The sequence below is a fragment of the Diorhabda carinulata genome, chromosome 9, assembly GCF_026250575.1.
Source record: "Diorhabda carinulata isolate Delta chromosome 9, icDioCari1.1, whole genome shotgun sequence".
In the NCBI taxonomy this organism is placed as follows: Eukaryota; Metazoa; Arthropoda; class Insecta; order Coleoptera; family Chrysomelidae; genus Diorhabda; species Diorhabda carinulata.
In genome coordinates, this window is record NC_079468.1 from 10965959 (window position 1) to 11026906 (window position 60948).

The following is a 60948-nucleotide window of genomic DNA, read 5'->3' on the forward strand; positions in this document are numbered from 1 at the left end:
TAATGTGTGTCCTTGGTATAAGTAACAGTTCCTGAAAAATATTTAGTTGCACTTATTTTGAAAATAAGATAGTGGGTATTGGTACTACTCAGAGAATATTGTCAAATATTCTAAATCAAGTTCATTTTTCCATCGTAGGATACCCAATATTTTTTGTTTTCAATCAACTGACAAAACATGTAAAATTTTTCTCGAAATTAATATATACGTACATATGACGAATCTCAATTTTAAATGTTGCATGTTTTTGTCAAACTTGAAACTATGTACATATTCATCAAATTCTCAGATCGTTATTTTAAAAATATTATCTAATACTATAATTATATTTATCACAGCTGTAGCCATGAATCACTACAAAGGATATCATGCACAAAACTTTCTGATAAACATAATTTTCTAAAGAATAATTGGGACTGAATCGAAAATAACCCTTAACATTTCTAGGGAGGCTGGAGTTTAAATTCGAAAATACGTGTATGAATCTAATCTGTAGCACAATAGGTGGTAAAATTATATAGAATATTTGAGTTAAATATAGCAAACACTATGGTTTAGATGAACAATAATAACTTCCAGCTTGAACGGACAAGCAATTTGCTTATATCATATTTTGTTATGTACTGACTAAAATCGTGAAAAGCAGCAATAGTATGCATGTAACCAAATTATTTTGGAAATATATCCATAACTCTTACACTATTGTTAATGCACTTTCTTCCACAATTGCGAGCAACTGGATAGGTGATTCGCAAAATATCCATAACCGGAAACCTGTTCTTTAAATTCTGACTTCAAATTCACTATGTTTATTACCATATCTCATTTTAAAAATTATAAAACACGAATTATCTCTTTGAGACTATTAGAAAATATAAGAAAATCAAAAACCCCTGCTCCTACCAACATTACAGTGGTATCTGTTGTTCGTTTAATAGTTCTACTAAAACCTGATTATTTTAACTAAAAACTGTTAAAGTTGTTTGTTAGTGATTTTAGCTGAAGTGACAACTTAACGCTAACGCTAAGACTTAATGCTTTAATATAAAACTTTTTTATTCCCACTGCTCATTATTTCACTAATTATTTTCACACACATACATATATAAATTTTCTCTAATAATATTGTGGAAAAAAGTAAAATTAAGTTTTTCTGTCCATAAATTTATATAAGTTTGTTCCGCTGTAACGTTTCCAACTCTAGTGTAGTGTTTGAGCTAGCTTCAGCCTTCTGGTCAGTTTTTTTTGGTATACCAACTATAGTTTCTAGTATAGAGTTTCTTCGTGAATCCTTCATAGATAATTGAAACTAGCGTAATATACGGGTTATATTTATACTAATTATACTTGTGTACAGAACAAATCTAGTCTAAACAATAGATGTAATGATCTGATTATTTGACAAATATTGTAAAAAGATGGACAAACAGAATTTCTTGAAAGAATAAAAATGTATAATCGTGAATGTATTTATACAAGGTAAACATGGGTGTGAATGCAATTAGAATGTTTGTTTTTAGTCTAAATGTATTTATTTCTTTAGAACAATTATATTATTTATTATTAAGAATAACATACCCACATTGTTTCATTCCAAAACCCACATCTTCTCTAACTAATTATGTACTATAACTGATTACGTAAGTTTACAAATGAGATGAGAAAGTTATTGAAATAAAACGTACTTATTTAATAAGAATATTGTAAGTACATTTTCATTAAAAAACTGTATAAATAACAGGACGTGACGTTGTAGAAGAGGCAAAAGGTCAAAAACAATAGCCTTTACCTAATCAATCAATTAATTAAGATTTGTGATTATCTTTTGCTTTGGTAAACATAAATTTATATTTCTACCACTTACATCTATGAAACTTTGTGGTATCGATTAAGAACCACATATGAAGATTATTAATTTATTTATTTATTATTAAGCCGTGGGATTATTGGAAGACATTATGAATAGTAGATTAAATGTATTTTTTCCTCAAAATGAAATACTCAAGTTCTTTCCATTATATAATTTAATAGGTAAAAGATTCGCTCGAATATTTTGTGATATATGTATTACAAAGTATTCAAGGGAATTACACTAGTAGAAAACAGCCCCTTAAATTTGAAAAGTTGGACCAGGGTAAAACGACATACTCTTCTTCCTTAATAACATGACACAGCTACTAACAAATCTCTTGGTGATCTCCTGTCCTCTAAAATTTTCCACCTCTTTACTCAATTTTATGATTTGATTACATGTTCATAATTCAGATCTTACGTTTACCGATATCAACTAAATAGGGTTAAATACGCAATAGTGTAGTCTTAGAAAGGTGTAACCTCGTTCTTCGCACAGTTCGTCTGTATATTTAATATTTTTTGGTATCTGGAATTGTTTCTGCTTCCCTACTGCTACTATTTGATATATTACGAAAGTCCCGGTATCAAAATGAATCGTTGTCTGAAAAGATTACTTAATGACTATTTCCAAATAGATGTCTTCTCGTCATGATAGAATTAGGTATAAAAACAATTTTGATTCTAGCACTCTTACTGGGCCAATAACAGAATAAATATGGTATTAAAATGTATACATTGTTTCTCGAAATGATTTCCGCTATACTCAATACCCTTATTCAGACATATTTCTTTTAATGGAACCACATAATGTGTCCTATGCTACGATTAACTCCTTCTGAGCAAATTACGTCATTTCGAATGTGATTCTATATTTTTGAAATCTTTTGTGTTAATTGAGCAGGATGGAGAGTTGTTATATGGAGATACCACGACAGCATAGAAAGTCTTGATTTCAGATTTTCAACACTAGATAACTGCGAAAAACAAACTTCAATAGGTATACCAGCAAGTGTAACTGTTTTTGTTTATCAACACACAATTTTTATGTCCTCTACATTGTTTAGCAGATGGTTCGCGTAGAAAATAATTTGTCAGATGAATAATAATAATAAAGTGAACAAAGCAAATTCCTTGAATTTTAATTCTCATTTAGAATTTCATTCTTTTTATAATTTCCCCTCTTTCAAAATCCCACTGTCATTGTTATTTGGATATTCATAGGTGTATTTAATTTTAAGAATTTGTATATGTACACTTTCTTCACTTTTAACCCTGCTAGTAACTTATCAGAGATTCTGTTCCTGTATTATTGTTCTCATAGTCTTCATCAATGAATTGTTATATTAGACTCTATATTGATGCTTAAACATCTGTAAATATTTATTAAATAAAACTGACAAGTCAACGTCAAGTAAATTTTAATCACACTCATGTGCGGAACATACTATACAGAAAATTTAACAGAAATAATAAACAAGAAACATTCACTTATTAGCGAAAAAAAAAATAAAGGACAAGTCATTCTTAACTGAATACTCTCGCTTTTTAAACGAGGAAAGAAAGTTTGTTATGTTTGAGTCTGACTTTCATAGTAGATGTTTTTTAAGTCCAGAAGTATTTCTCTGTATTACTTGTTTTTACACAAGTCGAATAACATAGACAGTGCTTCTCAAACGTCCCCTCCCCCCTTTTTTCTTTTAAACGGTGATATTTAGTCTGATGACATTTGGCGCGTGAAAATGTACTATTAGTAGTATTAGTTTCTCTACTAGTAGTAACAGGTGACGTAATAGGCATTGGTGACGTCGTCAGGTAACTGAAACCAATAAAATTAGATGGGACCTTATGGCAAGTGACACCTCATTTGAAAGGTATTAGAATACCTACACAATTTCATTTGTTTGGGCTGAAGAACATAAATAAACACAACAATTTGAGTTTCGTTTCTAGTTAATAAATATTTAAGAAAAAGTTTTTATAATAATTGTTCAAAATATTCTCCATTTACTTCCTGGCAGTAAAACATGCCTTGTCAGATTCGATGAAATGTGTCAGCGAGAATTGCCCTACTATCTTCAACAATTCGTTGTATCCCAACAAAAAAAATTTAAAGGTGTTAGGTCCGGAGACCGAACTGGTCATTCTATTGGACTATGTCGTCCAATCCATCTGCAAAGATATTTCCCATCTAGATAACGTCTTACTGCAAAGTAATACTGTACAGGAGCATCATCTTGTCAGAACGTTATTTCCAAGTTATGAAATCTATCTGGATTATCTTCCAGAAACCTTCACAGATTCAAAAAAGAGGACCGACTAGGGATTTCTCCAAATACCTACCCAAATATTTATTTTAATGGGAACTATGTATGTTTATAATGTCACTTCACTAACTCATATTTTGGGTAAACTTCAAACAATAACTTAACTTGAAAATTTCAAGATAAATTCAAAAACTTCACCTTATTTGTCAATTGACTGTAGACGGATTTTTAAATCTAATCTAATTTGTATCTAATTAAAAGCCAAACTCAAATTTTAGTGTTTATTTATGTTAATCATCAAAAACATCGCAAATCCAAAAAAAAAGTATTATTGAATAGATATTCTAAATAACTTTCAAACGAGGTGTCACCAGTGTCAAGGTCAGTTATTGCTTACCCGAACCTTTCACTCTCCTTACCGGCGTTCCACAAGGCTTCATTCTAGCCCCCTTCTATACATAATCGAAATGTATGATTCCCCAGTCCCTCAGACCGTACGGTAAAGGCGGACGACACCGCACTAATTGCTTCCGCTTAAAACATGCTCTCTCAACTTTAAACCCCAAAATCTTCTGAAAACTACCTTAAATTCTCCAATAGCCATTAAATGAAACCCTCCTCTCACAGCTCTACAATCGCCGGTATTGCATGTTGTCTGCGGTTCTACTGTAACCTGGTGGACTGGTTCTCCAGCCAAATGGTCGACAGTAGGGAATAATGCAGCCGCAGCCGCCCAAACCCCAATTATCCTTTCCTATTAAATAATAAAAGTCGTTCGTTTTTGTCTTTTTCAGCTTAGAGCAGTGCAATCACAAACCAATCACCACAACCCCAGTTCTGCAGAGGAGAAACTCCTATATAAGAGCCAGTTCCAAAATATATCTAACGAATCTCTCTTCACGTTTCAAGTTCATTTTCACGCTCCAAATTTCATCAATCTAAGTATCACCCTTAAAAAAAAGATGGAGTAGGTGACTTTTGAGAAACATTTTATACAGTTCCTTTACTTGAAATTATATTAAAAATCACCAAATTTGCTCTTAAACTTGCGCATAGACGGTGGCGCTACACTTTCATCACTTGCCAAATTACTTATAGTTGGTAAATATTACATCACTCAGTATGTCGTGAGACTGGCACACACATTGTGCTGCCATTGACAAATCATTTATGAAGTACCAACTTTCAAAAGGCTATGTGTAAAATTTCATGACATTTCGATTAGAAAAAAGTGACAGCAATTTAAGTGAAGCTATTTTTGTTATTTCCAAAACAAAAGTGTTATTCGAACTCTGCTCCATCAAAAAGACCCATTTGTTATTGGTTTGCTGAATTTAAACATGGTCGTACAGACACCGATGGTGGTGAACTTTCTAGTCGTCCAAGGTGGTTACCAGAAAACAAAAAAATCCACAAATTGGATATATCTAATATGGTAAATTAGCGCCGCACGAGCCCCTCGGGCGCGTATAAGGCGCTAGCCGCTAATACCATGTGTTGTTTTGGCGTGAGTCTTACATATTTTAATAAAAAGAAAAATTAATGTTGCAAAATTTTTTTCTTATGGTTTAGAATGTACCATTTTCTGACCTTTGACCCCTCATATCTCGAGAATCCCTGAAGATATCAAAAAAAAAATTGTTTCTGGCCACCCCTGAGACCTTTCCAACGACACCCCACTTTCTAACGTCAATAGTCTAGGAGGAGTTAGCGGGGACAAAAAAACTTTAATGTGTTAAATATAAAGATTGAAATTGCGTGAGATAGCTGAGGCTGTGAAGATTTTAGAAGGCAGTGTGTTTTTTACCATCTGTTTTTATTGATTAGTCACTCGACTTATTAAGTGATGTGATAACTACCACTGTCACTAAAAAGGACTAGGGTTCCATGTCATGTCATGAACGTGGTTATCTTATTTTTTAGTGTACCGATGTTATTTACTCTAACAAATAGCTTCAGCTTTCTTTTATATGTACGCACTATTATTATCTGCAGATTCTCAAAAAATAAAAAGGCCAATTTTATTATTACCTAAAATCGAAGGTGGGTTAAGAGTTATTTGCAGTCATGTTCGTCAAATAAACTGTTTACCGGTATATCATTACACGGTATGTAATTCAATAGAAGGATAATTATCGTTTTGTATAAAAAATGAACACTATAAAAAACAAAATGCAGAAGGATTTCAATAAATGCATTTATGTAGAAATTGAATTACTACTAAAAATTTCTTATTTGATATGGCTACTTCTGAGGATACCACTGTTTGAGAGAGTTGACAATCAAATGAATTCAAGTGACAAGAAAGTGAATTGAACATGTAAACTAAATGTCCTACAAGTTGAGACAATTGTGCAAACTTTTTATAATCAAATGAAATAAACTTACAGTGTTTAAAGAATACTAGAAGTAATGAATATAAAAATGGAGATGCTGGGGCAAGAGCTCTGAGAAAATTAATAGGCGACATGCTGGAACTACGAATATAGATGACTAATAAAAAAGATGAAATTGTTGACTTTGGTAACGGTATTTGAAACTGTTCAATGAATGCTAGAGATCATAAGGTTATTTTTCTACTTTTGCACGAGGTTAAAGAGCCTCACGCATCCAAATATCTTATTTGCAGATATCAAATTTAACTTCTTATAGTAAATTGTTCATTCATATGAATTTTTGGAATCACTTTCGTTTTTTCCACAACTTTTCTTTAGCTAGAACTGAACTAACTGCATATTTTATTTAATTTATTCATTATTCGATAGTTTATTCTTAGTGGAAAACTTATTTTAATAATATTGTCTTTCACAAAATTTGGAAACGATTTTTTATTTTTTTTTTCTATCAAAGTTTTATCAGTTTTTCAATCTATACGTGGAAAACATGCAGATACATTACTGTTGCCAGTCCTAAAATCACAAAAGTAAGAAAGGCTTTTCAGTCTATAAAAAATTATTTGAGTCAGTGTTTTTAATCCTCTCACTTATTAATACATACGCATTTATGCTTTAACTATTGTTCATGAAAAAAAATTTCCAGCGCAAATTCTTAAATAATCAATTTCCTGTACATACAATGTATTGATACGATTTATGTTCTGAATGACTGATATCACCGATAATAATCTTCAAAAAAGTCCATTTGCGTTCCCCTTGTAATTTTTCATTTATCGGTAAATGACATACTTATCATTTCTAGAAATGTGATAAGAATTCTACCTGGAATTGATAAATGTATCATCATCAGTCAAGTAATTGCGATAGTCGTATAATTGGCTACTAATAGTAGGTACAGATATATATGAGTTTTCGTTTGAATTAGTATGACATGCTATTCTTAGATTTGAAAATTTAACTTTTATGTTCAAGGTTTGGAGGAAAAAGGAATTCGTAATTAAATCTCCCATAAATAAAAAAAATGGTCTCATCACATTACGCACAACGCAAATTTCTAATGGATTCATATAAACTTGTATTGAATGTTCTTCACATTAGACATAAAAAATAACCATAAAACTTCCCAGTGGCATCTACGAATGACAATTTATATCCACAATTTCTTAACGTCATAAGCAAAAAACTTTCTCCACATGGTTTTTCAGATTCCATCTATTGCAAACCAGATTTTAGTCAACCATCAGAAATAAAATTTTTGAATCAAAACGGTCACAACAAAAACTCAGAAACATTCAGAAATGTGCAACTCTACCACCAATAAACAACTCTATTGATTTAAATAATTAATAAAAAATATCCCTGCCTCATATTTAATATGTGAATTTTGCAAATTTGTAAGCTTCTCAATATTTATACAATCTTCAAACTCCAACAGAAACTCTTCCGCCTCAAATCTGACAAGGATTATATTTCCAACGAACAGAATGAAGTATCTAAAATTCCTTCCTTGGATTGCTTTCCTTCGAAACCAATCAACTTATCTCCGTCAAGCGAAGGAACACTTGGTGTCTGTTAAAAATTCCAGTATTTTCTTCACCGTAATTTGGCAAAAAAACTTCCTACAACAGTAACGCACCTACTATATATAAAAGGTGACACCTATCTCCTTGATTACCTCAAAGCCAGTAGTATCTTTTTTTTGTTTTTCGGCAAAATTACAAGGAGCAGACAGGTTCTTGCTTTGGAAACAACAGGAGGGGGTGTTTTGTTGCGTATAGTAAGCAAATTGAGACTACAAAATAGGCTCACTTTCTAAATTAATGAACAAGTAATCGCTCTACTCCACCTTTTGTTGGTAATGATAACAATTTCGAGAGAATTGTCCAACAATCATTTGAGAAAACAAAAGTACTACTTCTTCGCTACATCATCATCGTGATATAGCCAAGGGCATATGTCCGTGTTTCATCAGCTGCGGCAAAAAACGTTGAAAAATATTGTCCTCCTCGAAGTGCATGACGCTGGTCGACCATTTTGTCGATATCTAATCTTCGATGGCTCACAATTGTAAGAAGAAAAGAATAAACAATCCTGTTTAATCTCATCAGAACAATGTGATAATCTTTCGTTCAGATTCTCTAATCCAAATTGAAAACAACATCAAGCAGCCTTGCATTTTATTTTATGTAAATATATTCACGCCAGCATACTCCTAACACGCCACCAAGAGGTGAAAAAATTGTTCGATTATCTAATCTTACCTTCCCGAATAATACGTTTGGTGTTTTTTAAATTCTTTCTAGTTCTAGTTTCGTTAACTAATGGAGTTACTACCAAGTCAGTTATATTATTTAAGATTCCCACTATATTCACCTTTTGTATAAGACTACAACTAACTTATGGTGTATTCCACTTAACGGTCGCAGCGTCTGAAATACTCTTTCGGGCGTTCCACATGACGACTACGATCGTTGTAGTCGCGGCGAGTACGTTACTAATGAAGTAGAGATTAACGCTCACGACGACCCATTTCAAGAAGAGGGTCGAAGTCTCGAAGTGAGCTTTAAGAAGAATTTTCAAAAATCAAAGCAACAAAGATTGCAGCCCTGAGAATATCATTATTTAATGCGATAAGGGATATTATAAGTCCTTTTGAACATTCTTGTGACGCATAACCAAATATCTTTATGGTGTAACAAACATAGATTGCAGAAATGGTCAAGGATAATACTTTTAGAATAGAATGAAATCATGTGTGTTTTTAATTTTTTGTGAGTAAATTAGGTGTTAAGTTATTTCCAATATATCAAACCGTTTTCAGATGTTTTTATTTCAAAAATGTGGCAGATATACCAATAATAAAGATCAGTGGTTCACTGCAGGACAGTTTACCCTATTTAGAACTAGAGCGTAGGTAATAATGATTCTTAAAAAAGTGAACTATCACATTTCACATTAACAGGCCTACTGATTTATACATTATCACAAGATTAAGTTTATCATTTATTGATTAGCAAATATATAACTGATTAGACTCATTGATATTTCTTAGAACAGCTATGTAATATGTTTTAATAAGACTTGGAAAAATAATAATCTTCAAAAATAGTCGTTATTCTCAGTATTGCATAGATATAGTAGTTGACTTTTAGTGATTCAATGATAAATTGATAGACTTCTTCGAAAGCATATATAATAAAACAGTTTTTTTAACAAACGCTGTTTGTTACGCTACGTATATTTAAAAAATGATCCACATTATCTGCTATAACCTTCAAACAAATGCCACGTAAATTCCAATATTTTTAGAATATGGTGAATGTTCAACAAATGTATCTGTTCTTATTAATATTTATATATATATATATATATATATATATATATATATATATATATATATATATATATATATATATATATATCAGTGCACTTTTGACAAAATCTTCAAACATTTGAGAACCAAGTTGGTTTTTTGGTCAATCTCATTTTGAATTTAAACTCCAATTTATGTGAATTTTCAGTTTATATCACCGACGACTACAGATAGCTTTTACCGACTGACGATGACGCTTCGCTGTTGGAAATGAAGATTGCGCTAGATAACGTCTACTGGGGAATGTTTAACTACACGAACCAATTTGCAGCGCTGACCAGTGTTGTCTTGGTTGATATGGACAAGAAGATCCACGAACATCACGTTCTAATATCACATTTATTGAAATAATTTTATGGCTGTTGAAAAAGTTCTCATACATAGGTTAAGGATATAGATATATATATATATATATATATATATATATATATATATATATATATATATATTTCTACCACACGCCATTTTAAATTTTGAATCCCACCGCACATTTCAATTAATTATTTCCCATACGATGATTACATAAGTATTCGAAAGCTCAGAAAATTAAAGTTAGTCTACTTTGGTGTTTATTGGCACGTTCCCAATAAGAAAACGCTCATACTCCGTTACAATTTCTTTAATATCTTATTTTTTAGACCTTTTGATATGTTTATTTTCTAATTGTTCTTGATTTTAGGTCTCTTCTGTTTTAAAATTAGTGTTTTTTAATAATTTTTTAAAGAAAGATAAAATTGATGTTTCGAATTTTCTTCGAGTCTTTATCAAAATATGATATTGGCACTGACACGTATTTATTTTAATCAATCATGATCTATTAATCAATAGATCACCTACATCATGATGCAAATTGTCAGTGTCAATATCAAATTTTAATAAAGACGAAGAACGAGAAAAGTTTTAAAAATTATTAACAAAACTAATTTTGAAACAGAAGGAACCTAAAATCAACAATATTTAGAAGCATAAACATATCTAAGAAATAAGAAATTTATATATATATATATATATATATATATATATATATATATATATATATATATATATATATATATATATATATATATATATATATCGACGTTTCGGCTCCCACTTTGGAGCCATTATCAAGAGAAGGGTGAGGATAGGGTTGTTATTCGTTCATTGATAAGAAGTGATTCCCATTCCGTGGTAAAGATTCACCCCTTTTTTGGTTGATGCCCAGGCCTCAATCTTCCTATTCCTTAAAATTTTACCGAGAAAATGAAAAGATGAAACAAAAAAATATAAAATGATCGAAATAGGAAATAAAAATAATATGCTTACCATCAAGAATATTGTTGATACTAACACAAATTATTTTTATTTTCTATTTCAATCATTTTATATTTTTCTGTTTCAGCTTTTCATTTGCTTTTTTTAGATAAGAATTGAATATTTTCCATTCATTTTTTGGTATAGCACTAAAAAATGTAATCTACTTAGCGCAAAATCAAATGAAGGGAAAACTTTCCACGAACTAGTAACGTCACAAAGTCGTAAATATTGGGGCATTCGCATTATTTGCTTGGCTTTAGCTTGGTTAGTAATTTTTAAATATTCATGAGTTTTTTAAATGTAGTTCATTTTATATTTCACAATCCTTCTACGTTGGTACTTAAAGTCCAAACAAAGTTGTTTTTGAATATATGAAAATCATATTATGCTCAATAAAGATTACTGTATTGAAGCGGCGAAAATCTTGCTTGACTTACGTCAGAACAAATGACTACAATCAAGCAGTGATTAGCTGTTTCTCTAAGACAATGTGGCAGTGCATTTATCGAAACTTGCGCAAGAATATTTAACAAAGAAGCAAGTCGTAGAGTATCGCCAACCTCTATACAGTGACGACGTAGCTACCTGCAGCTTTTGGCTCTTTCCAAAATTGAAATGATAGGTAAGTTGGTAGTAATGCTATAATATAAATGCATGAAAGGCAATTAGGACTGCTTTAGGAAGCAAAAATTCCAATGGGGGCGTGCAATTCAATCAAATGGGGATTATTATGAATGTTAATGAAGGCTCATATTTCTTAAACCAAGTATGCAACATCACTTATAATTCTTTTTTTTTAACGTATAAAAATATAAAATAACAATACATATCACAAACATACTATACCAAAGAATTCAAATGCTTTATTTAGGAGCCTGTGACATCGCCGTTAAACTATTTCAAAGGCGTTAGTGAAAGTTCAACGTGTTTGTACTTAATTTGAACTTTCGAAATAAAAGTACTGTTACGAACAAGTTCACGAAATAGGTCCTTACACTGGAGCTGTCCGGCTATTATGAAATTCTAAAATTCTGCGAAGGCGGCAACCTTTGATGAACGATGAAATACCAGGAATTCTAAAATTCGGCCTTTGATATTTGCTTTTTATATAAACTTTAATTATAGCAGACGGTTTATTTACATTGTTTTTTTAGAATAATTTCTAGGAAGTTGTATTCATGTATTTTCTAAAAGTTTTTAGAATTCTTTTATGATATATATAAGGGGTTTCTGTAGCGCAGTTGAGTTCATTGTATAATAAATAGTTGTAGTGAATAGACCGAAATAGAAAGTAATCGAAGAATTTAAAAAAATTATTTAAGCTAGTTAAGTTAAGTTGGTTTAGTATAGTGTATAGTATTTAAATAAATTAAGAACGTGAGAGACAGTGTCTATTAATTCATTCAACGAATAGAAATCGTATAAATAAATAAGAAAAACATTATAGTACAGATATCTATGTTGAAAACTCCATTATACCAATTATAAATAATTTATAGAAAACGCTTAAATCAATAGTACACTATTATACACCAACTAATCGTCAATTTACTACTATTTCTACATCAGATACAATATCAGAAGTAGTAAGAGACTAGCTTCATTATCCACTCGAAAATTGAATCAATGTATAGGGTGAAGCATAAATCTTTTATTTTCATTTACAGTTTATTATTGACATTTCATAAATCTATTATAATAGTGATCATGTTAAAATTAGGAAACATTTAAACGTTGTTCTTTGGCCCATCTTCTTATGACGCTAGCAATTTGATCAGCTTGACTTGATGTCGAGCTTCGAAGAAGTTGCAAAATGTCCCCCAACATATCTACTGGAAATTTCTGTACTATAACGCCCTATTAATAATAAAACAAATAATTTAGAGCATGATTTTCAAACTAATTAATATACGATAATTAGCTATTTATGAAATTATGATTTCATCCTTTGCTTCTAATTCGACCATATTTTCAATGACACTCTATGAACCTCATTATAAGCTTGTGATATATCATTTGAAACGTCTCTATTTCCTCTACAATATGTTAGTTTATTACATTATTGTATAAAATTTTAACTTATCTTGTGTTTCGACGTAAAAATAATAACAGCGTTTAGGTGAGGTAATAAAGCAAAGAACCTCCGAAATTTTAGCAGCAAGTCGGATTGAGATGGTTTTTTTTCAATGACTTTTAAAAAATAATTGAAATAAATATATCAACAGTCCCTGGCCAAATATTAGACGCAATGTATTTTTTAATAAATTTTATTTTAATAGGTTGCCCGGTAATGAGGGTTGCTTACAAAAATTTTTATTGTTGCAAAGTATAGCTTGGAAAATTACGGATAGAGCCAAAGAAATAAACTCAATTTATGGATATATATTGGTTAGGCTAGACAAATATTTAATAATTTATAATATCACTTGTGATTACATTGACATTCATAATAATGATGATCCCACAATTTAAAATAAAAAACAAGTCTTCCAACAACAAGCGTTGACTACATGGATCCCTCAGGCTGCACAATTAGAGTTATGCGACCCCCTTCCCTAGCTACTGTTATGCAGTAAATTCAGAAGAAATTAACATTTATTATTTACGAAATGTGGAAATTCTCAACAAAAAATATTTAATAAAAAACCCCAATTCAATGGCAAACTTTTGAGCGCAATCCATTTTCTCAAGGTCCAATCAATATAAATCATTATTCCCTCATAATTTTTCACAAACCAACAAGTTTTTTGTAAACCTCATAGATCACATAACGTCTACACACTCCAATCTAGACAATTGCAAGCGAATAGAAACTCAAATTTTTCTAAGCCAACCCTTTGTGTAAATCAAATACATTTCTATTTAACCGTCAAATTTCCACAAATAATTGTAATAACCAAAATCCTTGAAAAAACTGGTCATCGAAAGAACTTTTTATATGTGAACAAAAATCAAATATTATATATTGAAGAAAAAAAATTATTGAAATAATATATCATTGTAATTTATGTTTATCTTGAACAATTTATCCATCACCACCTTTATTGAATTCCTAGAAAGAACTCAAGCACAATATACCCTATTCACCCTATCTGACAATCGGAACACAACTTTTCCTGTATACTAATACAGCATGCAGTATGTTAGACGCCATTTATTTGTGTCAAGAAGCCGACCTCCAGTTCCATAGCAACTCTTCAGACAATTCAGAATAACAACTTCTACAACCTTTAAGTTATGAAGAAATTACTTCTCATACTACGCACTTTTGGACAACCCCTATATACATTTTAATTACATTAGGCATCATGGCAAATTATCAATACGTATAAGTATTGTAGGAAGTCGAAGTAGAAATCAAAGTAAAGTTAAAGTCTTTAAAAGTGAATTTGATATAGAACTCTCAGTTTGGAATTTTTCAAGTTATGTTTTTAAAAATAAACTTTTAAATGCCAAAAACGTAATTTACCACAAAGGTGGGAAAATCACAAATCCAGACTGCTAGAGTAAATGCTTCTGAGCGCACTATTCGAAGAAAATTGAATAACTTGCTTGTCGCCTTGTCAGAAAGCTACAATAAAAGCAAAGCGCCTGAAAGAGGCCAAACAATGGGTAGAAAAACATGTTGACCTCTGGAGGTCGGTAAGAAGTATTACAAAATCGGTTGATTCCGCAGCTCAGAGAATGATTTCCAAATGGGGAACCATTCACTTTCATGTGAGATCGAGCTCCCTGCCACACAGTCTGCTAAAGATTTTTTAACAGAAAAAACCAACAAAAGGCAGTTCCTAGAAAAAATTATTCATGTGTGGAATCACCATTCTTAAATGAGGGGGACAATACAATGTTGCATTGAGTGCATGCCAGACAGAATTAAAGCTTTAATAGTGGCTATAGGTGGCTAAACTAAATATTAAGTTTTACTTACATTATTTTCACTTTTATTTAAAAGTTAATAAATATATAATTTATAATAATAATAAGAATAATAATAAGAATAATAATATAATAATAATAAGAAACAAATCAATTTAAAACGGTACAATATCACTTGGTAATTAATATTTTACATGATATTTTACTGTTTGAATTGCTTCAAAACCGAATTCAAAGATTTCCTTACATACATACCAAGCTAATCAGTTCCGATAAAGTGTACGAAATTTCAAATAAATTCGATGTTTTAAAGTGCTGAAAAATCGACTTCAAAGATTCTGTTACTAGTCGTAGTATAAGCTTGTATAAAATCATAACTTGGTTAGTAAGCGTACAAGAGACTCAAATCAAGTTGTTTGGGGTTTTTAAGAAAACAGATGGAGAATATGACCCCTAAATTTGTCCATCGCCTATCTTCAGTTTAGTATTTTTAGTTTTTAAACCTTTATTACATAGTTATTTCCATCTTTCATCAATATCCAGAAGTGTCTTGACGCCATATGTTCAATTTTTTGGATATGAAGACAAGGGTTGGTGAAATGTCCATCAAGATCACTTGTTCTCAGTTATCTTTTTTGTCAAGACCCGAAGATGATTGTGTACAAAGCTCAATTTATATGATTTAAAAGTATATATATATATATATATATATATATATATATATATATATATATATATATATATATATATATATATATATATATAATAGATTATCATAGGTCCATAATTCTCAGTTTTAAAATAGAGGGTGTTCTAAATTGCTATGTTTTTATTGAAAACTAGAGAAAGTAGGAAAAACGTAGTTAAGATGTTCGACTTTTTTCTGTCCTTTCTCTTGAGTTATCGTTCCGTTAATGAGTAACCACGTGTTTTGTGGCGTGTTTGGTTAGGTACCTAGTTGTTTTTATTCTTTTGATTGTGTCCAATACATAGGGTATCAGATCAGTATGGAGTGGATGAAAAAAATAGTAACCGACGAGATTGAACTGTATAGAGAGAGGCCTTCTTTATGAGAAATAAGGGATGAAACGTACTTAAACAAGCGTACAATGACATTTTAAGCTATTTGAGAAGTAAATCTTTCCAAAGTGTTTTTTCACCCATTTTGTTCTATGTTTCTCTTTATTCATTTCAAGTATTTCTACCATGCAAAAACCCAGTAGTTCTACTCTTTTTTTCTTCCCCATTTTCAAGATTTTCACACGACTGTCATTACGATCTGTCCTTCCGCCCACCAGGATTTTAAACTAGGTATAAAATATCTGATCGGCCGTCCAGACCTCTCGAAATCCGACAGATTATTCCATTAACTAACGTATTGCTCGTCCTGCACATTAGATCTGGCAGTCCGAAGTACGATTAGATGTTTATGTTAGTGGGTAATGACGGTTTTGATCAGTGACAGATCATATCTGTAAGATGGTATGACAACTTTGAAATAACTTTTGATGTATGGAATGGCAAATTTCAGAGCTCACTAAAGACGTGTATCGCAAATATTTTTTATTCATTTTTTTGCTTTTCTCAATTCTCATTTGCCATCAACAACGTATTATATATCTATTCCTATTCGTTGGAGCTACGATACGATTGAATCGCACGTCCAGCTAAATAGACATATCAAGTCTTTCATAAATACAAAAAATAGCGATCCGTTATGATACTCATGTTTTATATTCGCACCAATGTCTAATATAACCTTGATCTCGAACAATTTAGTATTACACTGTTCCAATAGAGAGAGTACTTGCATGGTTTGGGAAAAAAAATAGTTGTAGATAGTTTATATAGAGCATATTTTTTAATTTTTTGATCAATATTTATAGAAAAAAAAATTATTAAAAATTCAAAAATTTTGTAGGTAGTTCAAATATTTTAGTAAGGCCGCCATATTGCGTCACGTCCTAAGTATAAAATAAACTCTGAATGTATGATACAAAGTAAATACGACAGTTATTCCTCGGTTATTCTAAAATAAGCTTAAAATATACCAATAATTTGATTGAAACATTATGTGTGGAACTGACTATCCGTCATTGAGTGATAATTTACATAATAACAATAATTTTTCTTACTTGAAAGACTCCAACAATAGCACCCCGTTTTCCTTCCCAAAATTCCGGATTGGGTTCAATTTTGTCGAGCATATCAAACGCTTTGGCCGCATACCAAAATTCTCCCATTCTATAACAATCGTTCGCTATAACTAGCAGCAGATTGAAACTTTCCGCACCGTTCACCATATTACTATATAGTTCCCAAGCTTGTTGAGGTTTATGGTTCATAATGTAACATCGGGTCAAATTGGAAATGTAAACATAATCACTTTTTATTCGAACATCATTAATTAATAGAAATATCTCTTCGGCTTCTTTGAATTGGTTACATGCCACTTTTGCTTGACCAAAGTTAAAATTAAAAGTATCATCTGAAAGAAATATTAGTAGTTGTTGATCGTTCTCTCTGGAATAACGTTTTCAATTGTGGTTTGTGATGTTTATTCCAAGTAAGTATCAACTTGGAATAAAATACTCAATTTTTGATATATATATATATATATATATATATATATATATATATATATATATATATATATATATTAATTTTTTTAATTCGGCATACTCCAATTCATCAAAAATTGCTGCATTTATTCCATACCCTTTGTCTACACCAACGCCATTCTGGAAGATTTGAACTGTTATTTATCGTATACAACGATACACTTCCATTTTTTCTCCCATATAAAATACTCCTTACCTATACCCTCAATAACTTGATTCAAAATATCTTAATCTACTTCTGGGGGTAACAGTTAAATTATCAAAATTATTTAAATTTGTTATTTGAAATTTCATATTTTTTTCACATCTCAACGGAAAGAATGGAATAGTCATTTTCCTAACAAGTGCGGAAATTGATACTTTCCGCACCCGACTACAGTTGTCGCGAACGACGCGGAGCGGAGTTCGGGCAAGCGGTCAAGTGCGGGAAAGACACTTTACGCATGAGTTAAGAACATTATTTTTTCTACGACCGTATATACAAAAAAATATACCAACCCATTTTTCTAAAATTATTCTATTCCAACAAACATAATAATATACAAAACTTTAACTAAAAACTACCAATTATTATAAATATTAATATTGAAAACACAATTTGTTGTATTCTGTAGACTAGTAAGAATTGCTGGTCCAGTGGAGTTATTTGGTTTCAACTGGAAGGTAGATGACGTCGATAAGGATGGCATCGGTTGCAGTTCGCATAAAGATGATGGTGAAGGCAACGGTTTTAAGTCATTTGGCAGGTAACAGCTCGGAATTAGTTTCATTTTCAGCCTTCAAAATGGCTTCGGGAAGTTCTTCGTCGGATGAATCCATTAATATTATTGTATCGGATTCGGTTTAATGTGGTTTAATTTAGAAGACGATTGCACTTATTCGGTCACTTCCATGACGTTTTGGACAACTTTGACGTTTTAGTAACAATTACATGGTTATATAAAAAAATAAAAAATGCTACAAAAAGCTAATTTAATTTTTATTTGATGGACTATTTCGTAAATATTTATTTACCTGTAGTAACAATAGTTATAATCTCAGAAGCAAAAAACTATCTAATAAGGTAAAAATTTGCATAATTTTACTTTCCCGCACTAGTGCGGGAAAGTGACACTTTCAAAACTAAAATGCGTGCGGGAAAGTGGGTTAAAACGCACGGTCGTAGAAAAAAGTTTTTTTTTCAATAAAAACCTATACATTTGGTTTAGAAAAGTGTTTGAATTATTTTACACTCTCGTCAGTTACACTACATCACTTTTAGTCTGAAGTTTGTATAATTCAATAGCTGACATATTGTTTTTGGGAAGTTGAGTCATAATAAAAACGATTAATGTACGTTTTCATTAAATGTAAACATGGGGTCTGCTAAAAGTAACAATATATCAAATAATTCCAAAAATGTCTCTAAACCAAACGATATCGGAATAATAACGTTAAAAAATCAGTTACTTCCCGAGGAAAAACTTTCACCAATTCCATCTCAATTGAATGTGCTTGGTATAGATACAGAAACAGATTTACGTATTTATGGGTGTGAATTAATACAAACAGCGGATATTTTGCTTAAATTGCCACAAGTAAGTTTGAGTTTAAAATTAAAAAAAGTGTTCATTGAATCGATTTTCTATAGGATATTAAATATAATGCTGTATGTAAGTGATATTGTCTCAAATTATTTTGTAAATTAAAATAAAGATCAATCTGATAGAAATATTCATTGTTTGTTTTATTCTTTACTTATAATTCGAGACAACCAAAAAATCACTTGAGGAGCTCTTAAAATAGTGGAAACTGGACTTTCAATGCATCCCAAGAACTGAGATAGTATTTAAATAAGCTACAAGTGGAATAAAAACTGCAATCTGACGTAAATTTGCAGTACCCAAGGAATGCAAATATCTAAGAATTATCCTTGATCGCAAACCCTTGTGTAAAGGAGATGCAGGGACCTTAAGGCAAGCATGTGATTATTGAAGACAGCTGGATCTTGTCCTTTTAACATGATGTGGTAAATATTCGAGGTCATCCTTGAGAGCTGCCAAAGAAAGGTAAACTCCAACGACCGTTTTGGGCATCGAGTCTATGAAAATTAGCATCAACGTGGTCAGATAAAAGATACAGACCGGATAAAACTGCCAACCTAGCTCGGCCGAAGGAATCCAACGGGCATATCTTTTTATGGGAAATTCAAGGTCAACGTGAGGTCAGCTTGTTATCATATGGATGCATTAAAAAAGACGACATAGTAGCAGGAAGAGTATCTAAGAGCAAAGAGGGTGAGGGGCAAATCCTTTTCGTTTGAAGCTAGTGGCTACTGGTATTTGCCGACGACCTGGCCAAGCTAGAGCCACTCAATCACTGACAGGGATCGAACCTGCAGTGGGAATTTCTTACGAGTTAAGAACATTTAAGCTGTGGGAAAGAATAAAACCAAAAGACGAGGTTTCGACATGGTTGTCCTCTGGTGATAATGACCTAAACAAAAAAAAATATGGTACACATCAAATAGATACTGGAAAACATTAATCAATAAAACAGATACCCAGAAAAATTCACCAAACAAGAGGAGTTCCAATAAATGTTAAAGGAAATGGAAACTTAAGGTGTGATATAAGCGTCGAATAATCCGAGGGATTCTCTTACAGTACTTGTCAAAAAGAAAGCTTTTTTAACAAGATTATGTCACTGATAAGACAACACCTTTGATACTCTGGCAAATGCACGATGTTTACAAACTTTGGATATAAAGGGTGGATACTGTTAAGTTGAAATAACTTCGTAGACCGAGAGAAGATCATAAGTTCTACAGACGCACTATGGCAGTTCCGTTTGGATTATGTAACACACCACCAACGTTCAGAGGTTAATGGAAAATGTCTTGGATGGATTTAAACTGGAAGAATGAGAAATGCATTTTCTCCTAGAATTGCTCCAGCAAAATCGAGGTTGGAGTTTGTGACTTAACTGCTAGGCAGTGACGCTTTTATATAAGCATAGGAAAAATTTTTCTATAAAATACTGCTCCACCATCCACTATTGAATGTTGATTTCGTCAAACCACTACAAATATTATGTGGGATTCAGTATAGCTATTCATAAAATATTATGTTATAATCAACTAATGCTCTAAAACGGAGATCACCAGTGTGGAGAGTATCTTTACTAAGCAAAAGATCACACAAATTACCATTACATACAAATGAAATTTGATCTGCTTTAGCCAGTTTTAGAAAGATGAGGACATCAAATTATCTGGTTAAAAAGGCTTGGAACTTGATTTTTGTTGTTTACACGAAGATTAAGTAAAAATTTCTGGAATCTTCAGTCGTATACATACTTGAATGAACACATTATTCATTATTAACACTACACCGAGGCTTACGATAAACTTTCTAACAACATTTTGATAACCAAGAATGCTGAAGTTTATTTCTCAGCAATTTGAGTGGAGTCACATCATCGATAAGGAAACATGTAAATTGTATTTAAACCTGCAATGTTCTTATAATAGAAAAGCTGCGATAGTTTGAGGACTAAATAAACAGTTGCTTGAAAATATCTAATGAGTTTACCTGAATGCAAGTAACTTTTTATTGATGTCAAATATATTAAAACGTCTTCAAATTGATTTGCCAGAAAAAAAGCAGCTGCCATACATTGCCTTCCATGAATCGTATCACATTCACTTGTTGAACTACCAACCAAATGAAAACATTCTTCAGCTACTTTTATGTGTTCCAACTGAAAAAATGTGGAATAAAATTAAATACTTAAAACTCTACAGCATTTTATATATTTTACGAAAAAAATATTACAGATATTAGTCGCTAATTAGCATACCAAATTTACAAACTAAAATTATTAGAATCAGTGTACACCATGATTAGCTTAGTTAACATGTATATAAAAAACTACTGGTAATAATTATGATTTTTCTTTTCGAATTTACAATGTGACATATACATGATAACTCAAGCCCAGGCTGGCTAGGTCCGCAGCTCTTCGATCGAGGAGGGGACCCCCAATAAAATACATGAAAAGATTTTGTCTTGTTAGAAGTTATTTTTTGTAATGTTGGAGTAATGTTTTGTTTTCAAAATTTTCAAAAGTAGAATACTTCCAACATCTATTTATTTATGCTTCATATGAGCTACTGTGTTGTGAGTTGCGTTGCGTTTCGTTGTTGGGTTATAATACATCGTCTGCGAGGTGACTTCCTTCTCCTTTTCCTCTCCTCAATATAAAGTGCATTTCACTAAGCACTCACGATAATCAGGAACACGGTCTTTCCCGTTCCACTTAGTCCGTTATAATCGCAAACCTAAGTAGTATGGATTATTCAACGTTTTGAACGATGATGTAAATAATAACAAATGGCAAAACAAATAATAAAGCAAAAGTTTGAAGAAGTTATGTTACAATTTGTAAGTCACTGAATTTTTGAGTGGAGTGTTTAACTTATTTATATTAAAGTAAAATCAAAAAGTCTTCGGCGGCGAGAATACTTCAGAAAGTACTAATAATATTCCTTACTCCATTAAATAATTATATATATTTGCATAGTTGCAACCTTTGCCGCTTCGAGTTATAAAAATTATGCTAATTATCTCAACGTTCTTTTCAACCCACCTCTTGACATGGGTCGTCGTGAGCGTTAGTCATGACGTCATTAGTGAAGTTCTCGTCACCACATCGATCGTAGTGTGGAGTGCACAGGCGCTGTGAGCGCCTGTGCTAAAAAAAAATGAAGACCTTATCTCTAATGACTGTATGGCACACGTTCTGAACCTAGTTGTAGTTGACTCAACAGTGAATTTTCTACAAGCTGAGAACTTGATTTGATTAGTGGAAGAATCTGTAGTATTTCTTAGCTCATCGAACAAGAGAATAGCTGCATAGGAAAAGAAAACAAAAAAACATACTGCTCAACACAAGTTGTACAACGTTTCTTAACAGAGAGGCAGATCCAGCGAAGCATGTCAAGCTACCCGAGAAATGTCTCAAATTATTCATCAAGCAGAAACGGGGTTTTTGAGAGTGCGGATCACTCAACGAATCTTCGGCTGTCTCTCCATTTTCCAAAATGAACCTTAAGCGTAGTGCGACGAAACACCATCCTGCATGAAATGACGGATGTTTACGAGTGTTGAATCGTTGTCCATTTGCCAACGTAAATCTTCGAGCATTTTTAGATAACTTTGGCCCGCCTCGTGATTTTCACTGATCGTTCCAGTACACGCAGTTATGCCGATTGAACGTACCGTTCAGCTTGAAGGTTGTTTCATCTGCCCATAAAATCCGAGGTACCACTTGCAAAATTGCGATCTCGATATGCGTTTCAGCATTCGTCTTAAAGAACGATCGGATATCTGAAGTTCTCCCACACTGCAGATTGATTTGGCTGCTCATCTAAGGCCAGTGGCACTGTTTCCATGTTTTTGTTATTACAGATACCGGGGTTGTCCAGAACACAGCGCGTCGGCAACAGGGCCCATTTTTAACAATTTCTAGAAGGTGTCTTCCACACTGTTGAACGATTTAGTAGAGGCAAGTTCAGAAATTGTTGTTGAAATTCGGTACGTACGCAGATACGACGTAACTCATGTAGTGTGAACTTGTATCAGTTATTCATGCTGAAAACATGACTGAAGACCGAACATGCTTCCTTTTTCGACAGCGTTGCCTGACTTATGCCAATTTTTCGAGAATGTTGCCTGACTTATTCCGATCCCTGTAAACTTTGTAAACTGTTAAATACAAAGGATTTTTAAAAAATCCTAGTATTATTTGTCTAATCCTTAAAATTCGTTTGTCATTATTTTTATTGCCCAAATAATTTTGACATAAATGATTAATACTTTGGTGTGTAGGAAATACTGCACTTTATTTTGAAATCCGTTGAAATACCGTGACCTTAGTTTCGTTAATAATAAAGTCAACAAAGGTCGAAAATCATAATATGTATCCTTATAAAACCTAGATGAATTTCTTCTTCTTAAGTGACAAAATCGTGTAAAAGGGGAATTTCAAGCATCTCATTTTCCAAGCCCCACTTTGCTGGCCCTTTACATGATTCAGTTGAGATCTCCAAATGGTCCGGGCCTGTGAAATCAGAATCGAATCAACCAGCCCAAATTTCAATAAAATGTCGCAATGAATAATAATAAAATAGATTCTCACTATTTAACGAAATAATTATCATTGCTCTAAAGTACAAACATCTCGAAATCAAACTACTTGTATTTTTCGAAAAAAATGTCAAACAGGTGGAATTTGGTGAAATATTGTTGCACAATCGAAACTAAAATTAAAAGAATTATTTATGCAATGTAATCCGTACACTGTAAAATAAATCTTTTCTTCTACTATTAATTCAAATTATTCTAACAGTTCTTGTTATCTTTAATATTTGGTTCCAGCAAAACTATTTTACAATAAACGTGATGTTGAATAATATTTGAAAATACTAAATAAAATACAATCACACTCAACTTTCGTTAATACTAAACTCAAAGAACATTGAAAATATTATGAAATATTGAGAGTTTGAAATATCAAAATTTTCGAACGAAACAAGAAAAAAAAAGAAATTTTAAATTATTTACTGAAAGTTAAAAATGTTTGTAATTTTTGAGAGAAAAATTAGAAATAACGAATTAATCAGTAATAATCAATTATATATTATATTAACGGCTATTTTTATTAGAAAATCTAAAATTACATATATTTTAGATTAGATTTGTACAAAAACAACAAATATTTTTTTAAGGATACTGTTAAAATATGATTCAAGAAGTTAAGAGAAAATATCGTGAAAGTTTGAGAGAGAGAGAAACGAGAAATGCTTCATTGTCAAAAATTGTTACAATTCGTACACAAAAGCTTGTGAAAAACTAAGAAACAAACATACATATAACTAAATAAAGATAAAACAAATGAAATAAAATTAAAATATACAAAAAAACCATAATGAGTAATAATAATATAACTATATAACTAAATTATAGGTAATAATTAGTATATAAGTCCATAGCAAAAATTATACCACTATGCAGCATGTCCGAAATTAAATATTATTATTAGAATAGAAGTCGTTTACAGAGTAGAAGGCACTTTCCAGTAAATATGCCCTCAAACTATTGTGGAATGCGGGAAAAGATGATATCGATTTAATTTCAATTAGCAAGTGATTGTGCATTTTTTGCATTGTAAAATATTGAGCCCTTAACTAATTCTGAACGTGGAGTACGTGGGTATAGGTCGTGCTCCGCGTTCCTAAGTGGATAGCCCTGCAACAATCTTTCTGAAATTAGATAAGCGTGCTTACGAATTAGGCAAACGGATTCAAAGGTGAATAAGGAAGGAAGTCATAATTTTTAATCTTATAAATAAGTTCCTGCAGTGAGCCCTGCTTTTAAGTGCGAGTAAATATCTAACAGCTCTCTTTTGTAGTTTCGCCCGAATTGAGTCGCACCCCACGTACCCCAGAAGAGAGGGGCATATCGGAGATGCGACTTAATAAGGGCATAATAGACTGTTCAGGAGGTGGATAAGTTCAGTTCTTTGGAAACTGATCGCAGCGCAAAACAGGAGGAGGTTAATTTTTTCGATAAGGCGGCAATATGTAACTCCGATTTCGAGGAATTGCCCACAACAAGCCCTAAGAATTTTACGGATTTTACAGTTTAAAAACATTAAGACTGAGAAGGTTTGAATCGCACCATGATTTAAGAGTGATTAGGTCCCTAGATATAGTCCTATGAAGTGTCGTGATATCAGGGCTGCTCTAAGAGAAACTAGTGTCGTCTGCGAATAGACATATTTTAACAATCATGTCTAGATAGGCGATGTCGTTTATAAACAGAAGAAATAAAATAGGGCCTAGTACTGAGCCTTAGCTTGCAAGATGACATCGTTGTATCAAACCTCACAAGCTGACTTCTGTTGGTAAGGTATGACTTAAACCATGCGAGAGGTGTTCCCTTAAACCGTAGTACTGCAGTCCTTAATATTAATATTAAGGGGTGTATCGTTACGACTATTGATTTTTCAACAGTAATAGCATTTTCTACTCAAAACTTGTCAACTATCAATGTGGAAAATTTTAACGATGCGTTTTCTTATAGGAAATTGAATTTCTTATAAAAAATGTTTTGTTATCAAATTAATGTAAAGCAATCCGTTTCTTTTCAATTGTGACTTAAACATTGATTTATTTTTCCAATTTTACGTTTCGATAAAAGAGCTCTTTTTTCTAAGAAATAAAATACGCATCGCTAAAATTTTCCACTTTGATTATTTTCGAGTTAAAAAATCAAAAGTCGTTCCGATACAACCCTTAATATTATTATAAAGTAAACTTGGCCCAGTCTAACGTACATGTAATACATAAAGTGATTTAATTATTATGTATTGTCTTTAGTAAAAAGTCTGTAATGTAAGCTTCAAATCACATCGTTGAGACAGACAAATAACATTTATTTCAAGAATAGTGCCTGAAATGCTGTTCCATCAGTTGTTTTGTAAACAGAAGCTTTATAATCTCTGAGATGCCTCTTGCTACATTTAAGAGATATCTCTAACGTATCATTTTCATCTTCAACGTTGCTTTTTTCATTTACATCTCTAGCAAATGGAATTTCTCCAATGGTTAGGAAACCCCAGACAGGAACATCTTCATCCACTTGAACAAAGTTAGAAAAATTAGTGGAAACAAGTATATTGTTACATTGGATAATATAGGAAGACTATTGTGGACATTACAATTTTCTAAAAAGAGTAGAATTTCCCATTTTTATTGTTTCATCTCCACGTTTAAAGATAATTGTTCAAAGTTCTGAATGACCCAAGCTTTTATATTAGCGCGTTAAGCAGTGGGGAAGTCCTTAACTTGCTGTGCGAATTAAGCAAACTACAACATTCCACTTCCCCAAAAAACTTTCTTCAAGACAACTCCATTACTTCTTTCAATAAATTTCTTTTTAAACCTCTCTTCGAATGGCCAGACTCTCATTCAGAGTACTTTGAGTAATTTTAAATTTTCTTTTCTTCTCACTTTTAACTTTTTCGATTAACTCTTTTCAGTAATCGTCAAGAATTTATACCTTTTAGGACTCATAATTGAAACCAATTTTGAAACTATATACATTCAAAGAGTGATTGAATCTAAACTAACCAAACAATTGTGAGTGTGTGCCAAACTAATTATTACAATAAAAAGTACGAAGACTAAAATAATACGAGACTGAAGTAGTTTAAGTTTGTCGCATAATGTACTTCTTCTTTCTATGAGTGTTTGCCTATCAATCAGATTACCGAGTCATTTCATTCCGTAGCAACGACTTATTTGTTTGAATAACAAAGTGCTTGAAATTGTATAATTTTTTTTCGAAATATTAAAAGATGTTTTAAGAAGCTCCTGGTATATTCAAATTACAGAGAGGTTCGATATATCACTGGTTTCAATTAACAAAAGTCTACTGTATCTTTTTTTGTGGTACCATAAATTGACCTCCTAAATCATTAAACATGTTCCAAAATTTTTTATTTCTTTTGGTATATCCAAAACAAATTTTTTATTGATATGGTTTTAGAAGAGTTACAAATCTTAAGTAATTAAGGTAAAAAAATAATCCAGCTTTGTTTAACTGAACAAGGTGGGTTATTATTTTTCATTTTTATGTTTACAAATTATTTTCTATTCATGTTTTCATTTATTTCCGTTGCCATATTATGACGAAATATCTAACAATTAATTTTTAAGTATTACTCGTTACTGATTTTATTCATGGATAATACAGAATTATACTATCATGCGTATATCCATGATTTGTAACAATCTTCAATTCTATTGCTTAAACTTTGATTATGACATTGCGATTGTGTCATAATCGATAAAATATTATTGAGAATAACAAATCTACATATGAAAAAGATATAGCTATAGTGATATATGGTTCGACTATAGCCTAACTAAATTTAATGTAGCAAATGCTAGTGGCTACTATAAATTATTAGAATTTATAACACAATGTTTAGGAAAATAATGTAAACGCTTACAGAATTCAACTCTTGCCCAAGTGTTGCATTAACGACTCCCTTTAAAATATACTCTTGGGGAACAGCAGGTTGCAAATCTTTTATTAAATCAAACGCTTCTTTAGTATCGTGATTCCTAAGATAATGTATAACTAAATTTAATCTCGCTTCAGGTACTACATCAACCAACAAGGGAAAAACCTTAAAAAATCACATTTTACCAACTACAAAATATCCAACTAAATATAAATGTGATTGTTGTGGGGTTGTGACAATGAAATACCATAGTGTACTCTTTGTAATATCTATACCAAGCTTTCAATAACTATGTATTCATCATCAGGGACTGAAATTACGGACGAAATATAATGTAATATAAACATTGTACCGATGGTAAATGAGGTGTGTAAAATATATGTACATATATTGGGAAAGCCCAGCATATATCTAACAAAAATACCCAAACTCAAAAAGAGAAGCAATCCAAACTTGTATCGCTTCAAAAACTATTGATATGTACACTCTTGTTCACAACTATTCCGACACCTTAATCTGCTAATACGCCATACAGGCTCTTGCCAAATGCTACAATTACGCTATAACGCCCAAATCCATACCAATAGGAATCATTATTAGCCAAACATAGGAAGTAATTCTCCTTTCTTCTTCTCCCTTCCAACCAAGCCGAAATTATCAGACAGGATGTCGCCAAGGTCCTCCGAACATCAAAACCTCCTCCATCCAACCTAACCTCCAAGGTACGTCAGGCTCTCAAAGTTAGTTATAACGATGTATGTATAACTATATATAGTTCACGATGAAGGTGGAGAGGGAATCATCCCTACCATTCCTTGATGTCATAATAAAAATTGCCTCCACTCGGTTCTTCTCACTCCGTCTATTGCAAACCCACTCACAACAATCGTTTTCTCAACGCTCAATCCCAACATCATCCTGCCCAACTTAACTCTGTCATTGATAGACTCATATCTCGATCCACTTTGTTGACTAACGAATCCAGTCGACCATTTGAAATCAATTTTTTGAAACTAACATTGATTCGGAATGGTATCACTTCCTTATATTAAAGGTGTAACAGACAGAATTTGCAGAATCTTCTAACCCCACGGTATTCGCACAATTTTCAAACCCAATCAGAAACTCTCCCACCCTACCATCAAAGATAAAATATCCAATGAATACCATGGAGTATATGAAATCCCCTGCTCGGATTGCCGCCGTTCCTTGTTTTCTGTCACCAATTACGATATTTCCTGCACACCCTTGCCCAACATCGTATCAATACCGGACACCCAATCGATTTCAATAGAACCAAAACTATCACCCCACTTCGCTACTTCAAGTCCAGAATTATTTGAGAAGCTGTCGAAATAGAGAAACGTCCAAACTGTCTGAACACAAGGGACGATAGCTATAGATTACCGTCAACCTGGAAACACCTTCTTCATCCACTTCTTTCCAACACCATTTCGGCCATTTATATTTTTTGTTTCAGCTTTCCATTTCATTTCAGCTTACAATTATATATATATATATATATATATATATATATATATATATATATATATATATATATATATATATATATATACATATATATATTTCTTTAATTTCTTATTTCTTAGACTTTTTGATATATTATTGCATCTAAATGTTCTTGATTTTAGGTCTCTTCTTTTTAAAATTAGTTTTTTTTGGATAAATTATAAATAAATAATAAATTGACGATAATTGATAAATGAAAAATTGATTTTTAAAAGATAAATTTTGACGTTTCGACTTTCCTTCAAAATATGGACATACTATATATTGATGATATTCCATTGTTTTTTTTTTAAATTTAGGTAATATACTGGGTTAGGTCATTACGAATGTCTTTAAATAGCACAACGCCACAACAATCACATTTATTAGCGATATGGCAAAGATTTTCTTTAAATTCATATATTGTTTCTTACCTGCATAGCACCTTCGCCTTCTCGAAAAACTACCATATTGTGTTTTAATAAGTCGTAACCAAAACCAACATGATTACTTAGATCAATTATGTTTTTTAACTCATTTTCTGCCGCTTTTCCATTATAGAGACGAAATGTATTGCAAGCCTAAAAAAATTTTCCTTTCAAACCAAACTATTTCTCAACCAATGTAAAATTGCCCTCCCAACAACTTTAGTATGGTATATAGTATGAGTATATGTCTTTAAAATTATTGACATTACAAGTATTATATTAAGGAATAATTTTTTGAACTATATTTTTGACAATGTAATAACTTTACATAAAGGATGAAATTAAAAAGAAAAAAATTAACGTAGGTCAAACGCTCTGAAGGTAGTGTAGATTGAATTACCCATAATATTTAATTTATGTTCGATGAGATTTAAATCTGGTGACGAGTTTGGAGGAACTCCATAGATAAAACAATAGGTGGCTTTAGGAAATCGTCAATATCCCAACTATTATGCTGCCTCGAATAAAGTCATTGTCAGGAGTATTATATAGAATTTGTTAAAAGAGATATGAAGAATAATCAGATATAACAAAGTCCATAATATAAATCATAAAACTTCATTAATAAACCATGGAAAACCAAAAAACCATACAAATTTCTTATCTATTTTTGTTATTAATTTGTCTTGATTTTAGGTCTTTTTTGATTATTTTGTAGACTTAAATAGATCGAAACGTCAATGTTTTGCCCATTTTAAAAACTATTTTTCATTCTGAAGAGATCTTACAATTTAGCAACGAAAAACATACATTTAATTAAAAAAATTCAAAAATTCTTGTGTCAGAGTGAAATACGAGATAATGTGAATTTTTAGATTTGGTTGATGTAATTTTTTAAAGGAGCGTACATTATTCCAAATTCGAACTGCTCGCATTTTTCAGCTTCATTACAGTGTAGAAAAAAATGAAAAAAATCGAGTTTTCTTCCATCCTATACACAAAAGGCAAAATAATTACAATTTAATCGAATTCGGATATATTGGATTATTTAACGAAACTTTTGATGTTTTGGCACTAAATGTGAATTTTTTATTTTTATATCATTCTGGGGTATCACTTATTCGGATTAAATTTTAATTTCATAACACTCAAGTTAAAATATTAAATGTTATGAATATTAATACATGTATACAAATCTTTCAGCAGTATCAAAATACATTTTACAGTAGTATATATATATATATATATATATATATATATATATATATATATATATATATATATATATATATTGTTATGGTATTATAATGTGTATTGTTTATTTTTATAAATTTTATTTTAAATAAAATCAGATTTTAATTTGGGCGCCATTAATAATTATTTGAATTTCTTTATTTTATTATGTTATTATTATTTTTTTATTCTCAAGGTATTATATTGTGAGGTCAAATTAAAAAATTTTATTGCGATAAATTGTTATGGTTATAAGGTCAGATTATAATAGTTTTAAGACCGGGTCTGTTCTTTATAATGAATAAAATATTCAAAATATACAATTTCTTAACTAGCTATTACAATTATTTTATTTTACAAACATTCATTCATTCATTCATACTCGTAATTACACTCATAAAACTAAATTATATGGAAATGTGAACTCAAATATTATATACTAAAAGAAATACTCAAACTTATAGAACAGTACCTTAAGTGTTTGTTATGTTGTATTTTTAATTTTATTTTTTTTTTTAAATTGGAAATTGTTACGGCCTTGCAGAATAAACAGATACTCCGCTGTAGTTCCACTCCTGTTCTTTTCCTTTTCACAACTTCTTTATCTTGGAAATTGTCCCTTTGTGAGTATTCTCACTTATTTCACTTTATTTAATTGTTTTCACTAATTTCTTATTACTACACTTATACAATTATTAATTATCAATCCTTTGAATATTTTATGCCTTTTTTATCAAGATTTTAATTTTTTTAAATTTCAATTAAAATTATTTTACTCTTTTTTTTTCTTGCAAAAAAAAATTTCTCTCGTTGTTGATTCTCCTCTTAATTGTTTTGTTTTTCTTTTTTTTTAACCAATGATATTTATTTTAAAAGTTAGTTACTAAATTGTCATTTCTAAATTTTTAAATTATTGTGACTTTATTCAAATAATATTATTCTATAATTTCTTTGTTGTATTTATTTCATTCCTATGTTATTAATTTTATCATTGCAGTTGTCAAAATTTTTATATTTTATCATTTATAACCTTAAAATTTATGTTGGTATGTCACACAAATTTTGGAAGTTGGTGCTCCTGTTTTTATCTGTCAATTTATGGATTAAATTCTTTGATTATACAGGATATATATATATATATATATATATATATATATATATATATATATATATATATATATATATATATCAATTCTCTGTACCATATTATTTTGTTTCGACCAAGAAGCCGATTTCGCTCGTTATTTTTCAAATGTCTGAAAAACTAGCTTCAATCTCGAGCATGGGCACAATATTGAATTGAAATTTACTTAAAGTCATGAGTTTGAATACTTTTCAAATTTATTCATATTATTTAAAAAAATATGAGGTCACTAGGGGCAGACTTATTTTCAGTTTCTCTAATTGTAAGATATTACAGCACAAATATAGTATTTTAAAATTTCATATACTCGTATGAGAATAATCACAAGCAAATCTTGAGGAAATTATTTATTTTCGACATCTTTTTATCTTTTTTATTTCTTTTTATCTGCTCAATTCCAACACATTATTTTCAGTAGTACTTCTCCAATAATTTCAAGGTGTTTCACCGTCGCTGTCATAATTCAAACTTAAATCGCTATCGCTATAGCCAATATTTTGCTCCATTTTAGATCCTCGACCATCTCTGAAAGATTTTTTCTGCACTTTTACTTAGTCTAGTTTGTGGATTTCTTTCTTCTTTGCTTGTTTTCTGTTTTATCACTTCTTTTCTTCCTGGCACAGTAGCTCCAAAATCTGTTCTGATTTTAAAACCTCTCCATACTATAGTTGCTTAAACTGTAGTTGTTTTTTTTTGTGTGTTAAAGTGACTCAACTTTCCAAGTTAACATTTATTTTATTCACTAAGAAATCAATTACACCTCTTCTAGATGTACTACCATTTGTTTCACCCAAAGAAGCGTTGATGCTGGAAATCGTTTGAATCTGATCATCATTTTCCGAACTATTGCTAGTCATAAGTTTCTTGACAGTCGACTTAGTCTTACTAGTCTTCTGGAAATTTTGTTCAGTCGACTGGCAAAGAACATGTACTAAGAAATCCTGATGAACAATAATATCAGCGAGATTTTTTGTCCACAAGACTTTCATAGCAATAGAAAAATCTTTTTTGATATTTTGTTTGGGTGACACCCAAGCATTTCCTCATTTCTGAAAGTAATATTTTTTCCATCCCGTTTTAATAGAACTTAAAACAAAAAATCCAGTGGCTGCAGTCTGCGTGTTAGGTGACTGAGAAAGCACCTTGTACAAATCTAAACCAGCTCCAATACCTCTTAGATGTACAGCATTTTCTTGAAAAATGATATAAGATGGTGAATAATACCACGAATACATTGAAAGACAGGTTTACTTTTTTGTCCAATTACTTTGATTTGGGAGAGGTCTGTACAAAAACCAGACTCATTACAGTTGAAGAAGAGTTCTGTATATTTATCAAATTAATTATTTTTCTTGAAATTTGTTAAAATGGTCAGCTACAACAAATAGATCAGAAGTCTCGAATGTTTTATAGACTTTGAGGTTTTTTTAAGGATAAGCGAGGATGGCACTTCATAAAATTTTTGTACCAATCTTGAGCAAATTTATATAGCTTGAAGGAGGTAGAAATTTTTGACAAATAATTTAAACGAACTATAACAGTTCTTCATCCATGAAATAACCAAAATGGGCTCTCGCCAAAATTAACTGTTCCAATTGAAACTTAATTTCATGTGATAAGGCATTATTTAGATCGGAGCCAAGAATTTCTGATGAAGTTTTTCTTCCATTGATTCGGTTGAATCAATGGAAGGTGGAGGTTTTGACATCTTTTACGGCGGCCCAACGTTTTTTTTCGTATAGGGTTCATCTGGTTGCTTTTTAATATAGTTTCTGACGATCTTTAACTATATATATTTACCTGAAATATAATAAAAACCTTCACAAATATTTATTCTCCATATTATTTTGGGGTAAATGGGGATACGTGGAATAAACATTCCACTCATATTTGCAATAAACGTGAAAAGTAAACACAAGTTCTACATAATGCAATCAAACTAAACTGAAAAATTTCCAATATTTCAGGTAGTTTTAAGGTAACAGTACTTACAGAAATAGCAGACTTAGCTGATAGACCAAATATTTTATAGGTTATATTTTAGTGTCACATGCGTTGAAGCAACCACTTTCTATTGTGTACTTATAGGTTGCTATTATATGGTGGCACATCATAGATGAGTAGTACAGTTGAAATTTCGACAAGGAGTTTTTATTAAATAATTTATTATCGATATTAAATTAAATTAGAGAAGCATCTTTCTTAGTAAAAATATGCTCCAATTGATATCTATTGATATATTTGGGAAAAAATTATAGTAAAAGAAAATTATTAAAATGGTATTTACCTTTAAATTAGTAGCAATGACTGAATCTGGATACCTGTTCAAGTAGATACCAAGTACTTCTTGAGATACATCATAATAATCCAGTTTGTAGTAACATAGTGCCACATAGATATTCAATGCAATGTTTTCTCTGAAAATGAAAGAAGAATCATTATTGAGAATAATTAAAAATTAATTTCATAATTTTTCGCTACTGCATATTTTTAAATCTTATAAATACAGAATTATTTTGAATCAGCGATCCGCCCTGGCATGTCACGGGGATTACATATGACTACATGTTTTGTTTGTCGTAAGATTGTATCGATCTCGTTCAACAAATATGTAATATAATGAACTTCACATAATTCAACGAAAATATTTTTTTATATACAACATCGTCAATTTATAAATAATTACCTACACGTAAAAAGAAAAATATTTTCTTTAGAATTACATGTAGTATCCAGCGACTACAGTTATCGGTATGACAAACGCGTTTGAATTAATGATTTGATTAGCTACAAACTGGTCAATCAAAAGCGAATTGTAGCACAGCACATTGTTATGATGAAGATATAAGTCATTGCCCCATTTTTCCATTTTTCAGTTTTCTTTATTTCAGTACCTCTTCTGTAAAATTCGAAGTTTACAGTTGTTCACCTTTGAATGAACTTCGATCCTCGACAACAATAATAATGACCTGAAGTTGGACTAACATTTTTAAACAATCTTCAAGTTACTATATTATCACCAAAGACTTCAACATTTTTTGAGCTTCTTATTGAGTTGTTTCTGATGCTTATTTTATCAGAATTTCGTCAGACACTGCAAACACGATCTCTCTCAAGCGACTATAGTAGTAGACTGACGAACCGGGTTTTTCTATATCTAATAAAAATTAATTCAGTTTCGTGAATCACTGTATCTATTAGTGAAAATCGCGAGAAAAGACAAACGCGACCTGGAACTTAGTTTTATATGTTGTGATAAACATCACACATCATACATATTAATATTCCATGATATAAGAAAATCCTCTATAAGTTGATAAATATTTCTATTCCCGTCTCCGAACTTTTAAAGGTTAAGGATTAATTTCGGTAACATCAAATATGTTTGACAACCTCAATCATATATAAAAGTATTACATGAAACGAAAGTCTAAACAAAAAAAAAATGAAATTTTTGGAATCTGTTCCTGAAGTCTGAAGAACATAACTTTTAATGATTAGTTTTTATCCTAAAATATCGTTAAGCTTATTGTAACAGAATAAAATTAGCTAATTGAAAAATGAAACCTAGCTATTGAAGAAACAATAGTTAGAAGAAAATCTTATGTCAAATAAGAATTACTACTGAATTTTTTAACTTCTTAAAACTATGTTAATTTATATAGTTTAAACATCATTGAACAAATAACAAGAATAAACATCACATGGTACGTAGAGAATATGAACCATCAAATACCTACTCCTTAATCTAAATCTTTATTAAGTTAAAAACTTGATAACTCAAATTATCCAAAATTTTTATTGTTTTCAACTTATTAAGGTATTATAAAAGCAAAACCACATAATACCTATTTTGGAGAAGCAATCTCTTATAAATATCAATAGCTTCCTGGTAATGAGCTCTTAGATAATGTATGGCAGCTAAACTCAATTGATCTTCCAAAACATCCTGTAACTGCTGATGATTTTCCATTAGAGTAGCCTCATCCCTCAATTTATGCGAAAGATGAAAATTGAGTCTGTTTCTTAAGCCATTTAGTGGAACTTTTTGCAAAAGTTCTTTGGATTCTTCATACATACCTAATAAATCAAAGTATTTGTACAATTATCTTAGTTCTTAAAACTTTGTTATATGTTTTTGCTCATGAGCGCCTTGATAATGACCGAAATCACACACACGCATGCATACACTGATAAATTATCTTGATTTTAAGTCTCTATCAATTAAAATTTCGATCAAAAGCATATAATATTGACATTTCGACTACTTTTCAGTCTTTATCATATTTAGATAGATAAAAGCAATATCTTAATATCCCGATTCCGACATACTAACCAAGCAAAACACTAAGTTCTGAAGAGATACATAACAGTATTATTTACCCAAACCTTTATATAACGGGTGTTCCGGAACTTGATGCAAAAAATTCGGAAGTGAGTAGATGACTGGAAAATATTGCTGTGACAAAAAAAAAGTGAAGAGGGACTCAATCTTGTACAAACCATATGTCTCTGCGAATGTTTAGAAGAATATCACATAACATAGTTGGAAAATCATTTTGGAGAAATTCTAAGTATCGCTCGCCATTCAGGTTATTATCAAAAAAATATGTACCTCCTAAATTATTACCCACTATTTCTGCCCACACATAAATAAAAAATCAATGTTAATTCTTTGTTTCAATTCTACTGTGAGAATTTTCATTTGCCCATAAATGTAAATTATGGGAATTAATAAAGCCATCTCGTGTGAAACCAGCTTCATCAGTAAACAGTACTTTTGCAACAAAAGTATCTTAAAAGCTTGGTATATGCAACACCGGTAAACACAAGGAAAGAAATGATCGATAGAATAAACTTCCATTGTGACTCTATAAGGCAGATTCTTGGAATGCTCTTCCAAGTTTAAAGAAATATCCTTTGTAGACTCTGAAAGTGTGTAGAAGTGCAAGGTGCCCACTTCGAACATTTATATAGTTTTTTTTGTTTTTACTTGATTGTAGGCTAACCAACTAAATTTTTCCTACATTTCAGTTTTCCTTTTGTAAGTAACACAAAGTTAAACAAAAAGTACCTTTTCATTATTATAAGAAAGATAAAAAATATGTATTATTAAAAATGATTGTTATTAATTCTATCTTCTATCTAAGTGAACATTACTAAAAAGTGATATTACATATAAAACTAAAGGAAAACTCTATGGTAATACTATATCATTTAAAGTTTTGTTAATGGTAAAGAAGTCTTTGATATAATGATCATTGTTATATGTAGTTATAAGGTTTTGTCAAATTTCAGTTAACCGAAGAGTAAGAGGTGTGGATAATAATGCAGTTTTATGAATTTTTGGTAAAAAATAGAATTAAGCAGATATAATGTTATAATTTATTAATGTCTCTTTGGTTTCTTTTTAAAATTGTTTTTTTAATAATTTATTACAATTATTAGTTATGAGTTATTATTCTCTGGATAAATCTAAATATTGCTATCTCTCTATTGTAACTGTGATATTATCTTTGTCAGATGGTATGACTGTTAAATTTAGATTTTCTTTTAAAAACCAAATAGTTTTGGACACATTTCAATTTAAAAAAAAAACAAATGAATAGCAACGGAAATCAATAAAAATAAAATAACAGCAATCAGGATAAAACAGAGATAACAGATCTAGTTCACACATTGACAAAATTACTTTTCATCTCTATATGAATTTCATTAGAGAGTCATATAACTTCCATTTTTCAGTACTAAAAAATGGCATATATTGAAAGGTGGGAGAAAAATTTTTTCCATTAAATGTTCAATATGTTTTCAAGATTCTTGAGGACAAATACAATTCAAGAAAATATAATCTAGTCAGTTTCAACATTAGTGTTGACACAGAAATGTGTCAAGAATCCTTGTATTTGTACAAATGTGCTAAATGACTTGTGTAATCAAATCAGGGTATAACAATTGTTATGATATATTTAATGGGAAGGAATAAAAGTGAACAATCAGCTTGGAATTTTTTGTTAGATTGAGGAGTATTGGGGAATAAAAATATAATAGTTTCAGTAATAGGTTAAACTTACCCAGATAAAAAAGGCAACAAGCGGTATTAATCGAATAATTGCCTACTGTATTGGATTTCAGTAAATTCTGATAAATATCAAGTGCTTTCTTGTAATCTCCTCTGTGAAATGCACAAAATGCTAACCACTCTTCAACGATTGGTCTCTTATCTTCAGGAAAATGTTTGAACTTAAAAAAAGGTTCAAATTGAATGAGCAATTGAATAATAAATTGCTTGGATATATTGTTCGGTTTATAGTTAACAGTGTAATATTCAATTTTTCAAACACTACTTACAGTGAAAAATAATACTTTTTATCAAACTTATTTATCAGTCAAATTTGACAAAAAAATTTTTCACACAATTAGCACAGGGTTTAAATAATGCTTGGAAGTCTGCTGATTTGAATGATACATTAAAGTGCATACTAAATAGTAAGAAAATAATTTCATAGTCCTGAAAGCTTAGGGGGAATCACTATGAAAACATAGAAGAAGCATTTCCAGGGCGCAAAAAACAGTTATCTATTTAAAAAAAGTTATTCAAAAAATGACTGAAATATTCAACTGTAGAAAATAGTTTTTAAATGAACATTCAGCTCATGTGTAGCAATATTGTAACAAATTTTTACATGTAGATGGAATACTGTCCTTTCTGCAAATGACCAATTATAAATTAGTGATCAGGGTAATTAACAGACAAGAACATCTTGGTTAACAAGATTAATAATAGTTCATCAATTGTGTGTATTAAAAATTGGGAAATGTTTGATACCCTCGTAAATATTGATAATGGTTTTATTATTTGGCCAATGATATAGGAATTATTCAGTTGAATGAATCAACGATATATATAGTTTCAATATAAGTATTATACTATGTTGATTAAGCATCCATTTGTTTATTCAAATTATTGTTGTACAATATAGTTGTTAGAATTCAAGAATTTGGATTTTCAATTCATTAGCTAGTTTTTTTGTTATTCTTGTAATACTTGTACTCTACCTCCAAATATGTCACTGCACCAGTATAATCTCGTTTTTTTAAATAATCTTCAAACTGTGAAGTACTTTTTGAATTATTTCTCCCAACTTCTTTGTTTGAATCATTATTTGATTGAAGTGCTGGCTTGGACCTACTTAAAATCTAAAAGTAAATAATAGAGAATAATTAGTGAAACTCTAATAAATTTACTACTAACCATGATTTCCTTATATTTTGTGCTCAAAAATTGTCAGGAAGTATATTTTTAATATGTTATGATCATAGGTTACCATGGTGTTCTTTCAGTATGGGAAAAAACAGTAGTTTAACAACATATACATAATTAAATACATGTTACTGATGTTTTTTTTGTACATTTTAGTTAAAGATGGTTTCATTTGATATAAGTCCATAGTTAAAATATTCCCTATTTGAATTTTGAAGATTGAAATTAAATTGAAAATTACCTGTCGAAAACGTCAAATTGCAATTCTTCTTTTATTCCAATTAGGCTATCTAAGACAACAGCTTATATACGTTAAAAGTGCGACCGTGGGGTAAGCAATCGATTTTTTCGTATGTACCCTTGTTATTTTTTTTGTTTATTTTTTTTTCGATAATTAAAGTTGTTTTGTATTGTTTGTTGTTGAAACCAAATATTTTTTGTCTATCTGCAAGTAAGTTATCAAAAAATATAAAACACTTGACTTGTGTCTGTTTTGTGCTTAAATGACGAGAGTTTTTTGTAGTTTTAACTGTTGGAGTGAGTTGGCCCACCACTGTGATAAAATGTGTCTAAATAGTGCTATATTATTTTAACTGTTATGATAAAGATGATTTTTTTAGCAAATATAAATGTATTTAGAAGACAAATAAAATATTTTATTCAACATGCTCCTAAATAATAATATGTAAGTGTTATGATTTTTCATTGAACCCAAGTGTATTTGAACAAACAAACGAAATAAAGTTATACCGAGCATTAATTTGGATACTGGATGCAGCGTCTGATCGTCCAGAAAATTTAAATTCGTGTGTTAGAACTCACTTTTTAGACTCTATTCACCACTTATCTACACTAAGTACAATACTGCATAGTCGAAAAAAACCTACAAAGCCACGTTTCCGGGAGGAAATTTTTCACTTCAAGCTGCAACTCTTTAAGGAGGCCTTTCGCAATAAATCTGCAAATAATGAGTATCAAAACCAACAAACAACTTCACAAAGTAAATGGATATGCACACAGATGTTTACGGAAAAAACATTTGCTTATCCCTCGTCGACCATTTTCTAATGGGTATCAGCTAATTTTAAGAATTCGTTAAATTCACTAATTCATTCAATTATATAAAATAACATTTTCGGTGAATGTAAATTAGTACAATTGTAAAAGACTAACTAGACTATTGGGAGATATTCAAAATTAGTGAAAAAATACCAATATAATTGTACTGACTAAAACTTGGCTAGCAACTTTGACATCATTGATAAATTTTTAGGTTAAGCAAATATGAAGGTGAAAGAGAATATTTGATTTATTTAATTCGTTTGTTGTTATAGTAAGTGAACAATTTTTAAAATGTTGAAAGATATAAAACATATTATTTTGATTTTATCTGGAAAAGGCGGAGTAGGAAAATCAACTGTTAGTACGCAGTTGAGTTTAGCATTGAAAGAAAATGGTTTTAAAGTGAGTCTAGTTCTAATAATTCAAAAGACACAATTTAATTTTTTATTTTTAGGTTGGTTTGTTAGATATAGATTTATGTGGGCCAAGTGTTCCTTATTTATTGCAATTAGAAGGAAAAGATGTACATCAAGTGGAGGAAGGGTAAATTCTGTTTAGTTTAGATTTTTAGACCACAAAAATAAAAACTATAAGTAACTATAGTAGTATCAAATACTAATTTTTTTAATTAATGAACAATTTTAACCATTTAAATCCTAAAAATAAACTCATGTGTTTTAGGTGGGTGCCTGTATATTCTGATGAAGAGCAGAATTTAGCTGTTATGTCCATTGGCTTTCTTTTAAATAATAGAAATAGCTCTGTAGTCTGGAGAGGCCCAAAGAAGACTGCTATGGTAAAACAGTTTTTAACAGATGTTTGCTGGGGAAATCTTGATTACTTGATTATAGATACTCCACCTGGTAATTTTTCATAATCCATTACTTTTTCAGTATTCTCTTGGATTGCATACAAAATTATTTCTATTATTTAAACACACTGTCAAACATTACATCCATTGAAAAAGAAGAAAATTTATATTTCTGTATTAATATGCAAACAAGCAAATATAAGTTGGTTGTATGGAATAATGAAAAAAATAAACTTATTGAAAAAATGGGGAAATCTTTATTATATGTAAAGACTTTTTATCAATTTATGTACAAAAAAAGAATTTTAATTTGCAACTAACAGAAATCTAGTTAGGTTGACCATTTTACCAGACTGCCAAATCTGATGGGTAGATGGATATTGTGTAAAGTTTTTGCACAGAAAATTTGACTGACTTTGTTATATAGATCATATATCTTTGCAGGTAACATCATATTTTGACCGAAGTCCTTATAGTATAAACCACATTTTTGGTTCATAAATCAATATGAGAGAGATAGATCAGAAAGTAATCCATCATTTTTCAAAAAAGTAAATCAACCTAACAATTTCAAGATAACACCAAAGAAATAAATAATTTCATCACCAACAAGTTCAAAACTTATAAGAATTCGAAAAGGAGAAACTACATTGAATATTATTGATATCATCATCATCAAGTCTTTCAATATTTTGGATTATGACTATCACTTTTAGCTCATTAATATCCTTTTTTTATTTTATCTTTATTTTTTATCTTGTCTCTTGGCTGCTTTTCTCATTATTTTCCATTCCAATCCTTTCGGTTCTGGCATTTTGCCCTCCAGTTCTCTATATGTTTTCCTCTATTTCGTTTCTCAAAGTTTTTCTCGGTCTGCCTCTTCTCCTTGGCACATTGCGTTATTATTTTGATCATTTTAGTTGGTTTTCTTCTCATTATATGCGCAGCCCAGTTGATTCTTTGGGCTTCTATGTATCTCACTATATTTTCGTTCCCCAGCTCTTTCTATATTACTCCGTTTTTCATTGCTCTCCTTTCTCTCTGTTATGTTTGGACCTGTTATAGTTCTCTAATGCATTCAGGGGTAAAAAGTAAGGCGAATTCATGTATACTTTCCTATACCTAAACCTTACCATTATCCAGATATTAAATGTTTTCTGTAAATTTTTAGAGATGCAGGTGTGGTCTTAATTTTATTTTGACCCGTTGATACAAGCACTAAGAAATAAAAAAGTATTTTTCTTTATCTTGTCAAATTCTGTAAAAAAATCAAATCAAATTGTATTTACTAATCCTATTCCAACTTTTAGTCGTTTCCCAGATATATGGGGCTTAAAATTATTATTGTATTTTTAACAAGTTTTAATTTTTTATGTAAACTTTTAGTAGGCTTTGTAATAAATGAGACTTGATACTTTGGAAAATCGTTAAAGATATTTGATATATATATATATATATATATATATATATATATATATATATATATATATATCTCGATTGTTGTGGCTATTAAACATATTTTTAAATTTTTTATTAATTAAATTAATTCCTTTTAATTTACAATTAAAAATTCAATATTCTCCTCTTTATAGGTACATCAGATGAACATATAACAGTTATGGAAAATTTAAAAACAGTCAAATGTGACGGTGCCATAATAGTGACAACTCCGCAACAAGTATCAATTGAAGATGTAAGAAAAGAAATAACTTTTTGTAGGAAAACTGGAATCCCCATTATAGGCTTGATTGAAAATATGAGTGGGTAAGTATAAATGACCAGTATTGTGCCCCTATTTTTACAATTAGACTGTCCATCCTCATTCTTTCAAATAGGTGATCATTGATTTTATTTCTCAGGTTTGTGTGTCCACATTGTTCTGACTGCACCAACATCTTCAGCAAAGGAGGTGGGGAATCTTTAGCCGAAATAACAAAAATTCCATTATTGGGGACATTACCAATAGACCCAAAAATTGGACATCTACTTGGAAAATCCTGTGTTAAAGAATTTCCAGACTCGCCGATGTCAAAAGAGTTTAGCAATATCATGAGAAGGTTACAGATGAATAAATGATTATTTAGAATAAGTTGTATGTATTTTAACTCTCCCTTATACCGTCAAAGCCAGATTAAATATAAATACCTTGATATTTAACAATATATATGGTCAGGTGATATGTGCAAATGAGAAAGAGGATCTTTAATGGCTAGAAAACTTACAGAAGAGTTCGAAATATGAGGTCTTCAAATCAATATTACAAAAACACATTATCTATTCATTGCTGAAGAGACCACGGATCAAATAGTTATAATAATTATGTTAATGGATATAAATTTTAAATTATCATTTAAATCACAAACCAATTATGTAAATATGAAAAAATGTATTCCACATAGAAAATAATGTTTTTTAAATGAATCACAATTTCATAAAAATTATTGGAAAGTGCAATTATTACTAAGAACCTGTTTTTATTGTGAAACTGCTCATCTAATAACACTGTAATTATGTACACCTACAGGTCACAATATTAAAAATTTGAACACTCAAATTCTCATTTTGAAAATCTGCCAGCTTTTTATTTTACATAACAAAGATGCATAAAACTTTTCTATTTGGTAGATAGAATTATATTTGAATGTATTAAATTCCCTCTACCCCTCAAAATAAACTTATTCTACTATATTTTTTAATATGAACATCTATGTATTTTTTTTCAAGAGTCTGATCATAAAAAGTAGTTTTAAACATTAATCCCGAACAGGAAAAAACTTGACAACGTAAGACTATGTTTCTATTGGCAAAATCACATTACTAGAAAAATAAAAAGTATGATAACATAATTTTTAAAAATCGAGAATTTGAGGTTTGTCAAAATAATTATATTAGATAAAACTTCGAGAACAAACGAATTTTCAAAATGTATTCTAAAATTTGAAATTTGCGTAAAAAAATTTTCCATAAAAAAACCAATATTTACAACTTTAAATATTTTTCTAATGAACAAGAAAAGATTATAAAACACCTTTATATGTATAATTAAGATTTATTTTCCTTTTCCTGAAAAATTAATGAAATAAAATTTATAAGATACATGTTCAATTTTTTTAATTTTTATTTATATTTTATTACAAAGGTAAAATAAATTAAGGAACAGTAATGAAGTTTTACAATTTTTTATTATCCCATAGTATTAGCCTAATAATATAATAGTCTTATTCTGCACATGTAATAAATTACAAAAATTAAGATAGTAATACTTTGGCCTAGAGTGCATATTTAATGGTCACTCGATATCCCATATTATAAACACGGCAGTTCGCGCCCCAAAAAATGGGCATTGTAAACAGAAATATAGAATATAAATGCAGGCAAAAACAAATTAGAAGCACTTCCTGTGGACAATGGATGGTCCAGATTCATCATATTCTTGTTTGGAAATCCACATCTGTTGGAAGGTGGATAATGATGCCAAGATGGAACCACCAATCCATACGGAATATTTTCTTTCTGGGGGTGCGATGATCTTGATCTTCATTGTGCTTGGGGCCAAGGCAGTGATTTCTTTTTGCATTCTATCGGCAATACCAGGATACATTGTAGTACCTCCTGAGAGTACAGTATTAGCATACAAGTCCTTACGGATATCTACATCACACTTCATGATAGAGTTGTAAGTTGTTTCGTGAATACCACAGGCTTCCATACCCAAAAATGATGGTTGGAAAAGAGCTTCTGGGCAACGGAATCTTTCATTACCAATGGTAATTACTTGACCATCAGGAAGTTCATAACTCTTTTCTAGGGAGCTGGAGCTAGCAGCAGTAGCCATTTCTTGTTCAAAGTCTAAAGCTACATAGCAAAGTTTTTCTTTGATGTCACGAACAATTTCTCTTTCGGCAGTTGTGGTGAATGAATATCCACGTTCAGTCAAGATTTTCATTAGGTAATCAGTCAAGTCTCTACCAGCCAAATCCAAACGGAGGATAGCGTGAGGAAGGGCGTAACCTTCGTAGATTGGGACTGTGTGGGATACACCATCTCCAGAATCCAATACTATACCAGTAGTACGCCCAGAAGCGTACAGTGAAAGTACAGCTTGGATAGCAACATACATTGCTGGGGTGTTGAATGTTTCAAACATGATTTGGGTCATCTTTTCTCTGTTAGCTTTAGGGTTGAGTGGAGCTTCTGTCAAAAGAACAGGATGTTCTTCAGGAGCAACTCTGAGTTCATTGTAGAAAGTGTGATGCCAGATTTTTTCCATATCATCCCAGTTCGTGACTATTCCGTGCTCAATAGGGTATTTTAATGTCAGAATACCTCTTTTACTTTGGGCTTCATCTCCAACATAAGAATCTTTTTGCCCCATGCCTACCATGACTCCCTGATGTCTGGGACGTCCAACAATTGAAGGAAATACAGCTCGGGGTGCATCATCTCCAGCAAAACCGGCTTTGCACATACCGGATCCATTGTCTACAACTAAAGCGGCAACTTCTTCTTCACACATGATGATTGGTTAGTACTGAAAATAAACATCAAAAATTAGTAAATGAGTTATATACCATAAATAATACATATATATTTCACATCTTATTAAAATAAGTTGTCGGTAAAAATTATGTCTGAGCAATGTAATTATAATGATTTATTTATAGAATAAACAAATTTGAATAAAAAGATTACACTTTGTTACTAACAAGTATATTGATTGAAGTTTCAAGATATATGAATGAAATAAAGACGGAATAATCTATGTCAAGAAACCGGTATTTTAACGTCGAACTGTTACATATTCAACAAGATTCTGAATGAAAGATTCTTTGAATTCAAGTTAACGACCCCGCCCGTTTGAATTCATTGATATAATACGGCAGTTACATTTTTAAAAACAACTGGAACTTTACTCCCCAATGATACAAAGAAATAGCACGGCGAACAAATTTTTCTGAATTGTATACACTATCCACTAAAAACTTAATCCAAAAGGTAGAAAAAGCACCGATCACAACTACACCTGAGATTATATTAAAATTGAAATGACTTCCACTTATTTTTGAATAAATTTCAAACACTTACTTTGGTTTCTAGTATAAAATTATAAATTAGTTTAAGAAAAGCACAGCAGACGTAATAGCTGTACTGCACTAAAATATCACAAGACTGGAATGTCTGAATCTTCAGAGATTTCAACCATATATATGATTATTTGCCCCTCCCTGTTAAAAACCGTTTGAGCGCAGTATCAGCGCTAAGTTGAACCAATAGCGAGCAACATTACCATATAAGGCTTTGTATTGCATCGATTTTTACCCTCCCCCCTGAATCATCAATCTGACACACTTCTACGTTTAATTTTGAATAAGAATGGATGACGTTTCATAGAAATCAGAAAAGGATAAAAATACCGGCAAGAGATTGATTACATTTATTCTAAATATTATACTTTAATTGGAAATAACTTTTTACGGGCAGTAATTCAGTTCAATTTGAAGTAGATGATTAATTTTACTTCACACGTGACGGGAGAAACAGGTTATAGATATATACACCGCATTTAAATTTACTCTCCAATAAGCTATTTTTACAACAACCACTTGCTATAGGGTAAAAATAGAATTTGTATGTTGAATTCAATCAAAATTCTAGAAGCTAGCAAGTGCTACGCCTCTTAAGTTGATTTTTAAAAAGATAACTATTTAATAAAATTCTTGATAATTCACACAAATAAAGGTTCAACTGATACTCTTATATCACAATAATTCTAAAATATTTAATTGGAAATATATTGATAAAAATTCTTACCGTTTGCTAAACAGACGTCACAGAACAACAGTGAACAAGTAAGGAATGGAATGAAATGAAGAGATGCCGGTTTGCGATTTCAAGGAAGTGACACTTTGTTCTAAATAATGGGTAAAGCAGGAAGAAAATTCAAATTTTATTTTTCTTCAATTTGATTTCTCTTACTTATGATTAGTGTCAAAATTAACAATGACATATGGTAATCATTTTTTAGTTTCTAGAAATTTGCATTTGTTTAAAAACAGCAAAATATTAAATTATTTTGTTGTCGGCCTCCCCTACCAGTTTATGACATGGACTCGTCCGCCCCACTAGCTTCATTTACGAACGTTACCATATATGGGCATAAAGCTGATAAAGAGTTCTTATTGGTCAGAGTAACGGCGGTTTTGCCCTAACCTAACTTGAAGGTTCGAAAGCAATACACGGTGCGTGGTGAGACTGTTGTGACGTTAATTATCAACAATTTTGATACCGGCCGGTAGAAGTAGATATCGATACTTTTATTTGTTCAATACATAAATTTACAAAGAATTTATTTATTGTATAGGAGAGTTTTAGAACGGTTAATTCAGATTACAGAAAATTATTTTTTTTCCATTTTCGAAATTTTCAGACTGGTTTCATTACATGATCTGGCCTTATTTGTCGACCTTGAAACTTATGTCACATGAGCAGTTAGATGCTGCCTCTAATATTCTAGGAATGTCATACATTACTTTAATAATAAATTTCATTTAATGAATATAGCGTGATTCAGTCTATATAATGTATTAATGGATGAATCATTCTTCATGGATATTTCCAATACTTATTCATTATTCGATTCAAAAAATATTTTTTAACAGCTTTAAGATACATGTAATTAGAGTGAATAAAAATGATAATTAATTAACAAACAAAAATTGAAAGTTTAAAAGAAATGTATTATTGTGTATAATATATAATGTATAATGTGTATTGATTTTTTCTTTATCGAGCCATCTTTATTTTTAAACATTTTCAAAGAACAATACCTACAACTCATCTGTCTAATTTCTTAACTGGTTATATTTTTTGTTTGAAATATAATGAAATACTGGAGACCCTAGATTATAAAGTTAAAAATGAACAATTTCTTTTCGAGTTAACATTCCCATTAATAACCAACAACCTATTTCTAATAAATAGTACAGTTGAAGCATACAAGTGAGAATTTCAATATTGACTATACAGCGTGTTACTATATTCGACCGACAACGCTCTACCACAAAGAGATCTAAATAAATGATCCTTTTTAATATAGGAATACGAACCCATATAGGGCCAAGCTGCTGAGATATAGGATGTTCAAAATTTTAAATCAAAATCAAAAATTTGCCATAAATCAAGAAAGCCTTTAATTTTTTTTTTCAAATTTGTTGACCAATATACTCCTTAATAAAGTAATATTTTTAATAAACAAACTTTGGAAAAATTTAAACAGTGGCGCGCCGTCAGGGTTAATTGTCACTTTTATCCCCCTATTTTTACGCCAAATTCTTTTTTAATTTTGTTTTAAATTGCCTGATTATTTTGAGTTAAAAAATTAATAACCATTAAAAAACGTGTCTTTAAGAATAAATCTGGATGGGATAGAATGATTTCTGCCGCAGCTTGAATTCTAGCTATTAGATCTTGTTTCGTACACTAAGAACTTCATATAGCCCCATATAAAAAATCGATTGGATTTAAGTCAGGTGATCTTGGAAACCAATAATTTGGTCCACTCCGACCATTCCATTTTTCTCTAAAACATCTGTTTTAAGTAATTTCTTGCTGCTGCAGCAAAATGAACAGATGCCCCATCGTGTTGAAGAGGAAATATTGAATAATATTTTTGAAAGGCCATCTTTAAGTACTCAAACTGTAGGTCGCGCTTTAAGAGTTTTCAAACTGGTATTTACAAAAGTGTCGTGGAAATCGAAATTTTCCAAAATATGTGTTGTATACCGACGGGCTAGATGTACTAGGAAATACATTTTCAGCTCTAGAAATAGTCATGTCTGGCATGAAGAAAATCCGCACTTTGTGCGTGAAATTTTTGGGATTTCAGCATAAATATTCGGTTAATGTGTGGGTGGGTATGGTTTGAGATTGCTTAATCGGACCTCATATTTTATCAAATATATTAAATGGAGCAATATACGCGCTTTCTGGAAGAAATGTTGGATTAATTGTTGGAGAATATACCGTTAAATATTAGACAACACATGTGATTTCAACACGATGGGGCATCTGTTCATTTTGCTACAGCGGCAAGAAATTACTTAAAACAGATGTTTTAGAGAAAAATGGATTGGTCGGGGTGGATCCAATCGATTTTTTTATATGGGGCTATATGAAGTTCTTAGTGTACGAAACATTCATCGAATCTGAACAAGATCTAATAACTAGAATTCAAGCTGCGGCAGAAATCATTCAATCCCATCCATATTTATTCTCAAAGACACGTTTTTCAATGACAAAACGGTGTAATAAGTGTATTGAAGTAAGCGGCCAACAGTTTGAACAATTGAGATTATGAATAATTTTTATTTGGTTTGAACTATTAAATTAAATTAATAATTAACAAATTAAATGAATAATTAATTAATTTGTAAATTACTTATGTGCTTGCAGACTTTAGAGGTAAATTTCTACAACACCGTTCATTTGAGCTCCATAAAAGGTTATCAGTTTTGTAGCTAAAAATAATAAGGCAATTTAAAACAACTATAAAAATAATTTGCTCCATGTGGCATTAAAAATAGGGGGATAAAAGTGACAACTAACCCTGACAGCGCAGCACTGGTTAAATTTTTTCGAAGTTTGTTTATGTCAAAATATTACTTTATCAAAGAGCATAATATTAATCCCATCTTCGCTGTTTTCCACTCAAAGCTAATTTCACCCCCGTATAATGTTTTAATAATGTTTATAATATTAAAAAAATACCCGTGATTAGTCCTTTGCAAGTATATGAAAATTACAGAGTTTTAAGTTTCTACCATTACTGAAATTTAAGAAAAAAATCAAACCTCAATTTTAGTCAACACCTTTAAGGGTGATATCTCAGAAAGGGGTGGGCTGAGCAAATTTTGTTATAGGATAGACCCATCTTAATTTCATACGAGCAATCACCTGAATATTGTCGCTTGAATTTAGGAACACCCTGCATACAGGCTGGATAAAATATGAAATACAATTTAATTTTTTCAATTTGAACAACTTTTGTCCCGTGATCCTTATGTTAACCAATATTTTATCGAGAAATTCTTTTGAAATTGTGTAGTATCCAAATAAATATCTAATTCTTTTTTCTAATTCCCTAGACACTTTAACATCTTTTTATTAAATTTCAAGAAACTCTCAAACGGTTGAAATTAAATATTTTTACTTGGAGATGAACATGTGGATGCAATTTATTCTTCATACTTATGAAGTGAATATTTTCATTTCATAAGTATAAGTACTTAAAGTTTTTTACTTCTATGTACTTAATGCATAATTGATACATACTTTTAATGAATGTCCAACTTCGGTACCAATGTAGTTTGTTTATTTAGCATAATCTATTTTTCAAAAAAAATGTTGATTTTTTGTATCCTGTGTTTCAAATTGCAAACCTAATATTAATCGAACATTTTTGTATGACGTACAAATTAAGATTATTTTCTTGTGATTGAGGAAAAATATAGATTTTCTGAAATAAGTTAATCTTACTAAATTGAATTGAACAATACAGTCTTAAAGAGAACTATAAACAAATAAAATGCGTATTTAGTCTAAATACTTCACGCAAAATTTGTTAAACTTAACGTCGATTCATGTGTACTTCCATTAAAATATTGTTGTGTGTGTCAAAAAAAATCATAGTAATAAATAGATAAGTATGTAAGTGGTTCGAGATAATAATTTTCATATGATTTTTTGATATCACATGTCTAATTTCTACGTTATCAACAATTTTTCTACATTTATAATATCCATATAGGTATGTTGTAGGTTAATTTTGTTGACTAAGTATAACTTTACAGTACAAGGTCAACGTCGTTAAAAAATAAAATAATTCATTACGTATGTTTTGTAAATACTACTTGAATATGACCAATGTCATATTGATGACTGAAGAAAAATGCTATCTGAATACCTAATAAATGTATACATACAGGGTCGACAAACTCGAGCGAAGCTGTTTATTTTCGTATATCTATAAAATACTTTGTATAGAAATCCTAGGTAGATATCAATTTTGATTTCATAAATAATTTGTGTACAAGAAAAACGATAACGTGACATTTATGGAAAAACCAAACTATCGTTTTTGTTGTAAAAAAAAGCTTACAGAATGTTTATTAATAGCATTTGTAACGACCCTGCTCGTTACTAATTTCCATGTTTATAAAAATATCAAGTTTTGTTGCAGATAAAATGCCAAATGACATACTAATCTTACAATATTTGTAATTAAGGACTTATCTACACTTTCTTGGGTAATTCTCATTTTTGGTGCACCATTTAGCGCTTGAATTTTTAATAAACACAATTCATTCTTTTCAAGATAATTAATTGTCACTGAAAGTTGGTGTGAGGGAAACTTGTTGAAGGAGAAAAAGTATTATGTGAATATTTGCAGACGATATTTGTAAAATTAATTAAGTAGCTGGACACATGGTGCTGATGGTAGAATGACAATTTATTGTGCAAAATGTGTATATATATTAAGCTTCAGGAGGCTAGCTGATCTCTTAAAACAGTTTTCTCATATCATAGTTGTTTCAATAGACTGTATCGTGGGGCATGATCAGTTTATATCACCAAGCCTACAACAAATAGATCTTGATAGTATCGAAATCTATTTTTTTACCTGCCTCACACCCTAAATAAAATCTTAACTCTTATTTCGAGTTTTAAGTTATTGGGTTTTTCATCAAATTCGAATTTTATTTTTTAACTAAATTAATTTCCCTTCTCCTCTCTATAGACTACTTGTACTCGTAATATATATATTAAAGTTCTAATGGATAATTGTCAAATGTATAAGACATCCATCTATCTTTCTCTCATATACCATTACAATTGAGTAAATGGAATTAACGGAACGCGTTAAAAAAATCCCTTAAGCTATAGGTGAATAGGAGATAGAACATGTTGAAAGCGCCATGAAGAACTAGTCTCATCAAAACGCATAAAAATCATACAACCTTTTCGATTCGATTGAAAATATTTTGATGGTATTGGACATTGGGTATCGATGTCAAAAAAAAGTTATAGTAGCATTGTGGGCGGTCAACGACCGTTAAGCACATAGGCCTTCTGAGGGGTAAGCCGTGCCCCCTTGAGAGGCAGATGCTTTGAAAAATCGATCAGGTTCTATGGCTCGATCCTTCAGGTTAATAGTTGCTGTGAAAAAATTATCTTGAACAACGTATCAATATAATTTTTTTTAAGTTGAAAAAATTACCATCTCTGATTGGATGGTTATGACCTTGAGGAATACATTCAGAGAAAACTAGTGACTCAACTCTCCTTGAAAATTTCCTGCCTATCAAGGCCATAGTCATTGTTTTCTTCCATTATGAGGACTTACGCGATCGAGTTAGTTCCGAGTGGAAAAACGGTCAACTTCGAATTTTACAAGTGGAACTGGAACGTCTGCGTCATGGATCCAACATTGGGATCAGTGCATTGCTAGCCATATTGTAAGTTCTTTCCACTTTGCTTTTAATAATATAATTCAGTATTCTTTATGTTTCTAAATCTTCTTGATTTTAGGTCTCTTTGTTTTATTAATAATTTTGAAACAGAAGGGGTCTAAAATCAAGAAGATTTAGAAACATAAACATATCAAAAGGTCTAAGAAATAAGAAATTTAGTATTCTTCGACCCCATCTCAGTGAGTGATACCTTCTCTATAGAACATGGGTTGAAAACTATCATTTGTGAATATAATGACTCAACTGACAGCTTTAAATGAATATTTAGTGCATAAAAATTCTTTGATTCATATATATAAACAATCAAAGAATTTTTAGAAAGTAAACAATTAATGAATATCTAACCTTAGTTTAACATTTTCAATACCCAACCATTTATGGACATAAATTGTAATTCACTGTAGTATTGACACAATATATTATCGCTAAATGATTCACATTCATTTACATTAGATATACACGGGAGTCCAGAATTACATACACCAATGGTTCAACACATATAATTGTAATGAGTTCTGAGAATCAGAAAACAGCTTTTTATTTTCTAGATATAATAAAAGCTATATTAACGTATATTAGTCCAGTTTTTGCGAGATCACATATGTCGGAAATTAGTACTTACCGTGTTACCAATAATTGGATTGGTTAACTTCTGGTTCTGTTTTTAAACAGAGCTTATGCATTATACGAAGCCGCAGTTTTTCCAATTCAGTTAACCTTACCTTCACTAAAGTAAACCTCGGTCTGCTTAACAATATTCCAGACAGTGCCCAATTTCAATGTTATCAAAAATTGAATAAATAAAATGGTAAAAAACAATTATTTTTGACGTTTTCATTGTACGTCTTTTTCCTTTTCAATCCAACTCCATCTCTTAAAAATACAATCTCCAAAATTAAATCCTGCGTTTTATTATATCCAGACCTGGATTTTAAAACCTCGAAAACGCTAATATAATGTATTTTTATTATGATTTTAAGCCGGACGAAAAACGGAAGTATAGCCAAATTAGATAACATACAGCCGTTTAAAATTGAAATCCATGTATAATTACGGTTATATGGAAAAAATTGGGACAATCATTTGTTGAATTTTGAATTGAGAAAATCAAAATGGATTATTTTGCTTCATGTCCTATATCATAGAGAACGAAAATTTGTTTAAAAAGACACAATATAACCTTTTATGGTGCCTAATTTAAGATAATTAATCTCTGTAAGTGCCAATATTGTAAATGGCTCAAGTATTGCATCTCGGAGATATAAAGACAAATTTTATTGCTAAAGTGGCCAGAAAATGTCTATAGAAAATCTTTTCATATTTCTAACATGATTGCCAGGGCATATTAAAATTTTCATTGAAATCTTTATTAAATATATATTTTTTAAACCCAAGATTTATTTGGCTGATTTCGGTTAAATGCTTTTTTGCATTTTATTCTTAAATTATGAAATATATGAAGTAAAATAATATTAATGATTACTATATTTCTTTCTTGGATATTTTAGATTAGGAATAAGATATCGAGATATGATATTCACTAGTTTAGGTATTATATATTATTTCATTACCTTTTTATGACACTCGCTCGTTCCGACTTAATAACCGTATTAACCACGAATTTTTATAAAACAGTCAGCGGAATTTCGGTCGATAGCCCATTAGACTGAATTGTCAATCCAATTATGTATTTAATTATAATGTATATAAAGGTATTCAAACAAACATTCCCTTTTTCAATGCTAACAGCAGTGTGATTACAAGTTGCTACATGCTTAGATATCTCAACCAAGTCAACTTTTTTTCAAGAGTTTAATGATTTAGATGTTCAGTAACGGTTCACCTCTTCAATGATCTCACTTATTTATCATAAACACCATCTTCATCATGGAACTTTAGCGATGACAATGGGAAATCATTTGAAACCGAGAAAAGTACGATTGCGGTTAGGTAGTATTTTTGAACCGATTATATTATTATTCAATAAACAAGTACAAATATTTATTAACCACCGTCTTTGGTGATAACGCTAATGACAGAAACTGACAAAACTAATAATAAATTTTCATTATTCATGTCTTTCAAAAAATTTTTTAGAAACAACAAATAACTTACAGAGGCTTCAATATAAGTTGTAACAAACTATTTATTACGCCATTATCCGCAAATAAAAACAAAATATCTTACAGTGTCCAGATAGCTTAGACGACACAAACTCCCTTATCTATAATCAGAGTTGTAGAATGTGTAATGTCATTTAAATATCTATGTGGTGACCACTTAAAAATAAATTATGTGTACAACTTCATTCACTACATTCTCCAACCTTCGCCCGTTTTCCTGAACAACTACCTTAATCAAACAATATTCCATCGTCACCCGACTGAACGACGCCAGACCTATGAAATTGTTTTTTTTTTGGAATTCAAAATTATTTTTTTTTATAACTTTCTTACTTTGCTAATGCAATTAACATAATCTACTTCAATATACCTTTCAAACCAACCCAACTACGTCCCTCTACCTTTCAGACAAAACCAACCCAACTACGTCCCTCTACCTTTCGCAGTGTTATGTGACAACGAGTCAATCATCTACTCGACATCGACACAACACCATCTCGAATCGACACCTGCAACTCATCTCTAGCTGCACTACGCTGCTCCTAGAGGCGCGGGGAACATTAATTAAGTTTACTTTAATTTCACACTTTGTATTCATTCAGGTTTTATGGTGGCCTTTGTCCAATTGTAATTTCATTATATTTGCTCAATATATGACTTTTATTTATTTAATCGGACCTAGATTATTGTGTTACATCTAGCCCATCCGCGATTCTAAGGTATGCGCCCATATACAGTTAAAACAAGCCTCAGAAATATAGAATAAGTAAAAGTCCAAACCACCGAAGCGTCATAAATGTCAGAATACTCAGGTAGTAATAAATAAAGAAGCAAATGAAAATTTCTAAGACTTAAGTAAGAGTGCCTATGTTATACATAATAGAAAATAAAGTAGAAAAAATAATAACAAAAGGATTCCTAAGAACAACTCAATAATTTATTCGACTGGAAGAGAAATGAAAAATTAACAGAATTATGTAAAATATAGTAGTAGAAACAGAAGAAGAAAATTAAGACGAGAATTGCTAACGAGAAAGACCAAATACGACCGCTTAGGCGACCCTTATGAGAATGTTCCTATACGGGAAACTCTAGGAGAAAATATAGGACTCAGATTTTTGTTTATTTATGCAATTAGACGAGACAAACGAGTCGATTATGATCTGAATGTTCGAAAAGTAATCCGGATCACGTTCATTCTTGTTTACAAACTGTTCAGAATCATAGTGTCATATCCATATGATAAGATCCTTTCTACTCTAGTATACAAGTGAGTAAATTCGGCAGGTAACTGAGGCTTGTGGTTTTTGTACTTTTTGATATCCAGGTAAAAACATTGGTATTAAAATTGAGTCTCAAATCCGTACGAAGTGGTAAATCTTTAACAATTTATTATATATAGAGAATCTACTATCGTCTGGCAAGAACCCTAGGACTTATCTGTAATGATAAGAGTGTAGCTGCTGCTCTGCTCTTCTTAATATTTCTTTTCATCAACTAATTTCAAAATGTTCTTTTTATTAATAGTTCTTGTTGTTTTTGGCGTACCAGAATTCACTTTTTTGGTATCATATTTTCAGTTTATCTAGAACGTCATTCAATGGTTTTAAATGTATTTCTACTTTCTAAGTTTCTTCTAGGAAACTTTTCTGCCTAACGGATAACAGCTGTACTAGAGTTCCCTAAACACTCGATTAAGATTAAGAATATTTCTTTTTTACTAAACAAATTATTTTTATTAATGCTTCTAAATGTTCTTGATTGTAGGTCTCTTCTGTTTTAAAATCAGTTTTTTTAATAATTTTTGAAAGATTGATAAAAAATAACGTTTCGATTTAACTTCAGTCTTTATCAAGATTATTTTTCAGTTTTCTACCTTCCCTAGAGACGGGTTAACTTTTTGAAAAGCATATTGTATATATTATGGTATCGCAATTGAAAAGTTGCTACTACATTTTTAGCAGGGGCACTTTTACGAATGAATAATATTTATTTTTAATATAAGAACTCTTCCAAAATAATGAATATAAGAAAATTGTACAATTCCATGTGACGAAAATTGGATGCATCAAATGATTTAATAACTCAAATGGAATCTTTACTACTGTTATGTGATGTACTATGTTACATTGGTTTGAATTTTCAGGTACTCAAACACTTCACTGTCGTTTTGAATAAAAACAATTTTTTATATAATTTCATTTTTAATTACATTCATTTTTGTTCTTTCAATAAATAACTACTGTCATTCTTTTTTAATATGATGTCAATATGTCTAAATTATAACTATGAGTCATTTTATAAAATAGTTGTTTCGAAGATATTTATGGTTTTAAAAACAAGTGACGGCATTCATAAATTCTGTTCATTTGTCGATAAGCAACATGTATTTTAGGAAGATGACATAGTAAGTCGATAAGATAGCAATATCATTATTATTCCTTCCGTTCCTTGTTATTTTAAACTCCAGTTTTATTCTATATGATACCACAGTGCATGTTTTTAATAAGATACTATTTTTATCTTCACTTGTCTGCCACATGATATAAGTACCTGGATATATTTATTTCAATCATTGGTTGCTGTTTTCACAATTTTATGATGAGATATTGGTTTTTTTCTTAATATAAATTATATAAAAAGAATTTATTTATAAGAATTTTAATATGTAGTTATTACTTATGGAGGGTAGAGGTAAGGAGAACGTCTTGTATGGGGGATTAGTTGAAAAAGTGTCCAGCTGTAAACAGCAAATTATAATACGAATACTTGCAAAATAGCGCTAGTGCAACAAGTGGAAATGATATGATATACATATTTGATGTACAATTTTCGAATGAATTTGTTTATTCGTAGTTTCTTTGAAATAGTTATAACTTTCAGAAACAATTTAATTTACTATCTTACCCTAAAAGTTTGTGGCGCTCTTTTTAAAATTCTTCCACTTGCTACTATACCGCCACCTTAATTTGCTTCCTTTCAACAGACACTTTTCGATACACCGAGGTGGTTTTCCTTACCTCTACACTTCATATTATTACTGAAACGTATCATCTGAAAGATTTAAATGTGATATCTACTATCAAGAAATTTGAAGCCAAAATTCAGATAAAAAAAGAAGGGTTAAAAATAATGTTGAAATGTTATTCCTATTGAAAAGAAATAGAAGGTTCTACTTTACTATTTTTAACGCTAGAGAAAATAAAATTCTATGCATAAATTTTATAGAAGCGAATATAGCATAAAAATTCCAAAAATAAATTTTCCAATCCATTTACTAATTTAGGTACTCGTGTTAGAAGTCGATAAAATTATTGGTTTAAGAGAAATAATAAGGTGTGTACAGGAGCGTCTCTCCCTCATATTTTGTAAAAGCAGATATTCTGGTGAAAATTTTCATGGAATAGTTATTGAGACTTGTTTGAGAGAGAGAGAGAGAGAAATGCTTTATTTTCGAAAAATTGTTACAATTTGTGGACAAAAGCTTGTGAAAACTTTTGGCCTATTTGACACTAATGTATCCTTCATACGATCTCTATAAGGTATTCCCCTCTTATTTTATTGAAAAGTTTCTACAAATGTCAATTTGTTTTGGAGTAATATATGATTAACCGAAATCAAAGTGTTGGTTGTTATATTGATATTTGACATTTTCCAAAACAAGGTATCCTTAAAAAAATTATTTATTTATTATAATTATGTGCATTTTACTTTCTAATCTGATATACGTATACAACAACATTTTCCCTAAAAGGGGGAGGGTCGCCAATAAACTGTATTAACATCATTAAATACTTCGTTCGTGCAAGAAGTTTTATTATTAATATAATGTGAAACCTAAGACTATTCGCTGAACAAACCTCCAAACATACCCAAGAAAACGTTAATATTGAACGCAACAGTTTTGATTGTGGATATCATTTAAACAAATGGAAATCTCAACAAATACATGATATCAAATGTATTTATATTTTTTAAATGGTCATTTATACATCTATATCTATTTGAAAATAATTCCAAACTTTTACCGCTGTGCTAGGGTATTTTTTTCTATCATATTTGCTGTTTACTTCTTACTATCCCTCCTTCATTGTTTGAATAATTGTAAAACAAGTACTTTCCAAATATAATAATAATAATAATAATAAAAAGGAGAAACACTGACGTGGTTATTTGTAAAAGATAATAAACGTTTAGACCAGACAGACAGTAATGTGATTATCGTTAAAACCAACAAATTCCCAATTTACTTGTATACCTACATAGATATCGAATTTAGGGATACTCCAAGAATAATGCCCTACCCTACGTCCTATGTGGTAGTTGAGGAATGATTCACTTTTCCATCCTAATTGTATGACTCAAACCCCTCAAACTACTTATAATTCAACTCGATGATTCATCGTATTTTGATAGTATACTAATTTACTACATAAATCTTCCGTTTCTTTTACTCACATAAATATTGATGTTTAATAATAAACTGTTGTCTGGAATTTACTAATATTTTATAATAATTTTATAATTTCGAAAAGATTACTATGTCTTTATACTCAAGGGGTGAAGATAAATTCTATTAGATGATATTGCACTAGTTTTGTATCTATTTCTGATTGGTAATGTAGTAATTAATAAAACTCATTATTTTCTGGAATAGACTAGATTTGTATTACACCTGTTCAAATGACGCCTCAAGTTTTTTTGAAAGCTAACATTGCCTAAAAGCTAACATACAGATTGACTAGAAAATATTCAGTTTTATGTGAAATAGATCCCACTGAAATAGATTTAAAAAGTATCTATGGAGTCCTCGTAACAACATAAAACCAAAAACAATACAAATCAACTCTCACCACCGCCAAAATCAGGAAAGGCTAATACAGGTGCAGATTGTTGACCCCACGATTGCTATTTTAATGTTGATCAGCTGATTTCTTAGACTGCTCTATTTTCAGAATATCAATTTTTTTTAGATCTTTTTTAGAAAAAATCGTTAAAATATAGTGGTAGAAATTTGGAGGCTAAGTAGATATGTAATCGATCAAACTTTATTCATTTTTCAATCTTAATAATAATTTTACTTTAGCCGACATCAAAAGGTAGAAATAAGACCAAAATATATTAACAGTTTTTATCTAAACGAAAATAGCAATCCGTAACAACTATAATTCTAAAAACCAATTAAAATATTTTGCGTTACATGCTTCCATCTATTAAAAAATGTCAGTTCGGTGTATGACTGTATATGGTTTTAACTGAAATATTTTGTAATCAGCATAAATGAGACTATCATGAATGTTTTTCTAACCTGACGAGATAATATTATCTTGTAAAACTGTCTATACTTATTTCAGAACAATGATATATCTCCACCAACTTGATATCACTTAGGTACATCATCTCATAACGCAGTAAAAGTGTATGAATGACCTTCAAACACATCGTCGTTAAACGGTCATTATAAAAAAAGTTTATTCTTATATTGCTGCCAATTTAAATTATTTTTAAAGAAAGGTTGATTAAAATATTTGGAAATAATGATTCTCTCAGTCGTGAAATATATATAATGAAAAATATATCTATAAAAAAAATAGATAAAACTATGTAAATAATATTCTCGTTTTTACCATAAATATTCATGTTTAAACTTTATTATAAGTTGGTTTATACTCGATGAAGAAAATTTTATTCGGGTATCTGAAAGAACAGATATCTGAAGGCAAACTGTGTCCTTGCCAGTGTTGCCATGTGCATTTAATGAATGTATTGAAAGTATGACGCATCGTTGCCAAAATTATTAGATTTTATTTAAAATTATATTACAATAAATCTTTCAAAAAAAGTTTGTTGTTTATGCAAATGATCTGAAAAGAAAACGGGTACATCAGATAGAGTTGGGTGATGGGTTGTTTTTTGGGTGGAATAGGGTCATTGTAATGTGGGATAAGGTATATTTTAGGATTAGTCATGACAAAGGAAATATTTTCCCATCCAAGACTGGGATTATGGGGATTTTTAGGAAGAGGTCAACTTCCGTATGATACTCACTTATGTTGTGTATGTTCGCCTACTATACCATGAGGAATAAAAAT

General features: G+C 30.5%; 4 protein-coding genes across 11 annotated transcripts in view; 2 read left to right on the plus strand and 2 right to left on the minus strand.

Moving 5' to 3' along the window:
* The window catches only part of LOC130898255 (suppressor of cytokine signaling 2-like), a 17434-nt gene extending 15857 nt beyond the window's left edge, over positions 1–1577 (plus strand). Inside the window, exon 2 of the mRNA XM_057807408.1 lies at positions 1–1577. This exon is cut by the window's left edge and continues 2933 nt beyond it. The gene's annotated coding sequence lies outside the window, so the exon portion shown is untranslated.
* Positions 1578–12813: 11236 nt separating this feature from the next.
* LOC130898256 (intraflagellar transport protein 56) lies at positions 12814–40595 on the minus strand. Of its 6 annotated transcripts, XM_057807413.1 has the most exons (12): positions 40351–40595; positions 40155–40290; positions 39574–39777; positions 39128–39268; positions 38143–38311; positions 35917–36148; positions 34356–34485; positions 29698–29844; positions 27740–27919; positions 21253–21421; positions 17195–17547; positions 12814–13040 (listed from the first exon to the last, which is right to left on the minus strand). In XM_057807413.1, the coding sequence occupies exons 6-12, from the start codon at positions 36144–36146 to the stop codon at positions 12900–12902; spliced, it is 1350 nt and encodes a 449-aa protein (XP_057663396.1). In that variant the 5' UTR covers positions 36147–36148; positions 38143–38311; positions 39128–39268; positions 39574–39777; positions 40155–40290; positions 40351–40595; the 3' UTR covers positions 12814–12899. The 6 variants fall into 6 exon arrangements, with proteins under 6 accessions (XP_057663396.1, XP_057663395.1, XP_057663397.1 ...); XM_057807412.1 differs by having other exon boundaries at positions 40155–40527; XM_057807414.1 differs by lacking the exon at positions 39574–39777 and having other exon boundaries at positions 40155–40527.
* On the plus strand, positions 39612–44372 carry LOC130898259 (cytosolic Fe-S cluster assembly factor NUBP2 homolog). Of its 2 annotated transcripts, none has more exons than XM_057807420.1 (6): positions 39612–39663; positions 40606–40796; positions 40849–40937; positions 41076–41257; positions 42798–42969; positions 43065–44372. In XM_057807420.1, exons 2-6 carry the CDS (start codon positions 40686–40688, stop codon positions 43279–43281), a joined length of 771 nt encoding a protein of 256 aa, XP_057663403.1. In that variant the 5' UTR covers positions 39612–39663; positions 40606–40685; the 3' UTR covers positions 43282–44372. The 2 variants fall into 2 exon arrangements, with proteins under 2 accessions (XP_057663403.1, XP_057663402.1); XM_057807419.1 differs by lacking the exon at positions 39612–39663 and adding an exon at positions 39890–40017.
* On the minus strand, positions 44306–47464 carry LOC130898258 (actin-5C). 2 transcript variants are annotated; one of them, XM_057807418.1, is made up of 2 exons: positions 47017–47464; positions 44306–45736 (listed from the first exon to the last, which is right to left on the minus strand). In XM_057807418.1, the coding sequence occupies exon 2, from the start codon at positions 45719–45721 to the stop codon at positions 44591–44593; it is 1131 nt and encodes a 376-aa protein (XP_057663401.1). In that variant the 5' UTR covers positions 45722–45736; positions 47017–47464; the 3' UTR covers positions 44306–44590. The 2 variants fall into 2 exon arrangements, with proteins under 2 accessions (XP_057663401.1, XP_057663398.1); XM_057807415.1 differs by lacking the exon at positions 47017–47464 and adding an exon at positions 46291–46961.
* Positions 47465–60948: the final 13484 nt, after the last annotated feature.

What these genes read in the sequence shown, in the direction of transcription:
- LOC130898256 (XM_057807409.1), bottom strand. An exon ending in GTGCAGTGACATATTTGGAG is followed by an intron (nt 38,312 to 39,127) that starts GTAGAGTACAAG and finishes CCTTTTTTTAAG; the next exon opens with TTCAAACATTTTCCTGAAGA. An exon ending in TTGGGCAAGAGTTGAATTCT is followed by an intron (nt 21,422 to 27,739) that starts GTAAGCGTTTAC and finishes ACATTTTTTCAG; the next exon opens with TTGGAACACATAAAAGTAGC.
- LOC130898259 (XM_057807420.1), top strand. Translation starts at nt 40,686, where the DNA reads ATGTTGAAAGATATAAAACATATTATTTTGATTTTATCTGGAAAAGGC. An exon ending in TGAAAGAAAATGGTTTTAAA is followed by an intron (nt 40,797 to 40,848) that starts GTGAGTCTAGTT and finishes TTTTATTTTTAG; the next exon opens with GTTGGTTTGTTAGATATAGA. An exon ending in GATTATAGATACTCCACCTG is followed by an intron (nt 41,258 to 42,797) that starts GTAATTTTTCAT and finishes TCCTCTTTATAG; the next exon opens with GTACATCAGATGAACATATA.
- LOC130898258 (XM_057807418.1), bottom strand. Translation starts at nt 45,721, where the DNA reads ATGTGTGAAGAAGAAGTTGCCGCTTTAGTTGTAGACAATGGATCCGGT.